The sequence below is a fragment of the Mangifera indica genome, chromosome 5 (genome assembly GCF_011075055.1).
Source record: "Mangifera indica cultivar Alphonso chromosome 5, CATAS_Mindica_2.1, whole genome shotgun sequence".
Classification (NCBI taxonomy): Eukaryota; Viridiplantae; Streptophyta; class Magnoliopsida; order Sapindales; family Anacardiaceae; genus Mangifera; species Mangifera indica.
Genome location: NC_058141.1, coordinates 6,321,484 through 6,393,572, shown reverse-complemented (window position 1 = coordinate 6,393,572; position 72,089 = coordinate 6,321,484). Strand labels below are relative to the sequence as shown.

Here is a 72,089-nt window from a genome sequence, read left to right as displayed (position 1 = left end):
AATTATAAACTTCTTGATCAATATAGTGTAATACCCTCAAGTACTTTCTAGACGTATTTATGTCTTTTAGCCCTGCTTTGAGACATCTCTAAGTTTAAATATACATGTCCAAATGTATGTGTATATATATATCTATAAATCTATATCGATAAAACAAAAACAAAAAAAATAAGAAAAATAAGAAAAGACAAAAGCTAAACCAATATGAATATAGATATATAAAGAGATAAAAGACAAAAGTTAGGCATTTTCATCTCTTCTCCCATCCTTTCCAGAAACTTAGCCTTCTCCATGCTTTTCTTTTTGTTTTTTGAAGAAAAAAGAAGGATTTGAAGGAGTTTTGGAAGACAAGGAAAGAAAAGAATAGGAAACACTTTGGAAGCCTTGGTAATCAAAATATCTATTTCTTTTCCCTTTGCCTATGTTTATACATATTGGATGCATATTATATGAATATTTTAGTGTGTTTTGGCATTGATTTAAGGTGGTTTTGGTGATAAGAGAAGGAAGACAACGAGGAAGGAGCCAACCTAGCAAAAATTGGCTTAAAATAAGGTAAGTGGAATCATTATTGGTATGTTTTATGTTTTATGCTTTTGGTTCCTTGGCTCTATGTTATAAATGATGATTTTGAACTTAAGAAATGTTGTTTTGCCATTTGGGGTATCAATGTGTGTTAGTTTGTTCATGGCAAAGAGTTGGATCATATTTAACGTTTTACCACTAACTTCGTCCCATGTTTTGGCTATATTATCTGATGAATCATGAGTGCTATTATAGCTTGTTGGAAAGCTCTTTGAATCCTTGTTTCAATGATATATAGCTTGTATGAATTAGAGACTGTTTGGACTGTTAAATTGCATGAACAAAAAAAACTACCTTATCGAATAAATAGTAAATACGGTTTTTTGCCATTGACGTCATCCCATGTTTTGGCTGCCTTATCTGATGAATCATGAATGCTATTATAGCTTGTTGGAAAGATCTTTGAATTCTCTTTTCAATGATATATAGCTTGTATGAATTTGAGACCGTTTGGACTATTAAATTATATGACGAAAAAGATTACTCTATTAAGTGAACAGTGACGTGAACAGTGATTTACAGTTTTGGAAAAATGGAAAGAAAGAAAATGAGGAGAAAAACAAAATGGATAAAGGATAGGAAAGAAAAGGAGAGAAAAAGAAAATAAGAAGAAAAGAAAAAAGAGCAAGAAAAAGAATTTGGGGCTCAAGATTTAGGGGTCGTCCCTAGAGTATAATCTAGTAGATTGTGGATAGTTTTAGATGGAAGCAAAATTAGTAAGATATAACGCACACATGCATTCTATGAACTATAAGGGGGCACTTTACACTACACCACCACAGTAGGGCACATCTACAGTAAGACACATCCGTAGTAGGATATAGACCCACAGTAGAGTCTACTCACAGTAGAACATGCTCATAGTAGAGCTCAATTTAGATTAAAAAATGGTGTAGTGAGAGAAAGGAAGAGAGCTCGAGCTTAGAAAAGTGTCAAATCCCTATATTCAACTTCCCGAAAGTATCAAATAGACACCAGATAAGACAAAGTATGACTGAAATAGTAAAAAATGAACTAAATTATCCCTTTGATTTCTTATGGAGGTTATGATGTGAGATTGAGTCCCAAGAGTGAGTTAGAATAGGAAAGGAGACAGTTTACTTAATTTTTTCTCCTTACTGAGTGTTCTTATCTCTCACTTCCTTTTCTTTCATGATTGCAAGTACAGGTGATCGTGGTAGCTACGAGGCAGGGTCAGGTCAGTGAAGATAGATCCGACTAGAGCAGATTATCTCTAGTTTATGTTACATACATACAGTCGCATGTTTTTGTTGACTTTTGACCTTTTTGAGATGATTTTATAATTGTATATGATTACTCTATGTTTTCAGATACTTTCAGATGAGTTTTCATATAAGATATATACATCTTTTGTTTGCTTCCAGATTTTCAGTTTTCTTAGAATAATTTCTGAATAATTTCTAAATACTTTCAGTAATGAGTTTAGTTCAATGTAGTTTTTTTTTTAAATAAACGTTTCAGATATTAATTTGTAACATTTCTCCTTCGGAGGGTAGTAATTCAGGGGAGGGATGTTACATATAGTTTCTTTTGTAACTTCTAAGAGAGCAATATACTTTATTCCTATTGTCAAATCAGCCACTGTACTTTGCTTAGAGTTATTTTAGCTAACTACACCACCATTCAAAATAAACACAAACCTTGATTGGCATTTATAATCATCCTGATTAATTTAAAAATCGGCGTCACTGTAGCCTCTTACAGTGAGTTTAAATTCCTTTTTATAAAATAAAAATGCATCTTTAGTCCTTTTCAAGCACTTCAAGATGTTCTTGATAGCCATCCAGTGTTTTTTATCTGGATCAAATTGATATATACTACAAATGCTCAAGACATATAAAACATCAATCCTTATACATAGCATGACATACATGATTGATCTTAAAACTAAAGCATATGAGATCCTACTCATCTTATCTTTTTTAGATTGTGCATATGGACACATCTCTTTTAAAAGATATACACCATGGGACATGGGCAGAAATCCTTTCTTGGATTCTACTATATTGAATCTAATCAATACTCGATATATCTCTGGCCACTTCAACATTTTTGACCCTCAAGTTCTTAGTCATGCACCATTCAACCCAAGCTAATGAAAGGAATGAAGGAAAAGCTTTATACAAGCCCAAAAAACCTTTGTCATCTCCAATTTGGCCTAACTTTACTTTTGGGTGCACTTTTATTACTTGCATCCAAGGCTTTAATGAAATGGAAGCTTAAATGAATCCAAGAAGCCAACTACAAGCCCACTTTGAAGCCCAAGTAGATGAGACAACCATCCATCACTTAAATTGGAACCTAAGATGCCATGAAGCCTATTTAGTTAAATTGCAATTAAAGAGGAAGCAAGTAACTTTAGTTAATGGACATGGTTTCACTTTTTAGGGAAAAGTTGTTTCCTTATTGTCATTTTCTTCATTAATATGGTATGACATTAGTTTATTTGATTGGCTAAGCTTAAATTAAGGTCATAACTTACTTGTCTAATTGATGGCCTATGAATGCTTACTTTGCTACTACTTCCTCTTGTATATAAGTGTGGCTTTTTCACTTGAAAACTTTAGACTATTTTGACAGTGAAAAATTCAAGCAAAGCTTTGTTAGCTTTTTTTTGTTTGTTCTTTTATCCAATCCATCTTGGAGGAAGAATTAGTGGTGGAAGATCCCAAGGTTGATGGAATTTCCTTTATACCTTGGTTATTTTTCTTATTACCCTTGAAATCTAAAGTGTGAAGACTTGAATGTGTGTTTTATGCCTCGAGTTACTATTCACAGTGTGTGATTTTGCAATTTCCAATTTTTGCTAGCAAACTTTCAAGCTAGTTTTGAATGTCTTGTTGATTGAGTTGTGGTTGACATTATATATTGTTTGAAAGCTCTTTGAATGCTTTTTCCAATGATATATAATTTGCATGATTTGGAGGTCATTTGATTGGTTAAAATTGGAAGATAAATTACTGTTGTGCCAAATAAATAGTAATTTCCAAAAATGAGTTTATGTGTTGTTGCATTGTCTTGATGGAGATACACTATTTGGTATTAGAGCTTAGGGTGTTTGTGTGATTTGTTGATTGATTTCTACCTTTTAGAGCTACTGTTCACCAAAAAATTACTGTTTACAAAACCTTATTTTTGCCTGAAAACATTACTTTTCTAAGTCTAAACACTTACCATCCTTTACCCCTAATCCTTAAACCCTTAACTTTTGCCAATTAAACACAACCAAAATGTCCCATAGAAGAACCTCCTTATCATCCTCTTCACCCCCACCCTTGGGAATTTGGTTATATAGAATTAAAGGGAGAAATTAAGGAACAAAAAGGAGAACTTAAAGGCTTTAGAGACCAAATGACACAAATGATGCAAATGATGAAAGAATTGACTACTACTCAAAGTCGAGCACCTTATCATAACCCCAAACTTCAACCCAAAGCCAAATACCCCCTCCCTCACCTCACCCAACTCAAATACATCAACCAAGAAGAAACGTTAGACCTTTATCTCCTCCTCCTCCTAGACATTATAGGAAGGAATTGATAATTCATAATGACTTAAGTGAGGAAGAACAAGAGAGGCCACCTAGGAGAGAAAAGGATGATACTAGGAGCTTAAAGATTGAAATTCCAAAATTCAAAAGGAGTATGAGTCTAGATGATTTTGTTGATTGGTTACATGCTATAGAAAGAGTTTTTTAATATAAGGGTTATTCAGATGAGAAGAAATGTAAGCTTGTCATCTTTAAATTCAAGAATCATGCATCCTTGTGGTAGGAAAATCTCAAAAAGCAAAGGGAAAAGGATGATACAGAGAGAGTGAGATCTTAAGAGAAACTAAATAAGCTTATGAAGAGAAGATTCCTCCCAGATAATCATAAACAAGATCTTTACCTTAAGCTACACATTCTTAAGTAAGGAAATGATAGAGTAGAGCATTACATAAGCGAGCTTGAGAAGTTATTAATGAGGAGTGAATTATCAGAAGTGAAAGAGTAAACCTTTGCAAGATTCATTGGTGGCTTAAACCAAGACATTGTTCATATGGTGGAATTGCAACCATATTGCACTTTTGAAGATGTTTGTAAGTTGGCTATTAAAGTGGAAAAGCAAAAAAAGGCCTTGAAGTCCATGGTTGTTAAGTCATTTACCAAAGGGACTTCATTCTCTAAAAGTCCTTCTTTCAACAAGGGAACCACCTTTCAAAAGAGTTCCTTATCTAACTATAAGGCTATCGAAACCACTTCCAAGGAGAAAGGGAAATAAAATGTGGTAAAACTAGCAAAAACAAACCAAAGATAGGAAAACTTGATCTCTCCAATAAAAAATGCTTCAAATGCCAAGGTTATAGACATTTCCAAGCTGAATGCCCAAATCGGAGAGCTTTGTCATTAATGGAGATTCAAGCTATTGAATAATCTTTTCAAGAAGATGAAGAATATGAAGATTATAGCCATAAAGATGGAGCTACTAAAGAAGAAGAAGAAGAGGTCATGCAAAGGACTGATAAATGAGAGATATTAGTGATTAGAAGAGCATTGTATTCCAAGTCCCTTCCATATGAGGAACAAAGGCTCTAAATTTTCCAATGAAAGTGCACCATTGGAGACAAGGTGTGTTATTTGATTATAGATAATGGAAAATGTGCAAATATGGCTTTATCTACATTAGTGGAGAAACTTGGATTGTCTACCATACCTCATCCTCAACCATATAAGCTCCAATGGTTAAGCAATGAAGAAGAAGAATAGGTCATGCAAAGGGTTGATAAAGGAGAAATATTAGTGATTAGAAGAGCATTGCATTCCAAGTCCCTTCCATATGAGGAACAAAGACTCCAAATTTTTCAATGAAGATGCACCATTGGAGGTAAGGTGTGTTATTTGATTATAGATAGTGGAAGTTATGCAAATGTGGTTTCATCTACATTAGTAGAGACATTTGGATTGTCTACCATACCTCATCTTCAACCATATAAGCTCTAATGGTTAAACAATGGGACCAACCTTTAATTAGCCAAATAAACACTTGTTTCCTTCTCTATTGGCAAACATTACCAAGATGAGATTGTGTGTGATGTAGTTCTCATGGATGCATGCCATTTGTTGCTAGGGAGACCTTGGTAGTTTGATAAAGAAATGACTCATAACAGTAAAAAAAACATTTATTCCTTCAAATTCAATGGGAAGACCATTACTTTGCTACCTCTTAGTCCCCAATAAGCTAATAAGACTATCAAAAGGAAATAAGCTAAAAGGGAGAATATGTATATGAATGGGCAGCAAGTAGAAAAGGCTCTTTTAAGTTTGCAACTTGTCTTTGCATTACTTATACTTGAATGGGAGATCAAACACAAGAAGAAAAAAGTTTATCCCTTAGTTCAATAATTTGAAGATGTGTTCCCATTAGAGCTTCCATCCGACCTCCCTTCTATAAGAAGCATTAAACATCAAATTGACTTGGTTCTAGGCACACCATTTCCCAATAAGCCAACCTGTAGATGCAATCCCATGGAGACTAAAGAGTTGTAAAGGCAAGTGGAAAAATTGATTGAAAAAGGCTTTGTAAGCCTAGCATGAGTTCATATTCTGTTCTAGCCCTACTTGTTCCTAAGAAAGATGACTCATATAGGATGTGGGTGGATAGTGGAGCCATTAACAATATAACCATCAAGTATAGGTATCCCATCCCTAGACTTGCTGACATGCTTGATGAGTTACATAATGCTTGTGTCTTCTCCAAAATTGATTTAAGGAGTGGCTACCATCAGATAAGGATGAAAGAAGGAGATGAATGGAAGACAACTTTTAAGACTAAAAGAGGCTTATATGAATGGTTAGTTATGCCCTTTGGCCTTTCAAATGCTCTAAGCACCTTTATGAGGCTTATGAATGAGGTACTCAAACCTTTCCTTGACTCTTTTGTTGTTGTGTATTTTGATGACATATTAGTGTATAGCAAAACTTGTGATGATTATGTCTTGCATTTGAGGAGTGTCTTTGATATGTTGAGAAAGAATAAGTTGTATACAAATGAAGAAAAGTGTGAATTCTTTGTAGACCAAGTTATGTTCCTTTGATATGTAGTTTCCAAAGATGGTATTCAAGTACATCAATCCAAGGTAGAAGCCATTAAAACTTGGCCCCAACCGAAGACTCTTACTAAAGTAAGGAGCTTTCATAGCTTTGCTTCTTTCTATAGGCATTTTATGCCTAATTTTAACTCCTATCACTAAATGCATAAAGAAGAATGAGTTTGAATGGTCCATGGCAGCCTTCAAAGCATTTGAGGAGATTAAAAAAAGTTATGGGAAGCTCTTATCTTAGTCTTACCTGACTTTGATAAAATATTTGAAATGGAGTTGGCATTAGGGCAGTCCTTACTTAAGCTAAAAGACTCATAACTTATTTTAGTAAGAAGGTTAATGATACAAAGAGAGGATATTCTACCTATGATAAAGAATTTTATGCTATTGTTAGGGTCTTAGATCATTCGAGCCATTACTCCAGGCCTAAAAAATTTGTTCTCCATTAAGATCATCAAGCTTTGAAGTTTCTTAGTAGCCAACAAAAGATAAGTGCAAGGCATGCTAAATAGGTATAATTCCTTTAATCTTTCTCTTTTATTTCTTCCTATAAGCAAGAAGCTTCTAATGTAGTTGTTGATGCACTCTTAAAGAGACATTTTCTATTATCCATACTTGATGCACGGGTCCTTGGGTTTTAGCTCATAAAAGATTATTATCATGAATATAATAAGCTTGAAGAGATCTTGAAAAAGTGTTTAATAGGTGCCTATGAAGACTACACTGTCTAAGATGGTTTCATCTTCAAAGAAACCAAATTATGTATCTTTAAGGGTTCTTTTAAAGAGCTTCTTATTAGGGAGACACATAATGGTGGGTTGGCAGGTCATTTTGGCATAAATAAAACCTTGGAGATACTTAAGGAACAATTTTTTGGCCTAAGATGGTTGGTGACATCTAAGCCATTGTAGCAAGGTGTGGCACTTGTCAAAGGTCCAAATCTTATTTCAAAGTTAGGCCTTACATGCCTTTGTCGGTTTCGAAGTAACTTTAGGAAGATCTTAGCATAGATTTTACGGTAGCTCTTGCTAGAACTCAAAGAAAGAAAGATGCAATAACAGTGGTGGTTGATAAATTTTCTAAAATGGCTTACTTCCTACCATGCATCGAGACTGAAGTTGTAAGCAAAATGGCTGAGTTATTCTTCAAAGAAGTGGTGAGACTTTATGGAATCCCTAGAACCATAGTTTCCGATAGGGATACCAAATTCTTAAGCCATTTTTGGAGGACTTTGTGGAGTAAATTTTAATCCCAAAAATACAAGTTGCTTCTCCTAAGTCTTTCATGGAGAACACTTAGATAACCAAGCCTTTACTGATTGCAAGTTTGGTATATCATCGACATACAATACTATAAATGCAATCACACTCCTATTGACCTTCTTGTATACATACGGTTTACCTTTGTTTTTGATAAATTCAAACTCACAAAGAGCTTCATCAAAATGAATAGTTTAACTTCTGAAAGGCTATTTAGGTCCATAAATAAACGTTTCTAGCTTGCATACTTTATCTACCTATCTAACAAGAATGAAACCATCAGCTTGTGCCATATAGATGTCTTACATAAGGTTAACATTTAGGAAAACATTCTTGGCATCCATCTGAAAAATTGCATAGTCATAGTATGTAACTGTAGCAAGCATAATCCTAATAGACTTAAGTATAGTGACCAACAAAAAGGTTTCATCATAATCGATACCATATTTTTGAGTGAAACCTTTAGAAATCAGTCGTGTTTTATAGGTATATAGGTTACCTTTTATGTCAGTTTTCTTTTTGAAAACCTATTTGCACCCTATGGGTTTTACCCTTTCAGATGTATCCACTAAAGGCTATACTTGGTTCTGGTACATAAAGTCTATTTTGAATTTCATGGCATCCAACCATTTATTAGATTTTAGACTTGAAACAATCTCATCGTAGGTTTTAGGTTTGTTATCTTTGATAAACAATATGTCACTGTGTTGAGTCAAAAGATAACCAAGTCTCTCTAACTTGTGACTTACTAGTGTAAACCTAAGTAGCTCTTATGTACATTGACGTTGTTCCACCTAAGATGGAGGAACTTTCTCATCATGTTTAACCATTTATGATGGTATATCATGTAACATCCGAATTCAGGTGTGTCAGTAAACTCCACTTTCAAAATTACCCCTAGAGTTGATTTTATAACTTATTGTGTAAAGAAATTGCAAAAGAATCATAGAAAACTACTAAATGAACAATATTTTTCAAAGGGGGTAAAATGGTCATTTTATAAAGATTCAAGGGACAAAGTGGGAATTAAAATTGAAGGGCACACTTGAAATTATATGGTGGTGCTAAGGGTTTTTGGTAATTGGCTAAGGATAAAATAGTAATTTATGGAAAAAGTTAAAGGCAAAATGGTCCAAAAGGCTTATAAACTTATGCTATTCATTTTCTCTTTCATTTTTGCCGAGAACTCCATGGTTTTAGCTAAGCTTTTTCCCTTAACCAAAATTCGTCCAAAAACCTAGTTAAACCACCTAATTTCCAGAGGCCCCAGTTATAAAAAGTGTAGATCTGTCAATTCTGGTCAGTTCTAAGGTAAGAAATTTAATTTTTAAGATATGTCAAGTTTAGGGTTTTGATGGATGATCATATTTTTGGTTGATTAAGGTTGCCAGAAAGAAGAAAAGAAGGTGAATAAGCTTAAATCATCTATTTAGCCAATAAAAGGTAAGAATTTCATATTTTACATACTTGAAGTAAATTTGAGTTAGGTTATTTAAATAACCTTTACTTATATAAGTGTGTAAGGTATTAGAATTAAGGTGATTTATGCTTAAAAGGATAAAGAAATTCATTAGGATTCAGGATGTAATTTTTGGCCATAAAGGTAAAAAGGTAATTTTGGCCATAAGGGCAAAAATGTCATTTTATGCGATATAGGTTAATGTTGTTTAATTATGTGCATGTTATGTGAAATAACCCTTATATTAAGCCTATATTGTATAATTGAAATTAATTTGAGACATGATATATATTTATATATAAATGCATGAGAAAATAACATGATGTTTGAGAAGGAATGAAAAGAATAAGGGAAAATAACAAATGCGCATATTTCATATTATGGGTACATATGCATACATGAGGAATCATAACATATGCATGATTTAGAAAAAATAAAGAAAAAGGAAAAATATTTTCTAAGTCATGCATGCTTTTATAAAATGGAAAACAAGTATTTTTGGTTTTATAATGACTCATATGATACAGGAAAGCAGAAAACATACTTACAATCCTTACACGCCAGCTGTACTGTGTGGACAGCAAATAAAATAATCGGTTGTACTGTGTGGACAACCAGCTGTACTGTGTGGACAACAAAGAAAAAATATCAGCTGTACTGTGTGGACAGCAAAGAAAAATATCAGCTGTACTGTGTGGACAGCAAAAGAAAAATATCAGTTGTACTGTGTGGACAGCAAAAGAAAAATATTAGTTATACTGTGTGGACAACAAAGAAAAATATTAGCTGTACTATGTGGACAGCAAAGAAAAAAAAAATATACGTGTAAGAGAAAATTATACTTTGTATGGTGACTGCAAGTACTATCATATGTAGTCTAGAACAATCAATGAGAAAGAGAGAGAAACAAATTAGTAAATATTTTATGAAAGTAAATTGCATTAGAATCATACATACAAGCCTATGTGGCCGATAAAGAATTGAGAAAGATGTATGATCAGAAAATAGAAAAGTCATGACACTCATAGATGCATAAATCATAACAAATGAATCATATTTGTATAGTAAGAAAATGAATAAATTGGTGAAAGAAGAAAATTCTGATATGTGTTTAATGCGTGTCCGTGTCAATAATTTTATATATGAATAGCCCAGACACGTTGAGTATGAAAGAGATTAATACTGGTATGAAATACTTTAAGTGTCTAGTATGATTTTCTTACTGAGTCATAGTCGCTCACTCCGTTTAATTTAATATTTTACAGGTAAAGAAATGCAGCAAAGGTTCCCGGGAAGCACTAATGAGATATGAGGCTAAGGGAGGAAGGCATCATATTTTTATTAATATATATATGTTTTGATGTATATGTGAATATATATATATACTTTATGTAGATATTGGTGGATATGTATATATATATATATATATATATATATATATATATATATATATATATATATATATATATATATATATATATATACAGCTAGTTATGAAAATTGATTATAAAGTTTCTGTGAGTGATAATTTTTATAATTGTTATTATTATGTATTTATTTTACTAATTGTGATTAAGTTGATGAAAATCCAGTCGATTGGTAGGACTGGTTTGTGTGAATTGCAAATTGGGAGTGTTACAGGGCATAATGAAAAAGAGAAAAATATTCCCCGGGCCCTCTAAAATAGGGGAACTCATGCCGTTTTTCTGTAACACACCCAATGGTTAGGAGAGGTTACATATCATCTTGTCTAATATTTATGGTATCTTGTGGTTTAGGAACTACATCGAGTTCCACCATTCTCCTACTGGTTCTCTTGAGAATAAATTTCTTCTTAAGGAATACTCCAATACGAGTAACAAAGACCTTTTGCTCTTTTGGGTGGTAGAAGCAGTATCCTTTAATAACTTTCAAGTACCTTACAAAGACACACTTTTTAGACTTAGCTTTCAACTTGTTAAAAGTCAATTTCCTAATATAAGCTTCATAGTGTCAAATCCTCAAGTAATTTAGATTGGGCTTTTGCCTAGTCCATAACTCTTATGAAGTTTTATCCACATGTTTAGATATAACACGATTTAATGCAAAGATAACAGTTTCTAAGGCATGACCCTAGAAAGACATAGATAGATCAATAAAATTCATCGTGGACTTGACCATTTCCATTAAAGTACTATTTCTCCATTCAGATTCAATATTATGTTGTGGAGTATTAAAAGTGAGTTAAGATACTATCTCATATTACTTCAGGTATTATATGAATTCAACACTCAGGTATTCACTTTCTTGATTACTTTAAAGAACTTTAATTAGTTTCCTAAGTTGTTTTTTCTACTTCATTCTTGAATTCTTTGAATTTATCAAAACATTTAGACTTTTGTTTTATCAAAAACACATACCCATATCTACTAAATTCATCATTAAATATGACAAAGTAGGTTTTACCATATTTGTTATGCACTATCATATGCCCACACACATCGCTGTGTATGATCCCTAATATTTTAATTGCCTTCATATTGTGACCAATGAAGGGCATTTTTGCCATCTTACTTGATAGACACAATTCGCATTCATTATATGACTAGAAGTCAAATAATTGCAAGAATCTTTGTTCAGTAAGTCTTGATATACATTTCGGTCTTAAATGACCTAATTTGCAATGTCATAGATATGTGGTATTCAAACTATTCAATTTTAATTGTTTATTATTTTACACATTGAGAATTTTATTATCTAGTTTTAGAATGTATTAACCATTATACAATTCAACTATTCCATACAGAATATTATTAAAGTTAATAGTTATAATACCACTAGCAATAAAAAATGAATACCTATCTTTATCCAAAATAGACACAGAAACAAAGTTTTTAAAAATAGAAGGTATATAATAACAATGTTTTAATTTTAAAACTAACATATTAGGCAAACTAAGATAATAAACCTATATGACTAATGCAACAAGATGTGTTTCATTTTCAACACATAGGTCAACCTCTTATTTGGCAAACATATTATGTCTACAACCTAGGATAAACAAAGAGAATAGTTTATCTCAATGATAAACATATCTAAAGTAGAGGCTTCAATTGTTTTTTTCTTTTTGTTCTCTAGAAAGGGTTTATAATGTTTTCTCTAGTGACTTGACTAGCCACAATAGAAGTAAACAATTTTTCCCTTCCCCACACCACTTGTAGGTTGAGTAACAGTATCAAGTCACTTTTTTGCTTTGGGTTTGGGCTTAACCTTAGTTGTGCCTTGGCCTTTGGCATTGACTTTTGATGTTTGGGCTTCAACCACAAGTAGATTAGTCAAAACTACCATTTATACTTCTTGTTTAGCCTACCTGGGCATATACAACAACTTCTCAAGGGTTTTCTCCTTTTTGTTCAATTTAAAATTCAAAATAAACCAATGATTTAGGGAGAGATTTCAGGTCAATGACAAGTTCATTGTCCATGATAAAAGCCTAAGCTCACTAACCCTTCAATATAGCTAATCATCTTGACCACATGAGAGTTAATTTGTCCTCTTTCAAAGAGTTTGCAATCAAACAACACATTTGACACCTTATATCATTCAGCTTTCACACGAGTGTTATATAACTCTCAAAGGTATGCAAGTATGGATTACAAATCCATTTCCTCATGTTGTTTTTGAAGCTTAAGTGACATGGAAGTCAGCATGAGGCATTGTACTTCCATAGAGTCAGTAAGATACTTATTAAAAGTATCATTTTGCTCTTAGGTGGCATCAAGACCAAACTTTGGGGGTAATGAATCCTTTAATTATTACATGGTTTTGTTTTCTAGTTATAGAATTCTAAGAAAATAAAACAACCTAATCTAAAAAAAGAAATAAGATAAAGGTAGGGCGCGTAGACTTTATTTAGAAATTACAACCCAAAAATGAAAATAAAATAGAAAAACATCTACAAGGTTCTTTATCTGTATGTTGGGCACCATGCATACATACATTTATACATACACGTACCAATTAAAAAAAACATTTTAATTATTATTATCCTAAGTGTCAAATTATATTTTGGTCTCTAAAGTTTTATAAAATTACAGTTCAACCTTAAAACTCAAAAAATCTCAATTTAGTCTAAATTCAACAAAATAAGACTAAACTTGAATTTTTAACTTTGCCAAACGTGTAGGTGTGAAGTCTAATTGTGCATTTGGAATTTAGTAAAATTTTAGAATGTTGCACAGTTGGAATCATGACTTGGGCACTGCTGTAATTATAGCTTAGGCATAACTGGAATGCAACCGAAGTGAAACACCAAACAAAGAGTCATGGCTAGACCAAAAATTGTTCCAACTATGCACAACATATGGTGCCAAGCACTATGAAAAAGACATGGCTAGACCAAATTTTGTCCAACCACGATCAATGTATACATATGGTGCCAAGCACTAAGAAAGAGGCATGATTGGACTAAATTTTGTCCAGCCATGACCAATGTACATACATGGTGCCAAACGCCAAGAAAGAGTCACGATTGGACCAAAAATTGGTCCAGTTGTGCACCACTCATGGTGCATAGAATTATCTACCCTACACCCACCATGCATGGCTGGAACCAAGTTGTGCAAGGGTTCCAAAACTAGTTTTCTAGATTTTTTTCCAATGATAGAAAATCCAAAAAACTTCTTGTTCTTAACAAGCCAATCACTGAGGTAAGGGAATACGACACGTAAACTGTATTCACACAAGTGGTAACCTTCGGATTAGGCAATCAACAAGATTCAAAGGCGATTTCATGCAATAACAAGAAACCTATGACAATCAACCTAAATTAAACCTGCACATATCAACAAAACTCAAACAAAATTTTAGAAACATAACTCAATAATTTAACATAGTTTACATTGTATATGATACTTAACAAATCGTGCAACAACACAATTGCAAATCATCTTTATGAATTTTAACAATCTTAATTAATCCAATTACATGCAGTTAACATACAAAATTAACCAAACTTTACAAAAGGTATTAAATTTCATGAAAATATGTTAAACGATGACTTTGATACCACTGTTGGGTTTTCAAGGAATTAATAATCGACAATGCAACGAAATTTAAAAAATTTTCAAATCAAACAATCCTAAAAACCCTAATGAAGATACCTATTTTTGAAATATATTCATTAACATGTAAAACACTGATAGTGTATTTTAGAATTTGGACCTGTGTTGATGGTTCCTTCAAATCTTCTTATGCCTTGAGATTGAATATTATCCAACCCTTAAGAGGCAATGTCTTGGTATCTACACAAAGCACGAACAAGAGAAAGGTAATCTAAGTGAAGAGGTTGTTAAGGCTCTCTAACTGGAATTGTGTATTCACAAGGGAATAAGAGAAAAATAAAAAACTTGCAGCTAGGGTTTTCTACCTTTTTAATTTTGTATTTTTTGTTTATTTTAATGCACGTTTATATATGTGTAGGTGTCCGAGTATGGAAAGAATTTCAACCAAGCCTAACACCTTCAATACACACATGCACAAGTGGCATAAAAAATGAGTTGCCCGACATGTCTTTAAGTCTTACATGGTTGGACAATTTTTTGTGTGCCATGCTTTCTATTTCCATGGTGCCAATCGGTATTATGTACACCAAATATACCTTGGTCAAAATATGGTCAACTAGATTCTTCAACCCGAATGGGCAAACCCAATTTTTCAATGATTTCTCTCGCTCCCTAAACATTAGATTATCACCAAATAATCTTTGTATGTTTAAATCAACCTTATATGTGTATGACCTATAAATTCTATATCAAATCAATAGCGTTTAGATTCAGACCGAATTTAAACATAGATTGAGATTGACCTATAACAAAACATCAGGGCCATTTGAATAATAAAGTATCAACGAACATCTCTTAAGCTTTTACAACATCATAGTTATGTGTAATTCAATTATTTCTTCAATCAATATCTCTTGAGGTTAAAACATAGAAATGTATCTATCTCATTAGTTTCTTGATATGAACTGATATATATCAATGACTAACATGGTTTAGACTATAACTTTATTCCATTATGGCCACATATTTAAATTGTCATAGATGTTATTTAATATTCTCATGCGAGATATCTTCTTATGTGCTTAGGAGTGATGAATCATTTATTGATCAATTATCAAGCTGTCATAGCAAATTATTACCTTTATAATTATCCAAATTACGATGACACATTAGATAATGTTAAACCATACCAATTCTTACATAAGACAGTTTAGGGATCTCAAATCAAAAGATCATATACACCTGTGGTGTTTAAAAGATTTATTCCATAGATATTGGAGTAACCATCCATATAGATATCCTCTAATCGAGTTAGTCCGATAAACACGTCTACAATATGCATCCATGTGTTGCATTAAGTTGTCTATAAAAATTTTGACATGTGAGAATTGTCACCACTTTGGTGAGATTGCTCTACACTATGATAATCTCATAATCATTACATGTGCCTTATTCATTGTAATGTTGAGATTATGAATATTTCTGGAATGACCAGTTAATGCATAAATATGATTCTCATGATCAATTGTTTGATCCCTTATCACAGTTCTACCATTCTCATGATTGAAACAACATTGTTTGACAATTACACATTAAAATGACGTTGTTTTAATTATTTTTTGCTTGGTTATAGTATTAACTCAAGCTTAAAGCTCATTTCAACTCAACATTAAATTCAGATTCAAGATCAACTCCCCTCAAATGAGCCGAACTTAAACAACTTTGAGATGAGGTCGAGTCTTCTCAAGCTAGGTCGACTAGAGTTAGTTCCAACTTAAGCTTGATTTGACTTAACTCAATTTGGCTAAATTTAAATCCAACTTCAACTCTAATCTTTCAAATATAAGGGTTAATGGACTTTGTGAAACTTATTAGGAGGCTTTATATAATTTTTGAGGAGGCTATTAGAATTATGCACAAATGACTACCTGAAATTTTACAAAGCTACTCACCAAAAAAAGAAAAAAATTTACAAAACCGCATTACTATTCTGTCACTCGGGTATATCCAAAGGCCAAAATTTCCAGCCCAGGCCCAAGTGTTATTTCGAACCCAAGTTGGGCTCCGAGGGCCAGGTCGGGGTTTTTGTATCCCTAATTCAAAGGTGTACAGCTAAACCTCATCGGAGAAAATTGTAATATGCTAAAATAAAATAATAAAATGGGAAAAGAAATTTAAAAACCAAAAAACGGTGTACAAAAGGAAAGGTGGAGAGTCCACAATTATTGGCAACAAACGCTTATGGAGATTCGCACTGTTGTTGAATTCCAAGATCTGGCAACATCAATTATTAAATTTTAAAAAATATAATTATGTGAAAAGCTTTTTGTTTGATTGGAGGAGAGAAATAATAGAAAGAAGAAGCATGAAGTGTTGTAAGCAGGAGGAGCAATAGCAATAGAACTAAGTATTTAGTGATTTAGTGAGAGACAAAGTTACACAGAAGAAGAGCCAATTAGAGGTCCTTCGGAAAGAAAGTTGCCTGAAAAGGTAACTCAACAATCAAAAATCTTGTTTTTAAGTTAGGTGTCTATTATGGATGGTGAATTGGGTTATGTTGTTGGTTAGATTGAAGTGAGAATTGGGAGAAAATGGCTGCTGAGTCATCCTCAAAGATGAGGGGATTTGGTTTGAAAAACAGCAATTGCAATTTAGAGGTGATTCCCAATCCTAATTCAAATCCTATGAGTGTGGGTTTTGAAATGGGTAGTTACTTTGCTTCTTCATCTGGCTTCATCCCTGGATTGCTTCAACCGCTCAATTCTTCTTCTACGACTACTTTTCTGGATTACTCCGGCCTCAAACATGATACTGGATTGGCCGTCGACTGGTCTATGGATGAGCAGCTTAAATTGGAGGAAGGTCTTGCCAAGTAGGTACTTTTGTTTTGGGCTTTGACATAGTTTAACTGCTTCCATGAATTAATTTCAATCAAATCTTTTACTTTTTGGGTTTTTTTGTTTTGTTTTTGTATGTAGATATGCTGATGAACCAAACATCATGAGATATGTAAAGATTGCGACTACTTTGCGTGACAAAACTGTACGCGACGTTGCATTGAGGTGTAGGTGGATGACTGTAAGTTTTTGTTTCTTTTAGTTTCATTTATTATCTTGAAATTTCGAAACGTCTCATGGATATTTCTGCTTGTTGCATTAAGGTGTAGATGGTTTTTTCTCCTTTTAAATTGATTGTATCATTTCAAAATTTTGAAATGTCTTGGCTATATTATTGCCTGTTGTCATCCGTGGAACTGAAATGGTGTCCATTCTTTCAATCACTAAAACAATATGACAAGAAAATTGTGAAGAACTGTGAAATCTACTTTCGTCTAATCAACCATTTTGTCAATCAATTGAAGCGGACTTCAACGGTATTTAGGATTCAATTTATTATTATGTTATAATACCCCTTATTTTCAAAAATAGATGATGAAAGAGCATATTGGATGTTTGTATTTTATGTTGGGTGATTCTCCTCTTATTTTAGGACCCCAACTCTTAATTCATCTAAAACAAAAAAATAAAACACAAAAACATGATAAACGAAAAATTATTTTATTAATGAAAGAATTACAAGGATAAACCAAACAATTTGAAGAGTTTGAGACCTCTCATTCTGGACAGTTTGAGAAGTTTGAGGCCTCCTATTTTTCGACTATTTGAGACGTCGGAGACCTCCTACAATCAGTCAAAATTGGTTGCTGAAATAACAAAATTCTAATATTTTTTTCTCCTTTTTCTTTCTTTGAAACTTAATACCCTTTTATAATGAAGACTTCTGTTAGATTGAGGAGAAATATCCCAATCCTAACAAAAACCCTTATAACTTAGAGGACAATAAAATTTAGGTAGGCCACTCTTCTTGTTTGTATGATGATAATAGTGGCCTAGGTTTAGCTCGCTTGTCAAGCAGAGTATTGAGTAATTTTTAATTCTTAAATTTCAAGTTTTAAATTGGACAAGATTTAATAATTGTTTTGATAGGATAATAATAATATAATTAATAACATATATTTAATGAGGATAATAAATTAAATTTGATTTGAATAGTATATTTGATTTGATTAGGATAGTATATTTGATTTGATTAGAATAATATATTTGATTTGATCAATATTTGACTTGAAAATTTAAAATATTGGAAGAGTAAATAGAGTAGTTGAATTGAGGAGAGGAAGAAGAATATTATTATGTGGCTATTTTAGACCGCTTTCAGCTAATTGGGAGGAAAGACACCTCTATTTGCCTTGAGAGGAGTTGACACCTTTTATTACCAATATTAATTTATTTTATTATTAATAAATATATCCGTTGGATCCATATCAATTGGTATTAGAACAGTATGAGAATGAGACAAATCGATGTCATGTTGGATGAGAAAGGAAGTTGGTTATGGTTTCAATGACTGAAAAAATTGAAAGCTTGAGTGTTAGGATTGGGACACTTTTCATTAATCTAACGATAGCCTTCATTATAAAAAAGGGTTTCAAGTTTCAAAGAGAAAAAAAGGAGAAATAATATTGGGGTTTTGTTATTTGGACAACCAATCTTGGCTAATTGTGGGAGGTACTGGACTCCTCAAATTGTCAGAAATGGAAGGTCTTAAACTCCTCGAATTGTTCAGTTTATCCTTACAAACTTTTTATTAATGAAATAATTTTATTTTATTATGCATTTTATGTTTTTATCCTTTGTTTTTGTTGAATAAGAATTGAGTTCCTAACAAATGATATCAGAGCAGTTCGATCTCAGTTTTTGCTGAGATTTCGATGAGAGAAATGACTAGAGATGGATGAGAAAGTCGAAAACTCATTGGTCGAAGGTGGATCTTTGCTGAAAGGTTCTTTCGGAACGAGATTGGCTAGAGATGACGATGGTGAAAGGCAAATTGGCAATGGAAAAACAAATCGACATGACGACGACTGGAGATCTGAAAAGTCGCCAAAGTCGATCCCTAGAAATGACTAGAAAAAAAAAACAAAATAAAGAGAAGAAAAAGAAGCAGCAAAAACAATGAAGAGTAGAAGAGAGAAGAGGAAGAGAAGAAAGAAAAAGAGAAAAAGACGAGGAGAAGAACAATATGAAGAGAAGAGGAAGAAGAGAGAAAAAAAAGTTAGAAAAAGTGGGGATAGAAAAAGATAAAATAGTGGTATGAAGAAGATGGTGTAAACAACTGTCAAAAGAAAAAGTAAAAAAAAGAAGGAAAATGGTTACAGGGAAAGGAGTGGGATACAACTAGAAAAAAAAAAAGTAAAAATAGTTGTTAGTCAAGGACAGAGGGCTGGACAAAGAAAAAAAAAGTATGAAAAAAATCAGAAAGAAAAAGAAAAATTTTTAAAAATATATATGAAAAAAAAAACCTCCACCTTGAGGATAAGGTGGTTTTCGGGGGGAAAAAAATATTAAGATTGTGACATTTGTTCTCAATCTAATGGTAGTCTTCATTATAAAAAGGGTATCAAGTTTTAAAGAGAAAAAAAAGAGAACATATTAGGGTTTAGTTATTTGGGTAGCCAATCTTGGTTGATTATGGGAGGTCTCTGGTGCCTTGAACGATCAGAAAATGAGAGATTCTGGATTCTTCAAACTGTCTACAATGGAAGGTCTTGAACTCTTCGAATGTTCGGTTTATTCTTGTAATATTTTTATTGATGAAATAGTTTTATTTTATTATGTATTTTATGTTTTTATCCTTTGTTTTTGTTTAATAAGAATTGGGTTTCTAACATTAAGATATGTCAAAAAAAAGAAATTTGTCTCCATTGGGAAGGCAAACTCGAGTGTGATCACAACTGTATATTTAAATGGTTAGCAGTGTTCCTGGTGGATAAGGATGGATTCAATGACAATGCCGTCCTGATTGTGAGTGATGAAAAATAAGAGGAGATAAGTTGATTTGGTGGAGAAGGGTGGAATTGATTTTGTTGAGTTGGAGGTTTTCGACGAAAAATCAATTATCTTAATAATCAGAAGGTGAAATTGATAAATTTTGACAACTCTAACTACAAATTGGTAGGCTCCATTGAATTTACAAAGTTAGCAGTGGTCCAAAAGTGTGATTCAACAGATTCTGGGGTAATTCGATAGATTTTGATGAAAATTGGTTGTTTTCGATGAAACCAAAATTCTATAAATTGTTCATTTGCTTGACAGCTAAGAGCTTCTAACATTGGGGATGCAGGTAGAGTATATTGAAGGAGAAGATGAAACAAGGGAAAAGAGTTGTCAAATGGTTGCACCCGATCAGAGTATAACACAACCTAACTCACCACGTCAAATTACACCATTTACCTAACTTAATTTGCAATCCAAACACTTGTAATCCAACCCAAGCCCAACTTATCATACCAATTTAAACCAATGCTAACCAAGCCCAAACCTTTTACAGTTAAAACCAAACTCAATCATTAGGATTGACCCAAAACCTAGTTGGGTTAATCCAAAGACAACTTACCCACTAGATCCAATCATTCATGTGTTAAGTCCGAACACAATCCACTAAATCAAACAATATTTGTTTCAATTACAACCAAAACCATTCCTAATACAACCCGTTTTGCACAAAACCCACCTTGAGGTAAAGGTGGTTTCTAAAGGGTGTATAATGTTAGGATTAGACATATAATAATAGTAATAAAATAATAATTAATAATATATATTTAAAGATAATAATATATTAGACTTGATCTGAATAATATATTTGATTTGATTGGGATAGTATATTTTATTTGATCAATATTTGAATTGATAATTTGAAATATTGGAAGAATAAATAGAGTACTTGGATTGAGGAAAGGGAGGAGAATGTTATTATTTGATTATTTTAGGCAACCTTTGGCTGATTGAGGGGAAAGATATCTCTATTTCCCTTAGGAAGAGTTGACACCTCTTATTGTCAGCAGTAGTGTCTTTTATTATTAATAAATATATGTGTTGGGTCCCTGTCAGGTCAACAATTCCAACTTCCCTATCTAGATTGTTTTGTTGGTAAGAGAATGCAAGAATATTTTAGTGTTAGAGATTAAATTCTGTTGTTGAGCACATACTTTTTTATGGAAACTTGGGTAACCAATTTCTTTATTAATCGAAACTAGAAAAATACAACCAAATCTATGCTGAAATTATTATGAAATTATCAATAACAGTTGGCAAATGAATACTGAAAACAAAGATTATAGTCCCCATAAGCCGAAGCCTCCAAAATCCCCAAATTCACTTTTGTTTTCCTTTGATGCCTTCCTCCAATTTTCTTCTCTTATTTATAAGTGAATCAATTCCTTCCCGTTTTCCAACCAACAGCTCGGTTTAAATACATTATCTATTTTGTTATCCTACCAGCATTTGAATTCAAACATATTATTTATTATGGAATCTTGCACACATGTCCTGGCTTAATTTGATTCCAATTTGAATGCACCGCCTTATTTATTGAATGCACTTTACTATGTAATGGAATTACATTGTTGCCCTTCTTCCTTCTATGCACCTTGGTAATGGGTGGTCTATCAATACTCCCCCCATAAAAGATTCACCTTGTCCTCAAGGTGAAAAACGAAAAAATGGTCGTGAATAGCATCAAGAGTCTCCCATGTACACTCCCATTTGGACATATTTTTCCATTCGATTAACACTTCTAAGGAAGGGTTTCTATGCATATCCAAAATGTACTTTGGTTGGACATTTAGTTCATTTGTGCTGCCAAATTGATACATAGGTGGGGTAAATTGACTTAGTTAAGAGTGGTATGCATAAAAAGGGTGTATATATCTGGGCTTGGGCTTAAAGGTTCAGATGGATTTTATTTATGTAAATTGGGTTGGATTGGTGTACTTAGGCATGCATATAAAACATATGAGTTGATGTGGGCTAATTGTGTTTTGGGTTGGGTCGGGTCTTGGTCTTAGTTTGTTGTTCTGTGAGTTGTTTGGATTTAGAAAGTTCAAATGATGATTGAGCTGGGTCAAATATAAGTAGGGTGGGCATAATTGATTGTGAGGATTAGGTTGAGTGGTAGATTAGAAATAGAAGGGGTGCACTTAGATGGGTTGACATGTGAATTGAAGATACATACTTGGTTTGAGCTGGGTTGGGTCACTTGTTTGAGTTATGTTTCATGAATACAAGCTCTTTTCTCTTCATCTTCATCCTTAGTTTCATTCTTCAACTATGTCTTCTTGTTTCTTGTCAAATATGATTACGATGCCCTGTACATGCAATTCGTCCTCTTCCACTATAAGAACCACCTGTGACTTACATTCATAGTTGTGATTGAGTTTTTCTATTCTTTTAGAACAAAGATAAATTTCATTTGCCCATAACATTCGGATCTCCAATTACGTCAACGTTGGACAAACCTTCATCTTTCATTTTTAACTTGCATCACGTCAACCATTCCTATTCTCAAAATAATACTGCTTTGATACCAAGTTTGATGGAAACCTAGGCAACCAATTGCTTCATTAATCAAAACTAGCAAAATGCAGTCAAAGCTATGCTAGAATTATTTTGAAATTATTGATAACAGTAGACAAATGAATATTGGCAACAGAGATGCTAGTCCTACTAGGCCGAAGCCCCCAAAACCCCAAATTCCCTTTTGTTTTCCCTTGATGCCTTCCTCTAGTTTTCTCCTTTTATTTATAAGTGCATTCGCTCACTCCTATTTTCAAGCCAATAACCCAGTTCAAATACATTATTTATTTTATTGTCTTGCTAGCATTCAATTCAAACATATCTATTATGCTATCTTACACACATGTTTTGACTTTATTTGATTGCAATTTGAATGCTCCAACCTTATCTATTGAATGCATTTCACCATGCAATGGAATTACACTGGTACCTTTCTTCCTTTAATACACCTTTATAATGGGTGGTCTATCAATACTCTCCCTTTAGAAGATTCACCTTGTCTTCAAAGTAAAGAGAGGGAAAATGATCTCGAATAGCATCAAAAGTCTCCCATGTACACTTCCATGTGGGTAGATCCTTCCATTCAATTAACACTCCTAAGGAAGGGTTTCTATGCACATCCAAAACGTCCATTGGCGGGACATTCAGTTCATTTATGCTGCCAAATTGACACATAGGTGGGGTAAATGGGCTTGGTCAAGAGTATGGTGTGCATAAAAGGGGTGTATATAAGTGGGCTTGGGCTTAAAGGTTAAGATGAATTTTATTTAGGTAAATTGGGTTGGATTGGTGTAGTTGGGCCTGGGTATAAAACATATGAGTTGATGTGGGCCAATTGGGTTTTGGGTCGAGTCTTGGTCTAGGGTTATTGTTGTGCAGGGTTGTTTGGATTTGGAATATTTAAATGATAATTGAGTTGGCTCAAACATTAGTAGGATGGGCTTAGATAATTGATTGTGAGGATTGGGCTGAGTGGTGGATTGGAAGAAAAAGTGTGTACTTAGATTGGTTGATGTGTGAATTGAAGATACATACCTGGTTTGGGTTGGATTGGGTCTCTTGTTTGAGTTGTGTTTCATGAATACAAGATCCCTTCTCTTCGTCTTTGTCTTTAGTTTCATCCTTCTTTGACTCTTTCTTTTTGTTTCTTGTCAAATATGATTACGATGTCGTCTTCATCCAATTTGTCTTCTTTTACCATAAGAACCACCCATGAATTAATTCACAGTTGTGATTGAGTTTTTTTATTCTTTCATCACGAAAGTAAATTTCATTCACCTATATTGTTTGGATCTCCAATTGCGTTAATTGCCGAACAATCCTCCATCTTCTATTTTCATCTTGTATCACATCAATTATTCCCATTCTTAAAATCGTACTGCTCTGATACTAAGTTTGATGGAAACCTGGACAACTAATTGTTTTATTAATCGAAACTAGCAAAATACAACCAAATCTATGCAGGAATTATTATGAAATTATCAATAACAGTAGACAAATGAATATTGGCAACAAAGATGCCAATGCCCCTAGGCTGAAGCCCCCACAATCCCCAAATTCTTTTTTGTTTTCCTTTGGTGCCTTCAATTTTCTCCTCTTATTTAGAAGTGCGTTAACGCCCTCCCATTTTTCAGCCAACAGTGCAATTCAAATACATTATCTATTTTGTTTTCCTGCCAACATGTCAATTCAAACATATTAGTTGTTATGCTATCTTGCACACATGTCCTAGGGCTATCTAATTCCAATTTGAATGCTCCAAACTTATCTATTGAATACACTTCACCATGCGATGGAATTATATTGCTACCTTTCTTCTTTTGATACACCTTGATAATTGGTGGTTTTTTACTTTTCAACTTAAGTTTTTGAGTTTGGTGGTTATTTAATATGATACTTGCACCTTACCAAGTGTTCTTGTGTTCGAACTTTTTTGTTGTTAATTAAATCATAATAAGTTTGTATTCTCGTGTATCTATGGTTTATTCATGCCTCATGCAAGTTCATGTGAAGAAGTTTGTAAGGCCCAACATACCATTTTGGGTTCATACCTATTAACTGAAAATTTTGGGTGAAGTGATTGCTTTGTTGTGAGAAAGAATGGAGAGTTATAATGAAATTTTTTTCTAAAACGTCTAATCCTGTTTAGTTGGAATTGCTATGATACTTATTGTACAATTCTTGTAACTATTGTCAGTTGGAATGCTTTCCAATTGGATGGTTTGTTAAGACTTGTCATATCATTTTCTTCCCTAGTTGCCGACTTGGTAGATTACAAATACACTTGGCTATTTCTAGTTTTTTTTTTTTTTTTTTTTTTTTGGTAAGTAAATGTATGTATTAATAGAAAACAACAAGCCTAACAAAGGGACTTGGGCAACAACCTAAGCGTCCCCTAACCACAAGAAAAGGTAGTAACCAACCAAAGAACCAAGACCAACGCCACTAACCTAAAAAAAATAATGAGTCTCCTCTTGAAAGTCTATCAGAGTTTCTACAATGATAGAATTCAAGAGAAAAGCTAAATATATCACTATTTCAATTCTAATAAGAATAATAGCAAGCTTGGTATTTGTGTCTAAGCTTTACAAAATAAAATTCCAACTAGCACAACATATTAACATTTGTTTCCAGCCTAGTGGTTCCAAACTGGAAGGAGAAATAGCATGACATCTTGGACACATAGGCTTCCAACCTACTATGAAGACTCTTGGGTGGATTGAGAAGAATCTATAGTAGGGAATATGACCACATCTTGATTTCTTTAAAAATATCCCTCATTCTGACTAATACTACATGTAATGGTTTGCTAAGAATTTCGGGCAAGAAGGCTGGTGCTTGGTAAAAAATTCAGAAGTGTAGCTCTCATTTTCCAAGTTGAGCAGCATCCATAATCTGGGCAAGAAGGGCCTTCTTCTGTAACTGCAGACATGCAGATTCTGCACCTGCCAAGGGCAGTGGACTCTTGGAGAGTTTCGTAGAGAAGACTGACAATGTTCCCCAGGTAAAGCAGCAATAGAACTGGACAAAATTGTTTGGACAGACAATAGGCAGAAACCACTCAACTACAGCACAGTCTGGAATTTCTGTGTAATTTGGAAAATGAAATTGCAGATCTGCTTCTGCCTTATCAAGCTCAACAAACCATCAATCTAACATCTTACAAAGAATCTACAACAAGTTGGATGAAATTAGAACAACTAGGCAACACTAGATGTGGTCAAACTTTTGCTTCCAGGAATGAAAAAACAGAGGGGCACCATATTTGCTGAAGTAGGCAGCTGTCCTAATTTTCCTGCAGTAACTTGGCAACTCCAGGATAGAATTTCTAGGTGCTTTCTAGAGCAACAGAAGGACCTCATCTGTGTTGAATGCTGGGTCAGCTGAATTTGGTTTGCAGATGATATAAAAATAGCTAGATGAGGATGAAAAAAACACTGCTATTTGTAGTTGCATGAGGAATAAATGAAATAGGGTCCCTACGATAACTTTATCTAGCTATAACTGGAGAAAATTGTCAATGGTCTAATGGTGCATTATCAGCTTGCTAAGTATTGCTTCTATATTTTGACTGACAAGATTGTTATCTTTCATAATAGTTAGTGGTGACAGTTCTCATTTTCATAGCTTTTATGTACTGCATGTGCATACTCAAAATTAAAGTTAGGTAACCTTTTTTTTTAAAATGTAAAGGAACTCATAAAAATCTTTTACAGAGAAAGCGTAAAAAACTTGAAGAGTATAATTTTGGGAAGAAGATGCAGAGCAGGAAGGTATGCTGACTAATAAATTATTATGTGTTGATTGCTAAATTATGGTCAATTTGTGTGACAATTATTTGTCTATTATTTTTAATGATGTTACCAAGGTACCATTATATTCTTTTAGTTAATGGTTTTAGAAATAGTTATGATTGACTTCTAAAATTGATACAATTGACATTTCAGATTTTTGTTGTAAAAAATCTTAATGAAATGATATAGCAGGACTTTTGATTTATTTATTTATCTTTTTTTTTTTTTTTTGGTTGCAAAGAATTATATCTAGTAAGTTATATGTCTGTGAGTTAAAAAATTAGTTGAAAGAAAGCATTATAATGTTAATTGACCTGTTTTGAGAGTGAAACAACATAAAGAAAGGAAGATAGTGGATTAGGTTTTCTAGGAATCACCCATTAGACTAATAGAAATTACTCCTAAAAATTAGATACATCATGCATAAGAAAGTGGCTTCTCAATAGACATGAATACTAAAATTCCTGAGATATTTTTTTCAAAATTTCATTGCAAGCAAAGCATTACTTCCATCTTACTACTTTGAAAGATTAAAGAACCTATACCATTTTTTGGCAATGTAGTAACCTTGTAAAATCTGAAATAAATTAAAGAAAGGAAGCTGCTGGTGGAAGAGAAGCTTAATTATTTCTGTCTTAGAATGTTACCTAAGGGTGAAGGACTTAGTGGTTGAGTAGTTGAAGTAGAAAGGAATCTTGACCTTGAGAATAAAGTATCTTTCACAGAAGTATCCATTCTGCAAAGAAGTTTCTAGGTTTATTTTCAATTTGCATCAGATGTCAGCAACAACTATGCTGGCATGCTGTTATGTTGAGTGGTTGTATTTCTGCTTTGTTTTTGTGTTATTTTTACATGTTTGTTCAGGTTTGGGTTTCTAGTGAAAATATGTAGGTCATTTTTTCTGTGTTAAAAAAATTTACCATTTTGCAATGCTTAGTAGCTATTCCATATTTTGATCCCTTTTCCCATCCAACATATCGGAATAGACCTAAAGATGGATCACCTAGAAATCAACTGTTTTGGCACCCTTAACTTCATACTCACTCACAATTTCCACACAAGCAACAAAACTAGAACATTAGTTGTAATGTATTTGTATCGGAATGTATAAAAGTTGTAAAGAAACAAAGAGAAATAAAATGGAAATTCTTTTTGTGTTGAGCACTTACTGAAATGGAATACAAATTGTCTCCTTTACTATTCTAGAATATCTACAAACTTTAACACAAAAATTGTATAAACTAAGCTAGTAAAAATGAATTTTCATTCCTAACTTCACCCAATTTTTGAGAGGTTAGGGCTTTCCTTCTTGGGCTATTCTTCAAGTTTTGCCTTCCCCTTCTCCTTTGCAAAGATACCTCCTCTCTTGTGCTACCAACTCACACTTGAATATCCTAGTGGTCCTGGGTGGTTGTTGTAGGCTTGTTGTGCCTTTTTTTGGTTTATGATTTTCTGTTGCATGCTCCCCCCCTTTGCAACTTGACATTTATCTCTTCCCATCTTTTGACACGTGTTGGTTGCCCTTACTGATTTAGTTGCTCTTGCCTTCCCCTTTTTCCTCATAGAAACCTTGGTTTTAACATTGCTCTGCCCATTGAGGGACACCTTGCCCTCACTTTATAGTTGGGGAAAGAGATTTCTGATGTTGCTATACAATTACCAAGTGCATTCACAATTTGGTAACCCTACCCATTTAGTAAGCAACTCTAATTCTCCTTGATTGGAATATTCGTAACCCAGTATCTTTTTGGGTTGAACTACCAACTCCATTTTGCCATTTAAGCAATCAGGTAGAGGTTGGCACAAGACGACTGACCCTATTTGCTTCTTTAGTTGTGAAACGTGGAAAATCGAGTGTGTCTTGGCAGACTCAAGCAGCTTCAACCTATATGTGACTTGTCCCACCTTCTCTATGATTTCATATGGTCCGTAAAAACATGGAGTCGGTTTCTCATTTGAGCGTGAAGCAAGGGAGCGAAAATGTTAAGGTTGCATTTGGAAGAAAATGTTTTTACCAACATTATATTGCACTTCTCTTCTATTTTTGTCGGCATTTTTTTCATTCTATTTTGGGTCTTGCACAAATTATTCTTCAATTCATCCAAGATTAGGTTCCATTCCCTTATCATCGTATTAACTTTTGAGACCTCATCTATCCACCTTAAAAGTGGGGGTGGATCCCTTCCATATACCGTCTTGAAGGGAATCATACCTGCTACTCTATAGAATGAAGTATCATACTAATACTTTGCCCAACTTAATCACTTCGACCAACTTTTAGGCTGCTTTTGAAGATATGTTTCCAAACTCCGATTTACAACTTCTGTTTGGTCATTAGTTTACGGATGATAACCTGAACTAAACTTTAAGAAAATACCCGTTGCCTTAAACAACTTCACCCAAAACTTATGAAAATATGATCCCTATCTATCACAATAGTATGAGGAAAACCGTGAAATCTGACTATCTCTTTGACAAACACAACCACCACCTCCTTGGCTATAAACAGGTGTTGCATAGTCATGAAATGCCCATACTTTGATAGCTAATCAATTACTATTAAGATGGTGTTGGTCCCTTTTACCTTGGGTAACCCCGTTATGAAATCCATTGATAATCTTTCTATGTTTCAGTTGGAATCGGTAGTGGTTGAAGGAGTCTTGTAGAAATTGCTTCATACTTCATTCTTTGACATACCTCACAATTAGCCACATTCCTCTGTACATCTCTTTTCATGCCTTCCCAATACAATGTCAAAGCCATTCTCTTGCAAGTTTTGAAGTATCTTGAATCTCCGCCATGCAGGGAGGAGTGAAATTTATTGATGAACTATTGAATAAATTTTGAGCTCCTTGACAGAACCAACTTTCCCTTGTAAAATAAACTACCACCCTACAGAGAGTAATCTTTATGGGAAAAAAAGATTCCTTTGCACTTCTCTAATAATATTTTGTAATTTTTCGTTTCTTTGCACCTCTTGCTGAATATCATTTGTTTTAATTAGCCGCATTGTCGATAGAGCTTGCAATTCTTCTCAGAATTTTGGATTTTGGGACAAGGCATCAACTGCCTTATTCTCACCCTTGGGTTTGTAAATTATCTCAAAATCATAACTGAACATTTTTACGAGTCATTTCTATTGGTCGTGACCAATTACCTTTTAGTCTGTCAAAAACATCAAACTTTTCTAATCGGTGTGAACCTTGAAATGCCTCCCTAAAAGATAGTGCATCATTTTTGAAATGCCATGACTATAGCCATCAACTTGCGCTTGTAAACTGACTTTGCTTGATTCCTTGAGCATCGTGTCTAAACCATTGCTAGAGACATCTATTTCAACAACAAATTCTTTCAAAAAATCTAGCATTGCCAAGATTGGAACCGTAACCATGGTTGTTTTCAAAACCTCAAATGCATTTTGTGCTTCGACAGTCTAATGAAATATATTTTTCCTCAAAAACTTTGTTAATAACTCTGCTATCTTCTTGTACCCCCTTATAAATCGACAATAAGAGTCCATTAATCCTAGGAATCCCCATAAATCCCTCAAGTCCTATGGAATTAGCCAAGCCACCATATCTTGAATCTTTTTCGGGTTTGCCTCTACTTTAAGTATTCAATTCGATCTTGTTCGAAAGAGCACTTCTTCCTATTCATAGCTAGTTAATGGTCATGTAGGAGACAAAACACTATCTTAAGATGTAAGAGATGGTCTTGAAACCCTGACTATAAATCAATTTGCCATAATAAAGACAAAGACAAATTTGCACAAATAGGGTCGGAAGATTTCATTCGTTAGGCTTTGAAATGTCGCTAGTATGTTGGATAGGCTGAAAGGCATTACCAAGAATTTGTAGTAAAGTTGTCTTCTCAACATCCTCCTCTCTCCCTCGAATTTGATGATACCCCGACTTAAGATCAAGCTTGCTAAATATCTCAACTCCCACTAATTCATCCAACAACTCGTTAATTGCTAGAATTGAATATTTGTTTGAAATTGTGATTTGATTCAAAACTTTGTAGTCTATGTAGAACTTTTATCCGCCATCCTTCTTTCGAGCCAAAATTATAGGGTTGGAAAATAGGCTTACACTCGGATGAATCACTCCAACTGTCAACATCTCCCTCACGATTCGTTATATCTCGTTCTACAGGTAGTGAGGGTATTGATAGGGGCATATGTTTAGTGGTTGGGCTCTTTGGACTAGCTGAATGGCGTGATCATATGCACTGGTTGGTAAAAGGACCTAGGGTTCATGGAATAGCTGATCAAACTCAACTAATAACCCTACAATAGACAAGTGAATCTCCTATGTTTCCTGTGTGGCTATTTGTCTACGAATTTAATCAAAACTTTGAAAGAAGCCTCTAGCCTGGTTAAAGAAGAATCCCCTTTCACTTCAACTCTCTTCCCTTCCCACATGAATTGCGTTGTTTGAGTTTTCTAGTTTGTCTTGACCTCCCCCAGACGGCTCAACCAATCAATCCAAAATATTACGTCAATGCCTCCCAATCTAAATGGAAGAAAATCTTGAATGATTGTGATTCCTTGTATAGTAAGTTCAACATTTTCACACTTTTCTAGCCCTTTAATCTTCCAATCATTTCCCAATAATATTGCAAATCAGACAAAATTCACATAAATTTTGGGTGTATTAACCACCTTATCTGAAATGAAATTATGAGTCGCCCCACTGTTCAACAAAACGACTACATCTCTACCCTTTAGGTGTCCAGTTAGCTTCATGATTTTTGGTGAATCATATCCTACCATTGAGGTTGAGTTGATGCTAACTTCCATCTCTCTCTCCTCTGTTCGTAGTTTGTTATCATCTTGGCCTTCCTTTTCCTCTTCGGTTTCTTCCTCCCTGAAAATCATAACTCTGAGTTGTTAGAAACAACATCGATGTCCTAGGATGAATTTTTCATCGCATAAAAAACATAATCCTTTCTCCACCCTAGATTGATACTCTTCGTTAGTAAGCTGTCGAAAATTCTTGTCTCTTCTTGGGTATGGTGTCAATGCATCAAAGTTGATGGTAGCCTTAAAGGTAGAAGTTGGTGTTTGACGAATGGTTGAATTGCCATTTGATCTGGGTGTTTGGATGTGGTTAGTAGATAGGTGGCGGTTTGGGTCAAAGTTGCTTCTAATAGACGGGTTAGGAAAATTGCCAGTCAGTTTTGTATTGGGTTAGGTCGTAGGTTGGGTGTTAGTGACACAGTTTGGCCGGTTGTTGGCTTTGTAAGTGTTTGGGTGGGTCAAAATAGTCACAAGGCTGTAGAAGGAGTGAAACTATAATGTATTGGGTCACTTTGGGTTTTTAGGTTGGGCTTTTAGGTTGGCTCCCAAACTTACTGTCAATGATCTGGTTCTTCTCCACCTGACATACATGTGCCATCACCTTCTCTAATGTTCTTGGATATAACATCTCCACTTCCACCCTTATCTTTTCCAGCAACTCTTTCATGAAAACTACCTTTAGCGTTTCCTCTGATAAGACATCAACAATAGGCCAAAGCTGTTATAAAACTTGTGAACAATACCTATTTGTCGGAGAGACATCAATTTTTTGTGCGATGTCTTTTTGTATTGTGGCAGAAACCATTTCAAACCATTTCAAACCATGTCACTTCTCACGCCATTGCAACTAGTGTATGGTGTCTCCCTTCATACACACCCTTGCTATCGTCAACCTCTCTTGCTTCATTTTCATTAATCTATTTATGTTAAAATATTGTTCAACTCTAGATATCTGGTCAAGCATCTCCACTCTAGCAAATAATGGTAACTCCAATTGTCGATACTAGAAATCCCTCCTGCGTTTTCCTTTTCTCTCCTTCCATCGCTATTAACTTCTCTTTCTAAGATTACCTCCTCTATTGTAGTTAGTAGTAGTTTCGACTATTCCCTTGCTAAAGGAGGGTGTGAGTGGGATGGCTCATGTGTTATCGGAGCCTTGCCCTTATCCCCTGCTTCTTGGTTCAACGTTGCCTCTTTAAGGTCTAGAAGGTACTCTTTTATTGTTTCCATTACTCCTTTAACCTCTGTCACATCCTCCTCTAACCTTTTACCCTAGCCTCCACCTTGTCATGCTCTAATACCAAGTTGGTACAAACCTGAAGATGGGTCACTTGGGAATCAGCTACTTCAGCACCCTCAGTTGCAGACTCACTCACAACTTCCACACAAATAGTAAACTCTAATAATAGTTGTAGTGTATTTGTAACGGAATGTATAAGAGTTGTAAATAAACAAAGAGAAATAAACTGAAAATTCTTTTTGTATTGAGCACTTTTACTGAAAATGAATTTTCATTCCTAACTTCATCTAGCTTTCGAGAGGTTGGCGTTCTCCTTCCTAGCCTGTTCTTCAAGTTTTGACTTCCCCTTCTCCTTCCTCTCCAAGTCTGTTATACCCTTCTTTCCTTTGCAAAGATCCCTCCGCTCTTGCGTTGCCAATTCACCCTTGAATATCCTAGTGGTCTCGGGTGGTTGTTGTAGGCTAGTTGTGCCTTTTTTTGGTTCATGATTTCCAGTTGCATGCTCCCCCCTCTACAACTTGACATCTGTCTCTTCCCATCTTTTGACACTTGTGCTGGTTGCCCTTGTTGATTTGGTTGCTCTTGCCTTCCCCTTCTTCCTCACATAAACCTTGGTTCTAACGCATATTGAGGGCATCTGCAATTTGTTTTATTTTATTTTTTTGCATGTAAAACATGTTCCTTTACTTCCATACTATTAGTGTATTGATAGAAACATGTTTACTCTTAATATATGAGAAATGGCAGTTCTCATTTATTTTCTAAGCTCAGATATCATACTAGTAAATTAAAATTGGCTAATAGTAATAAAAAATGTAGCATTGAAGATGGGATTCTTGTTTTAATTTATTTAATCAATTAATGTTTTTAGGATGTAATGTTGATTGAAGAACCAGTGTTCTAAAGATCATACTTCTTCAGGATAAGCTGGTGGAATTGAACTCGAAGACAAATATACCTTTAGCTCATTCCCAGAAAATGGGTTCATATCCTCTCTTAATGCACCATATGGACCAGAATGGACCTTTTCCTTTTGAAGGTTAGTATGTTAGACATTCAAATTGGAGACATGCTTGTCCATTTCCCAGTTATTGTTTTATTAAATCATCAAATAAATAAACACATGAGCATATATTTGGTTGTTTTTCATGTTGTTAAGGTTCTGGTTGTGATAACTGATATCCTAACCTGTGGGGTTAGTGGTGAAATATTAGTACAAATAATATAAATTTATTTTTTAATATTATTTTGGCTTTCTGTTGATTCTCTTCTAATTTTCTTCTTGTTAATTTTTTTTCAAAGAACTATTATCTTGTTTGAGATAAAAGTGAAATTCAAAATAATGGTCATTATAGCGAAATTTCATAGCAAGAAGGAAGTGCAATGTTTTATCGTCAACTCTTATTGTCAGTTTTTGTTTTATACTATATGCACTAGTTTTTTGTTGCAATATATGATTGTAGAATTTCATGAAAGGAATTTTGATAGCCTTATTTTCAGTCTTCAACAAGTTCATTTGAAATAGCTTAAAATATCTGTGTTTTCTAAATAAAATCTGATTTGGCAGTAGGGATGGGGTCATTTGAACATCTTCCAATCAGCTATGTTAACATATTCTTTTTTCATTGCGACGAGGCAGATCAAGGTCATGGTAGTGTTTTTAATTATCACATTTATCATTCCATTTATCCAATAGTTTCATCACATCATCTTTTAGGGATCCCCACAACTGATAGACAGTTATATAGAACCTATCCAATCCTGGAGCCTTATCTGGAAAACTTTGAAAGTTGACTTCTGTAACTTTTTCAGATTTGCTCTATAAACATCTTATCTAATTAGCCTTCTAGCTGCACATGAAGGCCCATGTTCAGTTTGTTTAACAATTTGTCCTGAAGTATTGATGATTACCTTTACCTCTTGATCTGCCTAAATAATAATTCCTTAAATGATCTCTGGTTTATGAATCAAATTCTAAATTTTTGTCCCATTGTCAATTTTATGGAAAATCCTTATATTGTTTTTACCTTTATTATGCCCAATTGGCCTTTGCTTTCTATCTACATATTTTCTTCTCTAAAGATCGATTCCTTCTATCTGCTACTGGCTTTTGCTTCTCTCTGTGCACAATGCATTTTTCATGCTTATCAATTTCTTTGATTTTTTTGTCCAACCTAATGGTTGGCTTTGTTTCACCACTTCAAGTTTTTTAAATGTTGTCAGCCTCCTCAAACTAGTACACTTCAAAACCTATGTTCTGCTCATGGTTCCGCCATTCTTCAGCACTATTTTTAACTGATGAGGTGGCAGTCGAGATTTCAAACTTAAAAGGCACAGGGCTCCACTCCACAACATTTGTATCTAGGGGAATAGAGTAGCTAGGCAAAACTTCCTGTGTAAAACATTGACCCTCATCTTTTCACTTTGTTGAAAAAAAATATCTATAAATCTAAAACTATTATTATGAGTGTATTGATCTTTGTTCGGATCAGTAAACTCTAAGGATGCATTTTGAATCTATTACATTGACTTGAACTCTGTTGAAATATTCAACATTGGACCTGAACAAGTTTCAGTAGTTGCAGTTTTAAAATTTGGTTACAGATCATATGATGGATCAGCTTAAAATTCTAATTAATCGATTTTTATTGATGGTAACCAAATTTATTTAATTTACACTTCATAACTCAAATTATATTCACACTTGCTGTTTTATCAGGCATAGGCTGATAGTAGACAATTTTATTGGAACCCTAGGTGTTGGGCTAAGTGTTAAAAGTCCTTTGATTCCAGCTAAGAGGTAGAGGATTCAAATTCCCTTAGGGCAATCTATATGGAAAAATTATCCCACTAGTTTTCTAGCTACAAAGTTTGTAGGCTTTAGGAGTAGCCAGCCCTCAGTGCAGAACTCAAGCAACATGTAGGGGTACTGAATATTTTTGGGAATTATGTATGGAAATGAACATGTGAACTTTTGAAGGTGTTGGTTGAGAGATTTCATTTTTGTAGGGAAAAAAAACTGAAATTTTGGGCTTCTCTTTGGGTAGGGTTGGACTCGAGCCGAGCCAGCTCGAGCTCGAGCTCTGCTCGGCTCGGTTCGAGCCCGAAACAAGCCAAGCTCGAGCTGGCTCGGGTTGGCTCGGTAGATTTTTTTTTAAATTTTTTATACAAAACGACGTCGTTTTGATCCATATATATACAAAACGATGTCGTTTTGATATGAAAAACGAGCCGAGCCGAGCCGAACTCGCTGCCCATAAATAAATCGAGCCGAGCCCGAGCTAGCTGCGAGCCGAGCTTGGCTCGGCTCTAATCCAGCCTTATCGTTGGGTGTTTATAACTTTGGAATTCAAGGAATTTGCAGTCTTTTTTATCATTCAAAATTTAACATTGATTTGTTAATATATTCTAAGATCGCCTCCTGCCCAAGCCTAGCAATGGCTTGCTACACTTTTGAGTTCTCTATCATCTCATTCGATTGAAGATCTGCAGTGTAATTATTATGAGCTACAGGTTTCTAGATGCATATTGAAATAAAAATTTTCTATCAAATCTCTTCAAAAACAAAGTTTGAAATTCTACTTTAGTGCCAATTCAGTAACATAATTATTAGGCCCCAGTGTAAAAATGACAGTAACTTTTACGTGCTTAATTAGTAGAACACAGAAATCAAGCTGATTAATTACCATAAATTATTATCAATTTACTTAATTTTATGTAGTTTTTTGTGTTTTATTTCACTTTTTAATATCACAATTGTAATAGGAATTGTTATTTACAGATATGAATGGAGAGGGAAGCTATGTGTGATTTTTATCTATTGAGAACATCTGAATGTTGAGAGTGGTTATCTCAAAATAAATTAATCCTTTTAAAGTTTTTTCTTTTCTGAATTCGTCTATTTAAGCTCTTACGTCTCAGGCATTAATCAGTTGTTTCTTTTTAAATTCATCTGTTTTTATTTCTTGTAAGTTAAACATATCATTGGGTATAAGAGGGACCATGGTAGATGCTTAAATAACAGCACACTAAATTTCACTTTATTTATTTGCAAGAAGTTATTCACGACTTACTTCACATTTATGTATCTGATGTAACATGTTATACTTGTTTGAAAAGTATTTAATTCTACATAGTTTTTAGTGGCGCTACAATTGTATCGATATTATTATTAAACTCCAATGGTTGGATTAAGTGATAAAAATATTTCTTTTTTGTAACAAAAAAAAAAGAAAACATTTTTTTATGATAAAAGCATGTGGTCTGAACTTAGAGGTCAAGGGTTCTTATCACCTTGGAGCAAACTACTTTGTTTATCATATGCCATAAGTTTCTTGGTTGCCAGGGTGGTAGGGTTTGGAAGTTCCCGTGGTTTTGATCTCAATGAACATGTAGGAAAGGTGGAGGGCCTTTTCAGGTTAAAAAGAAAAATGCTATGTTTAAAGAGATGAATGGAAAAGAGTAATTCAGTGGGATTTTGTTTGCTACCAGCATTCTTTCTGGATTGGATTTTCTCATATTAACCAGTTTTTTACTTTTCATTTTTTTTCTTTTTGCCTATTGCATCCCAAATGTTAACCAACTGTTGTTTTTTTCCTCTACTCAAAATTCATTTGTTCTTATCTTTGATGACCTAAATAAATAATACTCAACCACATTGGGGAGAAACTTTTTTCTAATTTTAAGAAAAAATAAATTGAATGAGGTAATTGCAAAGGAAGCTGACAAGACCATCAGAGTGAGGGGTAAATGAGTGAAAACAAGGTCTTCAAGGTCTTTTTATTTATATGGCTGGAGCAAAGAGCCTTTAAGACTTTTGATGCTAGCTACCATCTCTTCCTTTATTTTATTATATACAGTCACATTTCACATATAGATATTTGTTGAATTAGCGGAATCCAAATTTGAGAATTCTTCTACAATTCTATGCTTAAATCCTCTTGATAGAAACTCAAGTTTCAGTTTAATCTTTTGTGCACCATCTTTAGTTACTGAGGACAATGATCTGTGCATATGATATGATGGTGTTTGTGATGCAACCTGAGTAGGTTGAATGTAGAGTGTTGAGTTGTATATGAGTTGCATATACCATATTAGGATTAGAATCAAAGTTATATTAGGATTAAAATCCATAAAATAGAAAGGTGGTTTATTGTATTTCCAATTATAGTTGATTATAACAATATATATGTGTATCATATGCATTATGAAATATACATAAATTATTCAAACTCATATTTCACATGGTATTAGAGCCAATATTAGGCTTCTAAAATTTTTTTTGATGATCTTAACTCGCTTTCCGACGATTCTAAGTCTTATTTTGGCTGCCTTCTCTGACCACTATGTTTTTGTCATTTTCCAGTGGTCATGTCTACACTATTGTGACCAAAACTGCCTCACTGTCAAACCCTTGGAAGAAGCATCAACATTTGTTGTCGCAATTGCCGTTAGTTCTCTCGGTAGCTTTTATCGTTGATCTCCTTCTTCGACAAATGTGAGAAGACACCACCTCTCCTAGTGGACTCAAACAATGTCGGTGAGTCGTTCTGTGGTAACCTCATCGTCATCGATCACCGGAATTCGTTGCACAAGTCAGTCGTTTCCTCCTTCGATTGTCTTCTTCGATTTGCTTCTCCAACGTGCGTGGGACTAGAACGTTGACACCATCATCTTCAGATAGCGTTGGTGAACCTTTTCCAGTCAGTCACATACCTGTTAGTCGTCAGCCGTCTTCGCCATCGCCAGTAAACCACTTCTATTAGATTTTTCCGTTCTCTTCGGGGTGTGTTCGCACCTCACCACTTGTCAACTTAGATTTTCTCGAGATTGTTTATTCTCGTGGCTCAATCATGTCATTTGACACATCAAGCTCTAAATCAGGTCTTTTTTTTCTCTCTCTTCTTGCAATCACAACTGATAAGTTGATAAGGAGTGCTAACTATATCTCATGGGCTGCCTCTATCGAATTTAGAGTCTTTAAGTTGTGAGTCTTGTCAGTTTGGAAAACATTGTCGTAGTTCATTTCCAAAGCGTGTCAATAAACGGACTACATCTCCTTTTGAGTTAATAAATTCATATGTGTGGAGTTCTTGTTGTGTCTCTTCTATTTTGGGTTTTCTGTATTTTGTCACATTTATTGACAATTATTTTCATTGCACTTTGTTATTTTTACTGAATTCTCGTTCAGAGTTATCTTCTATATTTTAATCATTTTGTACTGAAATTAAGACTCAATTTAATATTGTTATTCATGTGTTGTAAAGTGATAATGCTCATGAATGTTTTTCTACTTCCTTTACTAAATTTTTCTCCCCAGGGAATCTTTCATCAATCCTCTTGTATTTACACTTCACAACAAAGTGGGGTTGTTGAGTGAAAGAATAGACATCTCATTAAAACTGTTCGCACTCTGCTTTTACATAATTAGGTCTCTCTTCGGTTTTAGGTAGACTCTGTACTGACTACTTGTTTCTTGATTAATCGGATGGCTTCTTCAGTCCTACAAAACAAGGTACCTTATTCTATTTTGTTCCCTACCCAACCATTATACTCTTTTCCTCTACGTGTCTTTGATTGCACTTGTTTTGTTCATATTTGTTCTCCTAATTAGGATAAACTGTCTGCTAAGTCTCTCAAGTGTATTTTCTTGGGATACTCATAGCTTCAAAAAGGGCATAAGTGTTGTTCTCTAACAACACATTGATATTTTATATTTGCTGATGTTACTTTTTTTGAATCTTCTCCTTTCTTCCCTTCATCTCTACTAGGAAAAGACTTTATAACTGAGGTCCTTCCTATCCCCTACATTACTTCTTTTCTGAGTTTGTACCTATCCCACAATCTCCTATTCCTGCAAATGATGCTAATGGTTCTCTTATAGGTACTGACATTGTTCCTGTTAGTGTTACTAAGGTTCCTAGTGATGCACTTCTTGCTTTAGATTCCTCACCTATTGTGGTCTTGCCTCCTGATGATCTGTTTCCCATTGTCATTTGTAAAGGTATGTGGTTAATTCGCGACCTTCATCCCATTTATAATTTTCTTAGTTATCATCACTTATCTCAATCATATTATGCTTGTGTCCACACTTTGTTTTCATTCATTCCAATGTTCAAGAGGCATTGTCAAATCTTGGGTGACGTCAGGCAATGGTTGAAGAAATGATTGCCTTGCATAATAATGATACTTGGGACTTAGTTCCTCTACCTCCAGGTCAATCAACTGTTAGTTGTTGCTGGATTTATATTGTCAAGGTTGGTTTAGATGGTCAGGTTGATCGATTGAAGACACGGTTGGTGGCAAACGAGTACATACAAACGTATGGGGTGGACTATTTCGACATATTTTCCCTTGTGACTAAGATGTCTTCTGTCCATCAACTCTTATCTATGGTTGCCATTCGACGTTGGCATTTATTCCAATTGGGTATTAAAAATGCATTTCTTCACTATGAGCTTCAGAGAGATTTCTATATGGAATAATCATCTGACTTTGTTGCTTAAGGAGAGTCTAGCTTGGTATGTAAACTTCATTGCTCTCTTTATGGATTGAAGTAGTCCTTTTATGCCTGGTTGGGATGCTTCAATATTGCAATCGAAGAATTTTGGTATGGTTCGGTGTGCATCTGATCATTCTGTTATCTATAGACATATATCACCAAAAAAAAATGCATATATTTGGTTGTTTATGTCGATGATATTGTCATTACAGAGAGTGATCAAGATGGTATAGCACATTTGAAGAAATATTTATTTAGCCATTTTCAGATAAAAACTTTGAGATTACTGTGGCATTTTCTTGGTATAGAGGTTGCTTAATCCAATTTTGGTATTATCATCTAACAGAGAAAGTGCATGTTGGATATTCTGAAAGAAACAGGGATGTTAGATTACAAACCAGTGGACTCTCCTATGGATCCTAATTCCAAGCTTTGACCTAGATAGAGGGAGCCTCTTGCAGATCTTGGAAGATACCGAAGACTGGTTGATAAGCTTAATTATCTCACTATCACAAGACTTGATATCTTCTTCTTTATCAGTGTTGTTAGTTAGTTTCTACAATTTCTGTGTAATAGTCATTGGGATGTAGTGATTTGAATTTTGAGATATATCAAAGGTGCACTAGGCAAAGGGTTTTTATATGAAAATCAGGGTCATACACAGATTGTCTGATACTTTGATGTTGATTGGGCAGACGCTCTACTGATAGACATTCCACTTTTGGTTTTTGTGTTTTTGTTGAAGGAAACTTGGTATCCTTGAAAAGTAAGAAGCAAGATGTCATTGATAGATCAAGTACAAAGGCAGAGTATTGTGCAATGCCTTAGCAACATGCGAATTTATTTGGTTAAAGTAACTGATCTAAGAGTTGAAATTTGTAGAAGTATCACAAATGAAGTTACTTTTTACTCTGTGATACTCAAACTCCTTTTCATATTGCCTTCAACCCAGTGTTTCACAAGAGGAGTAAACATATAGAGATTAATTGTCATTTTATTTGGGAAAAAAGTTCAATCTGGTTTTATTACTACTAGTCATGTGAGCTCAAACGATCAACTGGCAGATATTTTCACTAAATCTCTCAGGGGTCTTTGTATTGGTTTTATTTATAGCAAGCTTATTACATATGATCTATATGCTCTAGCTTGAGCGAGAGTGGTGAGTTGTATATGAGTTGTACAAACCATATTAGGATTAGAATCTATAAAATAGGAAGGTAGTTTATTGTATTTTCAATTATAGTTGATTTTAACAATATATATATAGGTGTATCCTATTCATTATGAAATATATGAAAATTATTCAAACTCATATTTCACATAGATAATGCTCAAATTTTTAAGTTGGTTTTTAAAATCAGAATTACTAGGTAGCTAGCTCAAGCCACAAGAGGTTTTCCTTTTTGTAGATTTCAGAGTACACTTGATTTCTTTAATATAGGAATTTACCTTATCCATTGGAAATGCACAACCAAATGGCCTAAATTTAGGTTAACTGCAGGGTAGGATTGAACAATTTATTTATTCAAAAAGCTGAAACTATAGTGGATTACATTTCAGTTCAATAATATTCTGGCTAAAGGAAATGCAGTTGGTGTTATATATATATATAGAGTGTGTGTGTGCGTGCTGAATGATCTATGTTTTGTATGAATGGAACTAGTCTCAGAAACAATGACGTTTTTAATAAGCTCGAACTGCCTGTTGAGGCTTTGGTTTGAGAAAGTAAAAATCCTATTGACCTTTTGGGGGATGTGTCCTAAATTTTTTTAAGTGTATATTATGCAATCACATTCTGAGCAATGCATAGGTTATGTAAAGTAACATGTTTGCTTAGTATGTTGGTAAAGGTGTGCAGTAGATTGATTTGTTTGTGTTTCATTATTTACATTTCCTTTTTTTGGTGGCATTCTTTTCAATAACACATTTTATGTTAATCTTTTTTATTTTAATGTTTAAAACTGCATTTGTTGACTTTTCTTATGTAGTTATCTATTTTTTAATTGTTGATTGTATGTGTATGATTTTTATTTATTTACTCGATTATTTTTTAGTCCTGGGAATAAGTGGCACAACTAGGCATCTCTTGGAACAGAATTCCCAAGCATTTGGTCAAATCACAGCCAACCTTTCTACATTTAAGGTGAATGGCTTATTCTCTAGTTCTTACTGATTCTTCTATAGATAAACAGCAAATAGGTTTCTTCAAATCATTAATGTCGGAGTTCAAAATTATAATTTTTTGTTATCGGCTCATTCACCATTAGTAGCTAAAAATTATTATGTCTATGCTATGATGAACATTGCTAGAACATAATCTACTATTTTGAAGTTTACCTTGTTCTTTTAAATCGAATATGGTGTGACAAAGCTGATACATCTGTCAATAAAGTACTGCAAGGACTTAAACTTTGTGTAAAGTTATAGCAGATGTAACTTTTTAAAGGGGAATTGATGATTTCGGCTGTTGTGCTCAGGACTGGTAGGCTATCCTTTGAAATTTAACAGTTTGCACAACATAAATGTTTTGAATCATGTATTGATTCTTGCAATATTAAGTGCTTGCTGCTCTCTGTATTTCTTGTTCTTTATTAACATTAGTGAATTGTTGATAATATTTCAAACAGTTGCAGGATAACCTTGAACTCTTCTGTCACACAAGGAACAATATTATTGCCATCCTAAATGAGTATGTTGACACTTACATATAATTTTCAATTTGTTATTGAAGCCACATGGTCCTGATTTGGTTTGTGATTAAGTTTTGCACTTCTTTTTTTTTTTGAAAATGTTTTTCTGACACTGCAGCATGAAAAACATGCCTGGCTTAATGAGCCAGATGCCCCCTTTGCCTGTACACATTGACGAGGATCTTGCTAATGGGATATTGCCTCATACAATTCAGGTGAGCTCTCATGCCATGTAGTCCTATTGTATATTGCTTGGGGTTCCCTGCTTCACTGCCCCTTCCCCCACCCGTGCACACACATTGACATCAGCACAAAGAAAACCACATAATTAGTTCATTGTGGAGATCGTTAGGGGATTACTGCAATGGCCTTAATTTTCTGCTATTAGAATTTCATTTCATTTGTCAATTCTTATTATATAATTTGGCTAACTTCAGCTGAAGAGAGAGTTTGTTATTAGAATTTCATTAGATCCAATTAATTCTTCTTTGAATGGTTGTTCATCATTACTTCTTATAAGTCCTTGATGACTTTTTGTCAATAGTTTTTATTGTGTTTTTTTGGTTCATCTTTGAATAAGTTACTTCTTAGATATATCTTTTTTTAACTCTTTTCCAATTAGTTTTTATATGATTTATCGTGTGTGAAATATTTTATTTTAATTAGTATTTTCATTTGTTATATTTATGTATATTATGCGTGAGAGTGGTGAAAGTGATTTTTTATGTTTACATGTGTAAATTTCTTTATCCTTCATTCACATATGAACTAATTATAATAACATTAAGAAACATTTTTTCACTATGATTAGATCATATTTTGAAAGGGATACTTGAGAGATGTATACATACGTATGCATGCACACACTCATACACATTATATGATAAAGTATAATTAAATTCAGAAATTGTCTTTTTTAAGTAATTTTTTTAGGATTTTACAAGTGTAGCAAAGGTTTAAACTCAGATTTTCTACTTAAAAATTTTAATACCTCGCTAGTTTAGTTAACCTTTGATTACAAAATTTAGAAATTTGAACCATTTTCCTTCACTAAAACAATACCCTTCAACATTACACTTTGAATTAAAACTGTCTTCCAAAAGTCAAAATTTATAAGTTGGTTTACATTATAGAGGTTATACATTATGATTTTTATGTACAATAATTTTCAAAACTTAGCTTTTCTGATTTCTAGATGAAGTAAATGTGGCACCCCTTCCAAAATACTACTCTTTTTCAAAATCCCCATTTTATCCTTGACTTGTCCACCTAAACTTGGTCATCAAGAATGCACTTCAAGGACTCTAATTTAGATGACATGCATTCTAATAGGCTTAAATTCTTATTTAAGAGTCTCTAAGGTCCCATATACTCTCTTGAGATGCATTTTGGTTCCACTCGGTTATCTAGGATTCTCTACAAGTTCTATACTATGATGATCCTTCATCTTCTTACATATTCGGGTGAAAACACTTTACTTTACTTGACTACTATACCAATTGGAGTAGATTGAGATAAAGATTTGACACCTTGGTCATGTGAGCTAATTACGTAATCTTTTTTTCCTGCACCATTGGATTGCTATAGCTTGATTGGGCTCCACTGCAATTAAATGTACCCTATTGCAGATACTATGTCTTACTAAGGACTATTGGGCCCTACTATGGGCAGTGTAGGAAAGAACTCTCACAAGAGTCCCCTCGTAACGACCCTTATGAACTAACTTCATGGACTAATATGCATACATCTTAAGCCACTAACTTGACTTAGGCTTGTGATAGCTTTCACCCCATGCCTTATTGGTAGTCTCTCTCTAGGCATATTTGGTACAATTACGTAGCCTATGTCTCCATACTATCCTCTAGGACTAAGTCGTAGCTATTTAAACTCATTTATGAACATTTTTTTTTATTTCCTTAAGTGCATAGGAATGCATTGTCATGTGCACAGTTGTGAGACTTCTCTTTTAATGCACGACTTATCCCCTACTAGCAAACTTGGTCATGACATGACATATGGGTGTGCATACCTTGGGTGCATGGGCATAGCTCCTTTTCCTCTTATGCAATGTTTAGCCTCTTATAGGCATCCTTGGGTGTGACTAGATGTATAGGCATGCATGGTCTGGTGCACGGGCGTGCATCCTTTCCCATGTACATTCAACTTTTCTTTTTGGACGTACATGTTTCTTAAAGGTGAATTCGTCATTTTATTTAGTGAATGGTTGTACACTCCTTTTGTATAAGTGCCCACCGTGACCTAGTTTATGTGTCAACCATTCGTGTCTTCTGCATGATTGTCTGCCAATCATTGGAAAAACTTACGTTGCACACGTATGGTCATGCATGGCATACATTTTGTATCATTTAGGTATATCACAATTGTGCATATCCTTGGTACAACTATGCATAAACGTCTGGAAAACCTATTATTAGTCTATTTTCTCATCTCACTGGTTTCTGATGTTTCATACTTGTTGTAGCATGTTTCTAATGCCCTAAATACATGAAAGTAGGACCATACATCGAATATAAGAAGAAATACACATGTATCTTGAGGCCTATTTCATGACACCAAAACAATCAACCTTGTTGTCTTCAAATCATAATTGCATCACACATTACTAGTTCATATTATACCCTTGCCACAGTTATACTAACATATCTAAATGCCAAATTCTTACAAACTTATATACCATAGACACTACACCTTAATCCTGTCCATATATTGATACATAAACCCTGATTTAACTCAAATATATTCCAGAGAAATAGTGATCAAAGCATAACATCATGATCATGTATTCCATAGATTTATGTCTTCGTACTTGTATCTCATGCTAGATGATTTGAAGCTGATTGTTTACTTCCTTCCTCTTGAACTGTCCAAAATGTCGTCGGACAAACACGGAATAAAGTTACTCAAACTTTCTCTCTCTAAGGATAAGGACTAAGTCGTATATGGGATAAAATATCCTTCATTCAAGGATAAGGTGCCTTATTTATAAAAATTTTCCATAATTTAATGCACAGACATGCACCATAGACATGCATGGTCATGCGCTCTTTTTAAATTTTCCTACATGACATATTATCCATTTTGCTGACGTGACATTAGATGAACGGATGTACACCCTTTATACACAACCGTTCATCAGCTTAAAATTTCAAGATAACCATTTATTCTAACTCTTAACTTATGCCACAAATATATAAAATCATAAGTACATGTAAAAAAGACTATTTTTTCTGTAAGATGTGTTTGCCAGTGTTACAATAAATAATAAAAAGCCAAATGATTATGCAAAAATTATAAATTAGAGTTGAAAGTGTTGTATATAGGATAAAATATCCTTGATTTAGCAATAAGATGCCTTATTTATAAGAGTTTCCCATAATTTAATGCACAGGCAAGCACCTTAGATATGTATGGTTGTGCACTCTTTTTAAATTTTCTTACTTGGCCTATTATCCATTTTATTGACATGATATTGAATGAACGGGCGTATACCCTTTATACACAACCGTTCATCAACTTCAAATTTCAATATAACCATTTATTTTAACTCTTAACTTATGCCACAAATATATAAGATCATAAGTATATGTAAAAAGACCATTTTTCCCTTGAGATGTACTTGTCGGCGTTACAAAAAATAATAAAAGGCCAAGTGATTATGCAAAAATGATAAATCAAAGTTGAAAGTGTTTAGAGAAGACTGATCCCCTAAAATTCCTTGGACCTAGATAAGGGCGAAGAGCTTTTAAGCTAATTGGCTACTCACTCCAATTTTTTTGAGTAAAGGAAGTGCTCACAAATTTGTGATCAATTGTCTCTTAAGTATGCAGGTGATTTCAGAGACAAATTGAAATTATGGTGACTCCTGCAAACCATGCTGATCATCAAAACATCTAATTTTTTAAAATGTGGAAAGCCAAGAAAACACTTTTGGAAGGCCATTACTTTTCCAAGTGATTTTGGACCAAAGAACTTCATATGCTTGACCACAAAAAACATTGTAATTGACAGAAAGTGTGAAAAGCTTTAGGGATTCTGTCCATCTTATTTAGATTTTATCCATGATAGAAGGATTATCCCCATGCCTAGCATCCTTTGCAAGCTGAAAGGCTTCTTAGGACATGACAGAGCTGATGTCTAATAATATAATGAACTCTGGAAAAAAAAATGAATAGCCTTCAAATTATTTGAATGATTGGTTTCCAGCCATTCACAGACCAAATGATTACCTATCTGATACCACCAATGCAGATAAAAAATCTTTTCATTATTGGTCATAAGGAATATTTCCTGTGGGTTGGGGGGGGGGGGTTTGGGGTTGTTAAACCTGCATTTAAGAGACTGGCTCCAAGGATACATGTTAACAAAGCTGCCATTTCAAGAGAGCAGTTTAAAGACCAATGCCTCCTCAAAGGGTTGTGTAGAAAGTTGATCTCAAGCCAACAAAAAATTCAAATACCTTACATTTCAGACTATTGATTGGCCAATGATAAATAGAAAAGGTACTGATTGAATCAACTATGCTTCAACCTGACATGAGAGCTATTTTACTTTGCTTCTTACCTGGTATCATTTGAAGATGAAGTCTTCTAGGAGGCCCTTTCACGATGAGAATGCCTAATATGTGACCAAATTCCTTGAATGCATGCTAACAAAAAAGATACTTCTGTGTTCATAGATCACCTGCCACAATAATTTTAAGAGAAACGTAACTAAAGAAACTAAGATTCTCTGCAAAATAAATGAATATTATCAGCATACAAAATTGGAAATAGAAATATGATGCTGGGGTGAGTAGGTGGGTTTGATTTGGCCATCCACAAGCACGTTGGTACAACTTCAACTTTTAGGGCTTTTGCAGTAATGTAAAATAGTGGAGAAAAAGGATCCAGTGTACCACGGTCTATTGTCTTGACTTGGGGAGGCCAATTTGTGAAACACAGGAGTGGGTAAAATGAAAATTTACTGTAAATTTTCATTATGCCCTTGGTGAAAATCCTTGACCAACTGATTAATCCCTTGGTGGTACCTTTTATTTGGCAGACTTGAGAAAATTCTCTAACAAAAAAGAGCAATTAAACCAAACTGAGTAAGACTAAGTCCCGTCAATGGTACTAGAAGCTTTTGTAATGCCAAATATAAGGCCTAAGTTGCCTCTATGGATTTTGTTACCTCTGCACCTGTTTCTAAAAGGTTGCCTAATGGTGGGGTAGAATTCAAGTTATAACTTTTATGAATGGGCCCCACAAATATTAAAGTTCATGTCTGGATAATCATCATTAAACAAAAAATTGGTTTATGCAAAAACTCGTCAGTGCCCACAATATCCGAACAATGGTGAATAATGGTGCCTGGTCTTGGATTGCTCTCAAAAGCAATATAGAAGACAAGTTTTGATTTCCTCATCATGAGAGGCTTTAGACTGTTATAGTCCTGGAGTTGTAATTGCCTATTTCCTGATTATTCCAATAAAAAACTCTCATGGTGAGGATTGCATGGACAGCCCCTAATGGGATAAGGATCAATTTGTTTTTTTTTTTTTTGGATGACTTAGAAATTCTAATCTTAGATTCATCTATGTTTGGAATTTTGGAATGTTTAGGATATCACCTCAATAGTCAGGTTGGATTAGAGGTTACTGTGCTGAGGTTGTAATAAACCTTCCCTCCTAACCATTCAAGACTTTCCTCATATCTTCCTCACTATGGAAATGGATGTTACAATGCCTTGTCCCAAAGGATCAAGATACCATGCAGTTCTGTTACATCAGGTGCAAGTGAGTTCGAATTTGACAGAAATGAATTATTACAATTAGTTTGTTTTGTGTAAACAGCTGAGCAGGTTCAGAGTTTAACATCTTAGGGTTGTTAGCGGTTATTTCATCCAAAATAGTAGCTGCCATAATGGTAACAGGGGAGGGGAACAGATTAAATGAGCAAAAACCCTAGTAGAGCTGTTATCGCTCCACCTATATAGTCAACAATCATCTAATTGATATTCTTTATTATTATAATCTATTTAGAGCTATATTTCCAATTGACTTGTTGGATCATACTAGGCTTCAATCATAATCTTTGTGAACTCAATTATAGTTTTTCTCTGAACTGCAAGAATTTGTTTACTATTGGTCAAACTGATATTTTCATTTTCACTTTAGCTGCAACATATTCACTTATTGGAGCTTCTTGAGGAATTTTCCTGTATTCTTACTACAATTTCTCTAATAATTTCTCAATTGGTTATATTATGAACCAAACCTTGCCTGAGAACTTATTTCATCTGGAATACCGTACTCTGTATTTTATAAATCTAGTTACATTTTCTTCTTGTAGACGGTGGATGAATTGCATTTTGTTAAGATGAATGATAGTTATTATGAGCTATTTTATTCAGTCTCTGTTACAAATTGCTTGTGGGAACTTATTTTACATTTGCGATCCTTTCAGTCAATGATGCTTGGCTTGCCAGTGGGGATCCAACTGAAGCAGGAACCAAGATGCTAATAGGTAATTGTGGAGGTTGATATAACCCTTGCGTAAGTACAAAAAAAATTTCTACTGTAAATGTGTATGAAGCTGGTAGGAGGCTGTTACTTTTCTCGTTGTACACAAATATGGGGCCATAATTGAAAAGATCCATTTTTTTAAACCTGGAATGTTTAGCCACCCAGATGTGAGATGGAAGCACCATATAGTAATAACGCCCACTTCCTGTCATATGCTGGCTGCAGCTGCAAAATCTCTAACCAGATTAAGCTGAATTTTGAGTTAAAAGCTTCATGTAAACAAAATCTATCAATTGTTCCTGATTTGCTCTGCTTAATGTATACTAATGTCAGTTTTCCAATACAATCTTTAAACATTGTTCCTGATTGGTATGATATCACTAATCAAAAATAATATTTTTATCGATTTTACATTTTAATTTTTTTTTTTTTTATAAATGCAGTTGAAAACCTCAAAAGCAACCCTTGGATCGAAGTAGGGTTAGATTCAAGTCAAATTAAGCTCGAACTCGAGCTCGAGTTTGGCTCGGTTTATATATCGTAGAGCTTGAGCTTGAGCTCGTCGAGCTTGTGGAAGACAAACTCGAATTCGGTTTAACTCATTTCGAGCTCGAGTTTTTAATTATTTTGTTATTAAAATAATGTCGTTTTAATACATATTGATTAAAACAACATCGTTTTGTATCAAAATTTTTAATTAAAAAATTTGATAAGTAGCTCGAGCTTGACTGAACTCGTATAAGGTTTGTTCGTTTTAGACTCATTTGAGTGAAGCTCGAATTTGAATAGATTCGGTTTGAATCTACCCCTAGATCAAAGTGACGTGGTAGGATACTCGCCTAATTTGACCGGGAATTAAGGTAAGGGGTTGTTAATTTGATATTCTACGTTATATCTGAAAAATGTTTTCAATAACCGACCAAATTTATTTATATTTTTGGGCGTTATGTAAGAAAATATTTATATCTCGGGAGGGCAAGTTGATCAAAAGTCAAATAGTCATTCTTTCCATGTGGGTATATATAATATTACCAGGATTTCAAGATATAATTAAAAAATTCTTAGTTACTCTTTTCAAAGAGTACAACAGTCTGAAAATAACCATCAAAGTTTAATATAGGTCAAAGGATTTTTTCCACTCAAAGTATGCTATTTTTTTAAATTTCTCTTTGTTAACTTTAAAAATCTCATTTATCCATCTATGAGTGGTTAAAATTAACTGAGTCCATTAGTTATATTATTTTCTTTCCTTAAACCTTAAAAACTAATAATTTTCTCTCAATTCAAGTTTTCAAAAACAATATTTTCCCTCTTAGGGTTTTCAATTTTTAGATTTAACTTTTCGATAACGTTTCTTCTACTTCGACAACCTCCAAGCAACGTCTCTTCATCTCCGATGTGGCCTCTTTCTAGTGGTTCTCCTCGGCATTGTCATCGACAAAGACATTGGCTGAAAATTGAATTTGAAAAATTGAAAACCCTAGGGGGAAAAATGTTGTTTCTGAAAACTGTCAGAAAGAGGCCACGTAAGAGAGGAAGAGACGTTGCCAAAAAATTGAATTTGAAAAATTGAAAACCCTAATGGGCAAAATGTTGTTTTTGAAAACTTGGGTTGGGGGAAATTATTAGTTTTTAGGGTTTAGGGGAGAAAAATAAAATAAAATTTAAGTTTATTTTTAATATTATAAACAAAATAACGATTTTACCCTTGAAACTGTTAATTTTAACAGTTCTTAGGTGGGTAAATAGGATTTTCATAGTTAATGGAGAGCCTTGAGAAAACAACATACTTTGGGTGGAAAATAGTTCTTTGGCCTTTAATATATCAAAGTTGTGAAAAATTTCTTTACGCTTATGTGACAGTTCAGGTTTATTCACAATATATTTTCATATCAGCTTATTAGAAACTCAAAATTTGTAACATTTTTTTTTATTTATTACATATTTAATTACATTTTAAATGTTTTCAGCTTCTGTAATATTAATATCTGTTTACAATTTCTATATTAATTTTATTTTAACTCATAATTATTTCAGTTTGTAACTCCAATAATAATTTCAAAAGTTTTTTGAATCTTTTTAAATTTCCAATAATGCCTGCCATTTTTTATTGTTAATTTTAAAATTGTTATTTTGTGCCATCATACACACTATCAGACATCTTTAAAAACCTCTTTAACCATTTTTTGCTTTGTTAGAGAATGCTCACATTATTCCCTTTATTCATAATCCTAAGGGTAAATTAGTCTTTTTCATAATGATGGACGTGCATGACTATTCCCATGCATGTGTGTCACTCGAATTCCTAACACACGGTTGTGTTTTTCTCTTTACATAGGTGTGTTGTCGAAACCTACACACATAGTTATGCTAAATTTCATGCACGGGTATGTGCTTCTAAATGAACACACATAGACGTGTCTCATACCATACAGGTGTGTGTATTCCTCTAATTTCAAATGCTCATTCATCTTCAACACACGGGGACCTATCTCTAACTAAAACACACAAACATGTCTGAAGCCTAACACGGTGTGTAATGTATTTATTGTAACACCCCCTCTAGAAGTATTGCGCTCTATAGAAAGATATCATGAATTAAACTATTTGAGCATGTATTTTTTTCAAAAACATGTAAACAAATTCTCATAAAACCTTTTATTAAAACACCATTTGTAAAATTCATAGAAATTACAAAAATACATTTTATCATAAAAACATTCGAAAGCAAACAAAAGATGTCCAAGTAAAAAACATAACTATAATGTCATAGATAAGTAGCCAAATAGACGGAAGGAAACTAAAACTCATAAATTGATATAAATGTAAAATGACAAAACTGCCCTCACAACCTTATGCTTACTGATTGTCGCTCATCTCACATCCATCATGATTATCTACACCTGTATGCATAAAAGTAAGAGAGCGAGTAACAAAGCACCTAATAAGTAGGCGACTCTACTGCTAACTTTTATATAATCCCCAAAATGCCCTTGATCTCGACTTTACTACCTCTGACATCTAAAACTAGCATTAAACTCTTTTTAGGATGATGGTAGGTCTTCTATGTCTTCTAAATGCTCATAATTAATTCTAGGGAATGTCTAGACTACGTATCTTAACCCTTGGATCAAACTATGTCTTGCTCGGTCATTGAGGAATCATTCTTTGGATTTCTATCTAGCATGACCATAACTTAACTTGATGAAAACGTCATCATCTGTCTGAAACTATACTCTAGGCTAATTAGACTAGATCGAGTACAAAGATTAACACTTTGGTCATGTGAGTTATCTCATTGTTCTACTATGGTAAAACTATGTCTTAATTAGACTCTATTGTGAGCAAGTATCTTACTACAGGTATGGTCTTATTGTGCTACAAGTAGGATAGGGTATGTGTACTCATGGTGTCCCCTCGTAATGATCCTATGGTATTTAACATGTATGCATCTCGAGCCTTAACTCAACTTGGCTCGTTCACGCTTTCACCGAAAACATATCTCATGTCTTACTAAAATTTTATCTCTTGGGCACATAAGGTACTATTATGTACCCGAAATTTCTACACTGTTTCTCAAGATGACCCTTCAGTCACTAACCTAGTTCCCTTGTTCTTTTCTTTCTTTTGTCTTTCATACACGGGCGTATACTTTTTGATACACGTGGGTGTATCTCTCTTTTCATATACATGACCATTGTTCTTGTGGCTTCTCCTTGTGTAACCATTTTTCTACATACACAGGGGTGTGCCTTGTTAACACAGGTGTATGCTCTTCAAATGTGTAATGCATTTTCCATTTTTAAACATGTCTTGACCACACCGATAGTCTAGTCATTTTACCTTACACACAATCATGCTAAAGTTATATATAGGTAGTCCATATGTCTTAGTTGACTGGTTATTAATCAACGATGTCCAATGGTCTCGGAATGTTGGAGAAACCTGTTCCAATTTTTGGGTTTTATGTACATAAAACTTGTGTCCCATACCACATGATTGTGTATTTAACCCAAAAATGGCAAAATCAACTAATTCGTGTCCTAACTTGGTCTCTATGCATTTTTGGTCCCTTTCAACCATGTTTAAGGGTTTCCAACAACAATATGGTCTCCCTAAACACGACTTTTAATTCAATAACATAGTAAACAAATGTATTCATCATGTTTGCAAAAATCCAAAGCTTATCATTCAACTGCACAAGGATCAAATTGCTTTATGATGAATAATTCACACATATAAGCATTTAGTTTCTTGATACACGATCCTCCAGTATATACATATAGGTATCAATCAACAAATTAGATCATGGTTTACTACCTTTATCTTAATCGATGATAACAACATACAAAAATCTATATTCATATAATTACACAAACATGATCAATGCCCATGCATAACCAACATGTTTTATTTTCAATAACAAACATCCTTATGTGATCGCAAAATAATTAGAAACATCATAATAGAAATGATGACAAAAGTAAGTTCTATTTACCTCTATTTCACTGCAAATAAATAACCTAAGCAGGCTTCCTTCTCTCTATGTTACTGGAAAACACTTGTTAGAACTGCCAGAAGATAGTTTGGTCAATGAGTTTTAATGCTCCTCTATATCTTTGTGTTCTTGCATTTTATTAGTACCCTAGGAACCATTCATGTTGTCAGTTTGTTGATATGTGTAAATTGCTTTCTTTATTCGTATTAATATAACGTATGTGTATGAACTATCTAAATAATTCATTTAGTATGTAAAACTAAATTATCAAATTGTTGTCTATGGACATAATATAAGTTGGGCAATAATATCACATAATAGGTATATTGAATGTCTCTGTTGAATATCATGAGATGATATTAGTATAGGTGACAATGATGGTCATGTCATTAGGGCATTAATATGGATTAACAATTAGTGAACTATTTTTCAAATGTGCAAATAATGATAAGTCACATGGTCATTACCACATAGTCAATGACTATACTAGTGTATGAAGTAATCTTCAACCTAAGATATCATGGTCGGATCTGATATGAATATGTATGGTTCATATTATGTAAAAATACGAGGCTAATAATCTTTTGTATGAAAGGCCATGTTGGTCATGCATTGTTTGTATGTAGAGATGAATGATGATTAAGACGAGATCTTTTGACTTAGAGATATTGGATTCATGGTATCTGTTGACTCAATCTGATTTTGAGTTATTGAATAAATGTCAATAAATAATGGAAACTAAAATCTTTACCTAGAGTGTAATATAAGTCATGCAATGGTTGTTTGTGATAACACATTTTGAATATATCGAGATTAGAGTTTTGACGTAACATGAGTCCGAACTCGATCAGGATTAAACAATAGAACGATCTTACCTACATGGAACATGCATTTGGGAGATTTGTTTGATGAAATGTTTCTTCATTATGGTTTAAGGGCTATGACATATTGCTAGATGTTTACCATAATCGTTGAGTTTTCAGACATGTTTTTCAAATTGTCCGAAAAAGGGCTTATGGTTACGTCATATTGAACCTAAAAGATCATACCAATAAACCAAATGTTTTGGAAAGTAAAGATTGATTATGCGTGGTTGGCTAGCACTTTCTGAAGAGTAATAAATATTACATCATATAATGTGTGATATGGGTGTAAAATAATACTTTAAGAGTTAAGGTATTTATGAAATAAAAGTATGGTGACTAAAGCATATGTATGATATACATGCATATGAACACACATGGATGTGTGTCATAGTTTGAATTGAGAATTTACAAGGGCCAAACAACAATTAGATATTTGCTAAGTCATCATTATATAAATGAGCATTTTACTTCATTTTGGCTTATGAACAGATATGGATGTGTGTCATAGTTTGAATTGAGAATTTACAAGGGCCAAACAACAATTAGATATTTGCTAAGTCATCATTATATAAATGAGCATTTTACTTCATTTTGGCTTATGAACACACATGGATGTGTGTTTCATACCATATGGGCATATGTGTTTCCCTATTTTCAAACGCTCGTTCATCTTCAACACATATGGACCTATCTTTAACTAAGACACACGAGCATGTCTGAAGCCTAATGTGGGCATGAGACACACTTATGCATATTGTAACTTCATTGCATTCCATTATTTCATTGCATATTGTAACTTAATTTAAACAATGGTCGTGCATGTATATCATAGATATACATTAGCCACTTTAGTTTTATCTCACAAAATGTTATTTTACACCTATATAACATTTTATATGATGTTATATTTATTAACCATTGGAAGGTGCTAGCCAACTCTAGATAATAAATTCTCACTCTGTAAAATGCTTGGTTTATTGGGGTGATCATTTAAGTTCATCGTTACATAGCAGTGAGCCCTTATTTGGACGATTCCAAAAAGGGAAATTTTAAAGTGAAAATAAAACTTTATAGAAAATTCCAAGGTCAGAGCTCTACCAATAGGAAACTAGAAACAAGGTAAGGATAACACCCTGAAACACAAGAACATGCTGCAAAATAATAAGACCAAACTAGGATATCAATCGTTGAAAGAAGCTAACGACCTATAGGGAACAAAATAGAATAAAAGTATAAGGAAAGAAAATTCTGATCAAGAATTTTTCAACAAAGACCAATAGGGTTCTTAGCTGAGAGGTTGGCACCTAAAGGGCTACCAGCCAGAAGAGTGGAATGATACCAGATAGAGTTACACTAAGATGAACATGAACACCACTAACCTAGAGAGAAAGGAAAACATGCAAGCAAGGAGAGCGAAAATTTTGGTTTACTAACTCTAAACATCTATAACCTAAAATTAGATCTTTAGTTCTTTTTAAGTATTTAAGGATTGATTTTACAGTTGACCAACGTTCTTTTTCCTAGATTAGTCTGATTTCTACATGTAATACTTACATTATAAGGTATAGTAGGTTGTATACATAGCATTGTGTACATAAGTGTACTTACAACCGAAGCATAAGACATATTACACATACATTATTACTTTTCATTGGTATGTGGACCCAAATCTTTATAAAGATAAAGATCATCAGTGAAAGAAAAAACTAGTCTTTTTGAGTTTTCTATACTAAACCTCTTCAATAATTTTTTTATGTACAATTTATGGGATAATCAATTATCCTTTTATTCTATCTTATAGATACTAATTTCAAGGACATTATGTAACATCTCCTAAATCTTTCATTAAGAAGGTTTTGGATAGCTAAATCTTGAACTCATTAATAATGCCAATATCATTGTCCATCAACATTTTGTCATCTACAGACAATATGAGAAATGTGACTGCATGATCCTTAACCCATCTATAGACATAAGGTTCATGTAGATTCTTTATTAAAAAAATAATTTGATCATTTCATCGAATCATGTGTTCCAAATTGATCGATATAACTTGCATTCCTATGTCTTTTAGTAACAGATACAAAACCTATAGGTTGTTCCATATAAATGTTTCCCTTAACAAATCCATTGAAGAATGTCATCTTGACATTCATTTGCAAAATCTCATAATCATGGTATGTAGTAATATCTAGCATTATATAAATTAATTTAATCATAGGTACGGATAAAAAAGTTTCCTCATAATCTAACCCTTGTCCTTGAGTATAACCTTTTGCTACTAGCTAAGCTTTGTAGGTCTCTATCTATCTATCCTTGCCAATCTTTCTCTTGAAGACCACTTATAGACTATAGAATCAATTCCTTCTTATAGATCAACAAATGTTCATACTTAATTAGCATACATTAATTCTATTTTATAATTCATAACTTCCAACTATCTACTTGCATCAATATCCAATATAGTTTTCCCATAACTTCTAAGATCATCACCATCTATTTCTCCCACTCAGAAATATTTGAAATCCTGCTTATAAAGAAATTCATATCTATTTGGAGGTCTGGATACTTTAGAAGAACTTTAGACTAAAATTAATGCATCATATAAAGAGGTTTATTGAGAGGACTCTCCTAACTTAACTAGTTTGATCCAAGGCTTTTTAAACTCTTCCTTGAGCTCAATGTTTTTTCCTACACCACCTTTTTCTAAGAACTTTTTCTCAAAAAAACCTGAAATTTTGCTGACTGTTATTCTTTGATCAGCCAAAAAGTAAAAATAATACTATAAGTTATCATTAGGATATCTTATGAATCGACCTTTCTCTGATTTAACATCTAACTTATATGTTTTAACTAGTTTAACCTAAGTTAGGTAGCCCTAAATTCTCATATAATTAAGATTAGGATCTTTTGAATATCATAACTCATATGGTGGTTTCTAGATAGATTTTGATAATGTTTGATTAAGGATGTGCACAGTGGTTTGAAGGGTATATCCCTATAATGACGTTGGCAAGTCCTAATAAGGCACACTTCTTCATCTCAAATGCATTATTATGTTGAGGTTTGTGTGGAGTCAATTAGGAAATTTTTTAATTGTCCTTCAAATAATTCCTAATATTTTGTACTTAAGTTTTCTCCTCCATGACCTAATTGTAAGATCTTAGTACTTTTTCCAGTTCGGTTTTCTACTTCATTCTTGAATTGTTTGAACTTTTCAAAAGATTCAGATTTATATTTCATTAAATATAGATACCTGTATTGAGAATGATCATCAATAATGGTAATGAAGTAATGAAATCCTCCCCTAGCTATGCTACTAAATGGGTCAAATACATCTGAATATATCAATTCTAGTAATTCTTTGGCATATTTCCCTTTACTTTTAAGGAGAAATTTTGTCATCTTACCATGGAGACATGATTCACATGTTGAATAGGGTTACAAACCCAATATGCTCAAAAGTTCACTTTTTCCAAGTTGAATAAATCTTTTTTCTCTTATGTGACCTAATCTGTGATGCCATCGAATCTTGGGATTTATTTCACTTCAAATACTTTTATTGGTAATGGAATTCACCACAGTATAATCATTCAGTTCCAAGATATACGAACCATTTGTAATTATAGTTTTGCCCAATAAATATTTTCCAAAAATATGAAACCTTCATTTCTATTAAACTATACATTGTAACCAATTTTACATAAAGTAGAAACAAAATGATGTCCCTAATAGCCTTTGCAAAATACAAAACTTTACACAATCTCAAAATATGCCATAATGGTAGTCATATATGGCAAGTCCCTATCTTTAAAATGAGCTCGCCTTTTGACAAAACATAACTATTCTAAAGTGTCTGCATAGAAATACATGCATGAGATGTAACTATTGAATTTAGTATCCAAGAATGATTATCTGAACTTAAACTTGATTCGAATTCAATAGCTTGATAGTGGGCTATACATGTTTTGTTCATCCTAAAAGTTTTCAAGTATTGAGGTATTGGATTCGGTCTACCCATGATGGGTTAATCCAATCCATTAAGGTTAAAAGACAAAATTAACCCTCATATATCTAAGAATTACCTTTTTACCCTTGACAGTTATTAAAGTTAATTGTCACTCTCCCTTTTAATATAAATAAGCGTAACTTCTATTTGGGAGATAACCTTTTACGTAAAAAAATTACAGAACTCTTTTTCTCTAATACTATGTTATCTGAAAGAAATTTTACAGAAAACAAGAAAGTGAATCAAGCAAAGTGTGTTGTGGATCTGTCAGGAGCACATTGCATCACCAATCATCACCAAAGTTTCAAATTTCTAAATCGGATAAGTTTTTCTATGATCCTGGATTTATGTTATTTCTATTTACATTGGTATCAGAGCATGTTTTATCTATGCAAATGTGATGTTGGTGATATAAACATGATTTGGAAGTATGTTTAGAAATTAATTTACGTGAACAATATTTTTATATATAATGTGTACAGACGTATTTTGATTATTGATGAATCCATTGTAATTTTGTGAAATTGATGCCTAGAATCATGTTAGGATGAATTCTGGATATGAGATGTATGTTTAGTTAGAAAATATTGCACCAAATTCACATGAAATTGGGCGAATTTCAGTGGCCTATTTTTCACCCAAAACCATGACGTTCATGCATCTAATTCGTCGAAATCCAATGACTTTTGCATCGAAATTTTTATGGATATGAATCTATGTGCCATGGTTTCAAAAGCCCTATGAAATCATCGTCATTGGGAGGTCAGAAGACGACCAATTTTGTCGATGAAAACTTAGGGTTCATGTTACAATCGTGGGTTATAATCAAGTTAGAAAAACTCGATTGATCAACGGGTTGGTCAAAACCCATCGGTCAATGGGTCAGTCTGTTTGGTCAACTAGGTCATACGTTTGATTGATCAATGGTCAATGGTCAACATTTGACCAATGCGTGTGAATTGTAACCGGTGCGTGAAGGCATGTTTCAATGCATGAGTTATGTTCCCGATGCATAGAGGCATATGAGCTATGTTCTCCGACGCGTGAAAGTGCGTTAACTAGTTTTGCAACAAGTAGGAGCATGTGCATTCCTCAATTTATGTCTAACAACTTGTATTAACTCAGATTTTATTCTGTGTAATCTATTGATCCATGAATTGAACTCTTATAGGTGTTATTTTGATCATGGTTTTGAATTATACATTGTTAAACATATGAACTTGTGTTGTTTATATTGTTGTGCATGTGTAATTTATTATTGTCCATTTGTTGGTCATATATAGGGTGGACATGTTGACTAAGGACTACTATTTGAACTATAAGATAAATCCGATATATAATTTCTTCACTCACATTTGGACCATGACTGGGAGAATATTAGAATTGAGAAATGAGGGCATATGCCTAACTCATAATGAAAGGATATATGGACTATTGATGTCGTTGCCTGATCATTTGACCAATATAATCATCAATATTATATGGGATGACAAGAAGGTATTGAACTTCTGGGATAGTTTGTATGAGTTACAAAAGGCAGAAGAGTGAAACATTGTTATGAATATAAGAAAATCAACAGCTCTTTCTATTTTCCCAAATAAGCGGAGTGTGAGGCATGTTGGCTATCGCAAACAATGCTGAAACTTTATATTGGATAAAGTTACTTCGAGGATTGTTGAAAAAATAGAAGAGGCTTATTGTCCTCGGGATTGGTATTGAGTTGAAGAACGATTGATTGTTGAAATGCTATGTTTTAACAATTATAAACCACTGATCAAAGAGAGTTCAAATTCTAGTTCAAGTCAAGAATGGTCGTAGTCATTGAAATGCTTGAATTTCATGTTCATATTTACTTTCGTGCTTATTTGTTTAATTTGTTAATATGTTATTGTATTGAACTTCTTTGAATTATGGATATACTAAACTCTATGTTGATATAATATAATATAATATATATTATGATTATTTGTGAGAATTTTAAGACTGGTAGAATTTAATTATTCTCGTCTAGAATATACATTGACGTGATTGAATTAGTTGTTAAAATGTGGAACATTTGTGTCATAGACGATGATTAGGAACATAGTGAACTTTCGACTCTATGCCTTATGTGAAGTATTTTAATTTTTAATACACAATTGCAACAATAAAATATGTATATATCTTATTGATAGTGTTGTGTTGGCATATCTCTGTAGTTATATATAGAAATGGCTTCGAAAAAATTATTGCCGATTTGAATAAGGGAGAAATACTGAATATGAAAAATTATAAAAATATGGAGAATGAGAATACACTATATCCTAGATAAACAAGATGCCTTGGAGGCTGTTAATTAGGTCATGGAAAAGCCTCAGTTAGCTGAGGGGCAGAATCCTAACAATGGCCAACATAAACATGATATGGATGTTTATAATGCTTGGAAAAAGAATGATTTGATGCCAGAGGTATTCTCATCAGCTCAATGAATGATAATATTGCTTATCAGTGTGAGTAATTTGAAACTGCAAATGCTATGTGGGTGGCATTGAAGAAAAAGTTTGGAGGAACGAATCTCTAAACTAATGCAGTTGACCATCATGTTTGATACATATAAGAAAGTTCCCAATAAGCTGATGAAGTAACATCTAAGAGAAATGTCAAACATGATAACTAAGCTGAAGAAAGCTGGGCATGAACTGACTGATGAATAGTAAGTATAAACGATCTTTACCTGATAGTTGAGAGCATATGAAAATAAATATGACTCATAATGATAACATCAGGACTTTTGATGGTATTGCTTGTCATCTTAAACTGGAAGCTGAGCACCTAGAGGCTTCTGGACCAAATACTCATGCATATGTTGCTGAGTCCAGTTCAAGGAAGTTTTTTGGTTATAAAAGAAAAATGGTGAAAATCTTGAAAAGAGAAAGAGATCGTCCAAGGACCTATGAACAAGGATAAATGGTTCAAATGCAAAAGAGGCAAATGCTCTAGGAAAAGAGATAAGTCAAAAATGATTTATTATAACTGTGGGAACAAAGGTCACTTCGCCCGTGAATGCACAGAGCTAAATAAGGTATTACTTGATCTTATCTCAAATTGTAAGATTTATGTTTCCAGTACCGTTTTCTTAACTGAATCTCATCCTATGTGGACTGCAGACTTAGGAGCCATAAACTATATAGCTCGTGATAAAGACGCTTTTGTGAAATTTCATCGAATACCGAGGGAAACATGGTGGATATATGTAGGTAATAATACCAAAGTTGAAGTAAAAGAAATGGGGACATGCAAATTGGTTTTGCACGGTGGTCAAGCTTTGTACCTATATGATGTCTTATATGCTCCAAAAATTCGACGAAATTTAGTTTATGTAATGGTTCTGTTGAAACTAGGATATTGCTTAACTTTCTCTGGAAACTTGGTTAAACTTTATTATGATGATGTGTTTTATGGATCTGGATTCTATCCGAAGATTTTATGGTGTTGGACACCTTATTTTGTAATAATGATAATTCTATTAGTTTTTCATTATTTACAACTCCTAATAGTCTAAGTGTGGATACAAATAAATGGCATGCTAGACTAAGACTTATTGGCCAAGAAAGAATGAATAGACTGGCTCGTGAAGGTTTATTAGGACCTACCACTAAATTAGATTTACTTATTTGTGAGCATTGTTTAGCAGGAAAAACTACTAGAAAACCTTTTGGCAAAGCTATTAGAATTGAAATTTCTCTACAACTTGTGTACTCAAATATTTGTGGCCCTATGAATGTTAGAGTTAGAAAATGAGCATTATATTTCATCACTTTCAGAGATGATTATTCATGTTTTGGCTGTCTATTTGATCTCCTATAAGTCAAAAGCAATAGATTGTTTTAGACATTATATAAATGAGGTTGAAAATCAATTAGACAAAAGAATAAAAGCCTTGAGAGCTGATCGAGATCGTGAATATTTATCCACTGAATTTAAGGAATTATGTAGTGGAAAAGGAATTATGAGGCAATTAACGATTCCTAAAACTCCACAACACCTAAAACTTCGTAACAAAATGGTGTAACGAAAAGAAGGAACCGAACTCTATTAGAAACGGTTAGATCTTTGATGACATAAGCAAATCTTCCAATTTCATATTAGGGAGATGTTTTATTGACTACGACTTATATACTTAACCGTGTGCCCACTAAGTTAGTAACTTCCACTTCTTATGAGTTATAGATAGGTAGAAAACCTGAGTTAAATATAATGCGCCTTTGAGGATCTACTGTATATATCCATGACACATTCCATAAATTCAGAAAATTGAGACTAAAGAAATGTATCTTTATAAGATACTCTGAACATTCCAAAGGGTACATGTTCATAGAAGAGGACTCTGATAGAAGAATGACTGAAATAGAATTTAGAGATGCGATATTCATAAAAGACAAATTTCCTAAGAATGGTGATATTGATAAAAGTCTTTATCTTTATGAGACGAAAGAGGAATGTGGAGAAAGTTCATCTTAAAGACTATTAGTTGTGTCACAAGAGACAATGCCTTTACCTATTTAAGATAGTAAAAGTAATGAGATTAAACTCCAACATATTTTAGATAGTGGGAACAAATATCCTTAATTGCGTAAGAGTGAATGTTCTCGAATCCTTAAGAGACGTTTTGAAATTGAAAATAAAATTTTCATAACTACTCCTTCTGAAGATGATGAGCCTAAAAATATCAAAGAAGCTTTATCATCCCTCAATAAAGAAAAATGGCAAAAGACATTAGAGGAAGAAATGAAATCCATGGAACTTAATCGAGTTTGGAGTCTAGTGGACTTACCGTCGGTCAAAAACCCATTAGGAATAAATGAATTCTCAAAATTAAACGAAAGATGGATGGCTCAATAGATAGATATAAAGCTTGCATAGTAGCAAAAGACTATACCCAATAAGAAGACATAGATTATGAAGAAACCTTTTCACCTATTGTGAGGTTTACTTCAATCCGTGTCATTCTACCTATTGTAACACACTTAGATCTAGAATTGCATTAGATAGATGTCAAAATAGCTTTTCTTAATGAAAAACTTGATGAAGAAATCTACATAGATCAGCCTATAAGTTTTATAGTGAAATGCCAAGAGTGCAAAGTATGCAAGCTCCAAAAATCAATATATAGCCTGAAACAGTCATCAAGACAATGGTACTTAAAATTTCATAAGACAATATTATCTTATAATTTTAAGATGTTAGAACAAGACCACTGTATCTATGTGAAAAAGTATGAGGAAAAATTTGAAATTCTATCTCTTTATGTGGATAATGTGCTAATAGTTGGGAGTGATTTGGAATATGTGATGATCATTAAAAATTAGTTATCTGCAAATTTTGACATGAAGGATATGGATGAAGCAGATTATATTTTAGATATAAAAATAAAAGGGATCGTTCTAAGAGACTTTTGGCTCTGTCACAAGAACGTTATATCCAAAAGATTCTAGAACGATTCAACATAGCAAACTGCAAACCCATAGATAATCCTGTGTCGAAAGGAGATCTGTTGAGTCAAGATTTGTGTCCAAAAACTTAAAACGAAAGAAATGAAATGTCCCTAATACTTTATTCAAGTGCGGTTGGAAGTCTCATATACGTAATGATGTGTACTTGCCTTGATATATGTTTTTCTATTAGGTTGGTTAGTCGACATCAATCGAATCCAGGAAGAGAACATTGGAAGGCTGTCAAGAGGATATTGCGATATCTAAAAGGCACTGTGGATTATTGTTTATGCTATCAAGGAAAAGATTTGTGTATCGTTCGCTATTTAGATACCGACTAGGGTGGTGATTTAGACCAATGTAAATCAACCTCTCGTTATGTTTTCTTACTCCAAAATGGCGTCATATCTTGGAGCAGTAAGAAACAAACATGCATAGCCTTATCCACAATAAAAGTAGAATTTGTAGCATGTTCTACTACTGTATAAGAAGCTGTTTAGTTGAAACGATTTTTTGAGAATTTGGGTGTATTAGACGTAGTAGTTGGTCCTATAATTGTGAATTGTGATAATCAAGTTGCGATAGCTTTCATAAAGGATCCCAAATTCCATAATAAAACTAAACATATCGACACTAGATATAACTTTGTCAGAGACATCATTTCATAGAAGGAAGTGATAGTACATTATATTTCTATACGTAACATGGTTGCTAATCCTTTAACCAAACCGATTTCAAGAGATGTATATCTTGCAAATGTTAAGTCTCTTGGCTTGCAGAGAATATGATAGATTACTTGTTGAGTATATATTGTACTTGTAACAGAACATTAGAACATCAAAGAATTTGAATTTATTTTATTTATGTGTTTAAATTCTTGGTGTTTCTGGATATACACATTGTTTTTGAAAACTCAACAAGATGATATTGTCACACAAGTTTGATTTGCTCTCTCACACAAGCAATCGCCTTTGCTACTGAGAAGAACATGCAAAGATAAGACATGTTTCTTGAGGTTGATATCGCTAAGAGAGTGCACTTAAATATAAGAGTTGCTCAAGAAACGAATTATTGAATATGTCACCTTGATAATTAATCAAGATGAGGTGATGTTTTTTGATGAATTAGAAAATGATTGGTTTGGATTCCCCATGTCTAAATAACTTGTGAATACCAGATATGAGTTTTTAATATATAGTGATACCTATAAGATTGGAGAGATAATTAAGAACTCAGATTAGGTGTTAAGTGCAGCGACTGAAGTAAGATTTGTACAATATTGGTAATGACATTTTGAAAAGACACACATTGTAGCATATGATTCATACTATGTGTGCATAAATAAGATGACTGTTTAAAGTAGCGGAAGGATGAATCCTTGCTCTTTCACTGTGTGAGACTTTATGAGGATTACCTCATGTTGGTACCTTTTGACTATTTGTTGTTATTTGACATTTACTCTTAGTGTTGTTATCTTAGCTTGAAACCTATGGCCATGTATGATTCGGTCTATGGAACATGACTAGAAAAGCAGCTAAGTTTAAATTGAAAATTTTGAACAGAAGAGGAAGACATGCGTCCATTAGCCGACCGATCACGTCACTCATATAGAAGATTGGACTTGATCATGGATATATAGGAATATAACACAATAATAAATAAGGGATTAAAGGGAGCTAGTGTTATCGAATAAGTCTGGGGTACTACAAGACTAACGTTTTATTATTTTTTCGGATTGAAGCAACTATGTTATTCCTAACAAATGTATAGTAAATTAGCTCCCAAGTGAAGGTTACTTGCAAAGATGCACGACACATTTGCTAATATGAATTACTTTGTTTTGTAAGATTTATGTGGAAGAGTATCGTGATTCTTATCACCCCATCATATGTGAGGGGGAGATATTGGATTTGGTCCATCCATAATGGGTTGATCCAATCCATTAGGTTAAAAGGCAAAATTAACCCTTATACATATAAGAATTACCCTTTTACCCTTGGTAGTTATTGAAGTTAACTGCCACTCTCTATTTTAATATAAATAAGTATAACTTCTATTTGGGAGATATCCTTTTATGCAAAAAAATTACAGAACTCTTTTTCTCCAATAATCTATCATCTGGAAATTTTTTTGCAGAAAATAAGAAAGTGAATCAAACAAAGTGTGTTATGGATTCCATTAAGAGTGCATTGCATCACCAATCATCACCAAAGTTTCAAATTTCTAAATCGGATAAGTTTTTCTATTATCCTGGATTTATGTTATTTTCGCTTACATGAGGACAGTTCTTTTTCTAGTGTCCATCTTATTGGCAATAGAAACATTTTCCTTTTGCCTTTGGCTTTGACTTTTTCTGCCTTGGTTACAACCTTTATAAAATTTCCTATCTTAAATTTTTTTATTGCTTATTAGGTCTTTTATTTACCTTACTGGTAGAAGCCATAGGGACATCCTCATGTCTCGTTCCATTCTTCCCTTATTTATAAAAATCTTGAAGTTCATTAACCAACTTAGGAAGTGTTCATTCTATTCAATTCAAATTATAATTAGTTATCAACAATTTATAACTTGGAGGGAATGACTGTAAAATCAGATTCACTTTAAGGTAACCTAGCATGACTACCCCATACACATCCAAATGCCCTAATCCCATTGATTATTTGTATAACATGATCATATGGTGGCAATCTTTCCTTAAGTCTTATATTGAAGAGTAAAGTACACAACTCATATTCTACCACTCTTGAATTTTTTCTATACAACTCTTGTAGAGCGATGAGGATATCATATGCACTCAAAATATTTTTGTGCTTAGTTTAGAGCTCTTTATTTATTGAGGCTAGCATGTAACCTCGAGCTCTCCTATTATCCTCGGTCCACTTTTTGTAAGTATTTTGTTCTTTTTCTTAGAGGCATCATGAGCTATGTTAATGGGAAGTGGTCCAAGACATAGGTTATCTTTTCAAAAACTAGAACTATTCAGAGATTCCTTAACCAATCCTTGAAATTCGGTCTAGTCAGTATATTATTGTCCATGCTTTTTAGGAGTATGTTATTGGCTGTTTTCGATTTATCAAAATTTATTTAGAGAATACTGCAAAGAAAAATACTTTTTATTAATGTCTTGTATAAACTTAAATCTTTTAATGCATAATCTCATTAGTTCTTACTATTTTATTCGAATCTCGTACTCTTTTAAACAAGATCCAAAAATTTTCATCAGATTAAATTTCAAGTGGGAATTGAATTCTCATTAAATTTAATTAACCTTACATAATAGAAATCTTGGTTAATTTATTTCTTTTTTACTGAATAAATTTTGGTCAATTAAATTCAACAAGTAGGAAAGAATTTCCATTTATATCCATATATAGACTCGATTCATATTTTTGCCCTTCGCTTTGGATACCTCACATAATAGAAATCTTTATACCCTCGATTTAATTGAGTTCAAACCATCACTCTTTCTTAAAATGACACTTTCATCATGTTTTCACACGATAGAAATATTGGTCAAAATGGAAAATATTCATCCCATAACAAGATTAAATTAATTCCATGCCATGATAAGAGATATTAAAATTTATGTTACAGAATTTAGTTATCCCATGATAAGAGACAAATTTAATAATTTTATTTAGGAGGGTTTTAGGTTTAACTTAAAATTAATTAAGTTCATGCTAATTTGACATACATACGTCTTCTATATGCTAAAATTAAAATATGGTGGGATGATAATATGGTTTTTGAAAATACATCCTAAAGACAAACCATTCACCTAAGATTGCATCTTCGATTGATCTCAATCTAGATGTGTTGAGGTCCTCATTTAGTCATTCCAATTACATTCGTAGCTTAGGCACGTAAGCTCGATAAAATAAAAATAAATATAGGGTTAATTATTACAAACCAAAATATCTAAACTTTGAAAAATAAAAAATTACACCTATAATCATTATTAATACATCTATTCATCAACTAAATTAATATTCATTATACTTAATGAACTCACTCGTAACCCAAATAAATATTATATCAACTAGTTGATCATATTAATTTCAAATATAATAATAATAATCGTTGATTCAAGCATTAAGCACAAATAACATAATATATATGTTGCAAATATTCCTAATATTTATTTTAATCAACATTTACCTATTTTTAGTCCATGATTGAAAAGAAGATACATGCAATATTTTATATCCTTTATTTATAGTATATCAATATATTTCTTATTATGTTAACTTGACATCATACTCATATAAGAGTAAATGAAATATTTTACATCCTTTATTTATATTATATCAATATATTCATTTCATGTCAACTTGACATCATTTCTTATACTTATTCATAATTAAATGCTAGTTGACATATATGCATAATTTATCATTTAATCATATTAAACTAAATAATGCATTAAACATTCTTGACACATATATATTCTATACCATTCATCATGCCATGTAAAACTCTTTTTACCATGCATCATATATTCCATCTATATGGAATTACACTAATTCCATATGCCTTAATCTACACCTAAACTTACTTTAATCATCATTAAAGCTTACATTTAGCATATTTAAACCAAAATGTCAAACACCAAAATTTTTATTTGAGCATTTCAAAAGATATATGCATGTATATCAACATATCTCCACATATTTGACATTTCCATACATATATCATAGATGCATGTACATAACCTTGTATCCCACACCACATCACCATGTAGAGAACCTGAAAAACATATCAAATGCCCTAATTTTGGTTCTTATTTTGTTTCCAATCATTCAAAAGCTAACTACTCAATTCCTTGGCATACAAATTATGACTACAACATCATTACAACTAAATAACATGCCATCAATTAATCAAAAAATGTAAAGCAATCAACTCACGACATTTCATCGAATTTCATAGAAATTTAATGCACACATATGTCTCTCTCTTTAGTTTCTTAACATTGATCTACATTCCTCATGTTTCAATGCATACAAAGCATAAAATTCCTCAAGAATAGAACCCTCAACCTAGTCACAATAAAACTAAATACACACATAGCCATTTATAGTTTGTCATCTAATTCCACAACATCAAACAATTATGCCAATGATCATTAACATAACTCATGCATCCCAACTCATAAACATCATAAAGATCATCATAAAAATCACATTGTTTCATACTTGATTTCATTGAAATTTGATGAGAGGAAGAGAGCTTAGGCTTTTTACCTTGACTCCATAAAAATGCAAATGCACAAGTAGGTCATTTTCTCTTTAAAATTGTCATCGATCATGATGAAAGAAATGTCGCCAGAACTACCAAATGAAAGTTGAAAGTTTAAACTAGAAATCTCTCTTTTTCTCTCTCTATAAACATCGATTGCATTTGATTAAGGATAAAAATCCCTAAAATGTAACCATCATACCTTTTATAAAACCGAATTTGCTTTCAACACACACTGATGTGTGTCACTTAAAATTGAAATTTATGTGGAATCATCTTATCTGACTGATGTGGCGATGACACATGGGTATAGTCTCACTCTGCATAACTGTATGTTATAAAAAACTCACACTTTAACTTTGAAATCATATTTAATCCTTTACACAACAATTAAAGTCATGCATAAAGACAATTTTGCTTTTGAGACAGATTTGTGGGTGTTATAATTCCTCCCTCTTTATTGGAATTCTAACCCCAAAATTCATTGGAAATAGCTCAAGATGCTTATCTCTTATGATCAAGGGAAATTGCTAGTTCTTTAGCTGTTTGATCTTCCTATCCAGGATCTGAACCAATCTTTTAATATAACTTAAATCTTCTTATAGCTAAATTTCCTTAATCCTTAACATATGGGAAGGATTACTAACGTAATTGTGCAACGATGAAAGATAGAACACATCATGAATATGGTTTATGCTCTTCGGTAATGCAAGCCTTTAAGCTACCTTACTAACCCATTCTACAATCCCATATAAGCCGATATACCTAGGAGACAACTTTCCCTTTCCCTCAAACCGCATTTTGTAATTAAAAGAGGTTTTCCTAATGAAAATTTGTCACATATACTAAACTTTAGATCTCGATATCTTTTATTGACATAGCTTTTCTGTCAATCTTAAGCTTGTTTCATTCAATGTTTGATCAATTAGACATCCTTAATCAATTTCTGTGTCAATTTTGGTCCAACAAACTAAACCAAGGCATCTTTCTCACCTAATTCATCCTAGCAAAGAGAAAAACTTCGCCTCCTGCCATAAAGTGCCTTATAAGGCACTATTTGAATCATTGCCTAATAATTATTATTATAGGTGAACTCTACTAAAGGTAAAACCTTAACCCAACTCACCCTATTGTTCAAACAACAAGATCTTAACATGTCCTTTAATATCTGGTTAGTCTTCTTAGTTTGACCCCCCGTCTGGGAGTGATAGGCTATACTAAATGTCAAATTAGTTCCCAATGATTTATGTAAACTCCTCTAAAAAACTAACACAAACCTCGTGTCTTTGTCATATACAATAGTCTTAAGCAACCCATGCAATCTGATAATCTTTCGAACATACAACTTCCTCAACTAGTTTATAGGGTGGTGTCTTTAATAGGCAAGAAATATGTTATCTTGGTCAATTTATCAACTACCACCCACAATGCATTAATACCACTTTGAACCCTTAACAGTCTAATAATGAAGTTTATAGAAATGTGCTCACACTTTCACTCGAGTACACTTAAAGGTTGAAACAATCTTATCAACCTTTGATGTTTGACCTTAATCTACTAGTAGGTGAGACATTTGACCATGTACTCACTCACATCTCTCTTCATGTTAGACAACCAAAAACTCTTCCTCAAATCTTGATAGATCTTTAGACATCTAAGATGAGTAGTATAAAAAGAACTATGAGCCTCTACAAGAATCATTTACCTTAACTCTGTCACAGGTAAGATACAAACTCTACCTCTAAGGACACCATCTCCCACCTAAAAATTTGTCTCGAGACCATCTTGAATCCTCTAGGCTCTTTACTTACACCAATGTGGATTTGATCTCCAATCTGGCTAGAACTCTAATTACCAACTCAATTTGCTTCTAATTCAAGTTTATTTGAATCTTTCTTTGAGTCGTTAACTATGATAGAAACACCTTTCTACTGAAGGCAATGACTGCCATAATTGTTTTGCTTGGGTGATACGTAATATCACAGTTATAATCCTTCACTAACTCAAGTCATCTTTTTTGTCTCATGTTAAGTGTAACATTTTCTAACCAATAGATGTGTTACAAAAAAACGACAAAAGTTCCCCTATTTTAGAGGACCTAGGGAAATTTTTTTTTTAATGCCTGTAACACTCCTAATTAGCAATTCACATAAACCAGTCCTACCAACCGGCTGGATTTTCATCAACATAATCACAATTAATAAAATAAATATTTAATAGTAACCATCATAAAAATTACCACCCACAGAAACTTTATAACCAATTTCAATGACTAGCCATATATATATATATGCAATCACATATATCCAATAATAAGAAAGATATATATATATATTCCTATGAGTATATACTATCCATTAGATAGAGATATAGACACATCAATACAATAACTACATATATACATATAAGAACCAAAATGTATATATATATATATATATATATATATATATATATATATATATATATATATATATATACATACGCACCTATATACGTCAAGGAGATATATATAAACACATAAAGTCACATATACATACATATATGCATATAGAAAAAAAAAACATATAAATCGATAAAATTATGGTACCCTCCTCCCA

At 33.3% G+C, this 72,089-nt stretch overlaps 1 protein-coding gene across 5 annotated transcripts; it reads left to right on the top strand.

The window, feature by feature from the left end:
• The first annotated feature begins 16,615 nt into the window (after window positions 1-16,615).
• Window positions 16,616-50,001, top strand: LOC123216533. 5 transcript variants are annotated; one of them, XM_044636970.1, is made up of 9 exons: window positions 16,616-17,319; window positions 17,426-17,525; window positions 26,578-26,634; window positions 33,618-33,735; window positions 42,252-42,340; window positions 42,825-42,886; window positions 43,006-43,102; window positions 49,352-49,411; window positions 49,854-50,001. In XM_044636970.1, exons 1-8 carry the CDS (start codon window positions 17,039-17,041, stop codon window positions 49,406-49,408), a joined length of 861 nt encoding a protein of 286 aa, XP_044492905.1. In that variant the 5' UTR covers window positions 16,616-17,038; the 3' UTR covers window positions 49,409-49,411; window positions 49,854-50,001. The 5 variants fall into 5 exon arrangements, with proteins under 5 accessions (XP_044492905.1, XP_044492906.1, XP_044492907.1 ...); XM_044636971.1 differs by lacking the exon at window positions 49,854-50,001 and having other exon boundaries at window positions 16,616-16,937; window positions 17,016-17,319; window positions 49,352-49,773; XM_044636972.1 differs by lacking the exon at window positions 49,854-50,001 and having other exon boundaries at window positions 42,831-42,886; window positions 49,352-49,773.
• Window positions 50,002-72,089: the final 22,088 nt, after the last annotated feature.

Bases quoted from the DNA above. Each gene is read 5' to 3' on its own strand.
- LOC123216533 (XM_044636970.1), top strand. From the start codon at position 17,039: ATGGCTGCTGAGTCATCCTCAAAGATGAGGGGATTTGGTTTGAAAAAC. The intron at 33,736-42,251 runs GTTAGTATGTTA...ATTATTTTTTAG, and splicing joins TGGACCTTTTCCTTTTGAAG to TCCTGGGAATAAGTGGCACA. The intron at 42,887-43,005 runs GTATGTTGACAC...CTGACACTGCAG, and splicing joins ATTATTGCCATCCTAAATGA to CATGAAAAACATGCCTGGCT.